Consider the following 72089-nt stretch of genomic DNA (forward strand, 5'->3'; position numbering starts at 1 on the left):
TAAAACAGCAGAAATCTAGAGAATATCACAGTGGACACCCTCAGCAACCTACAAAAAATCACCGTAGCAACCACATAGTTACACCCTGGCAACATCTTGCTGATGAGTTTTGTATGCATGGATCTCTTTTTTTTTTTATTTTTTTTTTAAATATTGCTTAATTGATATGCAACAACCGGTAAAGAATGAGATAAGGTAGTGAAGAAAACTTAAAAAATGGAAGAGCAGAGAATTACGCAAGGAGAGCTGTGAGGAACAAGGTCTCGGTCGCTACCTGACAGGCAGAAGTTTGTGATGAAAGGCCTCTGAGGACTAAAGAAACCGCTCTGATGAAACTGTGCTTGACAACAAGCAATACTGGGAGAAACAAAACACAAATGCATCTGTTAGCCTACCTCTCTCTCTCACACACACACAAATACACTTTGATATTGATTAGCAACACTGGCATATTAGCAGGGGAGAATCTGAATAAGTGTACTCACAGTGCTCAGGAGAATAAAAGCGCTCTGTGGTTGTTCATTATGCTAATAAAATTCACACACTGGAACATAAACAGATTCCAGAGGCCACACATCACTATGGCCCGTATTTACATTTTATGAATTATGCCTATTGCTCATCACCCGTCCTGTTGTAGAGGTTATTAAGAACACTGTTTGTTATGCATGAAGGAAATCATGATGCATGACACTGGAGCTTTAACAATATTCTATATTTTCTGAAGGAAATTAGTGCTGTTTACACGACATTTCATTTACTCCACCTTGCAAGTGAAACACTATACATACCGTAAAGCTGAGGATAAATCTGATAATAAGAAAAATTAATATTCCAAAGTAATTCTGTCGTCTGGATATTTTCAGGGTGTTTTCTTACAGCCAGCTTAGACATTCGTTTATTCTCTGTCAAGTCATGTTTCGCATACATTTCACAGTTTTTATGAATGCAGTTTCAAAAATCTGATATAATAAATCAAATCAGTGCCGTTCATGGTGTGATTTGTTGCATTAGCAGTAATGATTGTATTTGTATGTGTCAGGCTGCCACCTAGTGTTCAGCACCACATACATCAACACATCAAACACATGCTGACTAATAAAACGTTTCGGTTTAGATATGAAAAAGGAATTGTAAATGAATCAGTTTTCAAGAAATGGATAATGCTGCGTGTTTCAATGCACCTCAGTGAGCCTTTAATTACATAGCCATGATCATTGGCCACATTTTCTTCCCACCCCTGTACTGCACACGAGAGGAGAACGAGCAAAGATTTATGGCACCCTTACAGAGCCTGATATGAAATGGACACTTCAGTTAGCCAACGAGGGCTCAAAAACAGTGTCCTTTTCCTTAAGAGGCTGTTACTGTTACACTGAATATAGGATGGATATGACTGGAAAAACATTAGCTAACTCGGATAGTACAAAACCGTAGTAGCCTAGCTAGTATGATTTCTGCAGTATAACACTGCATAAAATTCTATATCCCATAATGCATTGTGCTCTGCCTTCTATTTCTGTCGTAAATCTTCCTTGACTCATTATTTGATTGGACTGTCAAAAGATATATTACTCAAAAAAAAAATGCACATCTGCTGTATTTATTTTCAATATAGCTGGCCAGCACTCAGGGCCTAATTAACGCAGCACAGTGGAATTATATGACAGTATACACTGAAAAAATTGTGTGTTGGATTTACATGATTTAATAGTGTACATCGGTTCCACATGAATCAATTAAGTTAAACGAACATAATTTGTTCATGTAACTTTAACATCAAGGAATGAAGTCATTTTAAATTACCCAATTAAGTAGTCTCAAAGTGAATATTTAAAGACTCCCTAATATGATTGTATTTAAGTTTTCAAATACATTTACTCATTCATCCATCAAGACTTCATTTTTTTAGTGTCACACAATTGAGGTGGTAAACTACTGTAGCTATTAGTTACCAATAGCACTTATTAGCATATTAAATACTAAGATTTACACGCTCCTTTAGCCAGGACAGTAGAATGTAACAGAATCTGTCCACAGCCTAAACAAATGCTCTCCACAATGGTTACAATGGTTAATTTAAATGGTTCTAATAACTCCAATGTAATTGACCATTAAACACAATTACACACTATCAAGTCTTCCCCTTTTCTCATTTTCTCAAAAACACATAAAATAACACTTAATTTCAACATTTATTCTCTCTTAATTCAGCCATATGCAAAGCATGCTGGGAACTATAAGCACCACCCAGTTTCAGTTAATGCAACACAAATTATTTATGTAATCCAACACAAACGGATTAAGTAAACTTACATTTTATATATATTTAAGCAGACTGAACACAATCAAATTAAGTTAGGACAAAATGTATAGCAATTGTGTCATTTAAATTAAGCAATTTGAACAAGCAGCAAAAATCATTTTTTTCAGTGTAGGCCTACTACTGAAACATTTGTCGATGTATAGCATTCCATTAAAAAAAAAAAAAGGTACACAAATACAGTAGTGTATTGCGCAGTATGCTAGTATTCGATTCCGAGCCAGGAAACACAGATGGATAGGACTGAAAGTGCACTGCCTGTGATGCAAAATGTGCCCAAAACTATGGGTGTGTTCAAACTTGGCATGTTTGGTTCGATTAAAAACGAACCCTGGTGTGATTGCTCTGTTAGTGTGAACGCTGCCATCTGAACCAAACAAGAAGACCGAGACCGCTGAAAGATGGGTCTTGATCCGCTTCCAAGTGAACTCTGGTGTGGTTTAAAAGAAATATGAACACAACATGGACCAAAGACATGTAAACTAACCATAAAACGGTACATGATGTCACAAGATGTGACCATAAAAAGGACAGAATGCTCAAGCATTCCTTTTTTTTCTCGTCACAGTCGCGATATTACCCATCAAAGATCTCCTAGCAGCAGATCTTCCTTGTGTGTGACGGAGAGATTCCTGCCACTGTTTTGACTCCTTTATACATTTCATCTCTTCACGAGTTCTTAGCTGGTCAAAATACCATCATATGTAGCTACGCACAAACAGAGAGTGCATTTAGCCCAGCACACACCCTCGTTTTGGATGTTCGGTAAGTTCCGTCGTGAAATATACATCATAAAAGCCGACCAATCAGGCTGTGAACATATCCTTATACCTTTAGGTTCGGTATCTTTAGGTTCAGTGTTAAAATGCCAATGTGAATGCTTTTTTTTTTTTTATGGCCAGACCAAACGAACCAAGCAAACCAAACTACAAGTGTGAAGTTGAATACACACTATAGTGATCATTAGGAATAAGTTAAGTGAATTGCTTTTGTGAAATTTACATGTGACTGATCTTCGACACTGAAATGCTGTTCTGTCAAGACAACTCTGAGTGTTTGGCATGGTATTGAATATGATGATGTTACCATGGTCTTTGTGTGAAGCACGTGCATTGCATTACATACACAACACACTGCTGTGAGCAAGAAAGACATTCTGCTGCTGTACAAAAAAGCGTCCATGAATTACCTGTAGCAGATCTACACAGGTGGAGCTGGGGAAGGTGGAGGGTTTCTGAAAGCACGCTGCACTGCTATAGACAATGCTGACCAGTATTTGAAGGTTAAGCAGCGAGTGCATTGGCTACTGATACAGCAGGAACCAATCAGCTGTGCCCTATAGAGAATGATGGGATTGCAAGCAGATTTGAGATAAGGACCCATACCTAGAGATCCATGACAGAACTTTGAATTTATTACTGTCAGTTTTTGTTAAAATGACAAAATAAAGCTTAATGCTAAATTTACTGACTGTAAATTGGTTAACAAAATACTTATTAAATCAAAGCTGAAATTTTAACAAAAAGAGTACGAAAAGACATCAAAACAATGATGTGAGATTGACACTGAATCGATTTGCAAAAATGTAACAATTCAACATTGATTCACTCATCTCACATTTACTAAATACTGCAGAAGTATGGTAGAAATCTATTCTCAATTCAGATTACTTGTTAATAAAAACAGTATGTTTTTTAAAGACTCTTAAATGATCACATCTGTTTCCCCAAATCCTGAATATGTAGTTTCTTTTGTGTATGTATGTGTGTGTGAGATGCACATTGATATTCAACTCACATTTTTCTACACACCCTCCCCCAGCTCTCTCTCTCTCTCTCTCTCTCTCTCTCTCTCCCTCTGTATGCGTGTAAATCTCTGATCATTGCAGGCTGGTCACAGGATGTGATCTGATTTACAATGGGTTCATTAACCTTGGGAAATGATCTGGACTCTGCACCACAAACACGCTGTGTTCAGATGGACTTCACGGTGAGATCAACGGCGCTCTGCCGTAACCACGGGCAACCGGCATCTGAGCAAGACTGGATGCAGCCCTGGCAGGGAATAATCAATATCCTTATGGACACATGCATAGAGACTGAGCTTATCACAGTGCAGAACATACAAATATTGCTGGAGCAGATGGCAATGCCATGAGAGTGCATTATTTACACGTTTTTTAAAAAGGCTTATGTGTTTTGATCTATACAACAAGAATCACACACTGTCATACGCAGTTTTGTTATTGTTAACTTAAATTAAAGCGAATTAAAAAAAAATTTAAATAGAGCTGAATTAATTAATTAAGACTAATTGATGGAAGCTTGATAATTGTGACTTTTTATTTCACAATTCTGACTTAAATTTTTTCAGAATTGCATGATATAAAATCGCAGTTGCCAGCCACAAAGTCAGAAAAGCAAGATATACACACGTAGTTCTGACTTTATAACTCACTGTTACAACTTTTTTGCATTTATCTCGCAATACTGACTTCTTTTCTCAGAATTGTGTGATATAAACTCGCAATTCCGAGTCAAATTTTTATGAAAAAGAAAGTCTGACTTTATAACTCGCAATTGCGAATTTATATCACGCAATTTAGAAACAATTTAAAAAAAAGTCGCAATTTTTTTTTATTCTGTGGCGCAAGTTTACATCTAACAATTTTGACTTTTCTTCTCAGAATTGAGAAGAGTTATAAAGTTATCAATATATCGAATTGAATCGAGTTATAAAGTCAAAATTGTGAGATAAACTAAGAAAAAAAAGTCAGAATTGCAAGTCTATTTCTCACAATTGCGAGTTTTTATCATGCAATTATGAGGGAAAAAAGTACGACTTGCGAGATGTAAACTCGCAACTGTGAGAAAAAAACTTGCAATTATCTTTTAAATTGTTTTATTCCATGGCGGAAACAAGTTTCCATAGAAACAAACTTCAATAGTAATTTCTAAGGAAATTGACATGTCTTAAATATCGCAAACTCAATTTAAACAATTAGATATCAATTGTGGGCCTGAGGGGGAAAAAACATTTATACCTGTAGATATAAAGTTGGGGGTAGGGGGGGGGGGGGTTAAAAAAAGGAGAGTCATGCCATCAGGTAGTTTTAATTCAAAAGCTCCATTTCACTACTGTTATATCACAGCTCTTTACAGTAAAAAAATGACTGCCAGTCACTCTGATATGCTTACAGTCCTCTGATCAAGCACCGTCATCAGTCTCTAAAACACATTCAGAAAGTGCAACAGTGTTGATGCTTTTTATTAAAGTATCAATGCTTCTTATTAAAATTTAGATATCACAAAAAGTGCCATTTACAATATTCATCATCTTGAGTTATTGCACTGTGTGGCTGCCAAAAAATCTTATTTATGCAAATAAAATAAAAAAAACAGTCACTGAGTTATTGCTTATACATTTTTGCCTGGCGTCAGCTGAATGAAAATGCATTTTTTTGGTTGATAATAAACAAGACTGCCAGGAACTGGAGTTGCCTCTTATTACAGTGTACGCGTCCTTTCAGAATACAGATTTGATGTCTGCATAGAAGTCTTAGTTGACTTATAAAGCTTTAAAAAAAGCCCATGATGCCCAGAATGTGAGATATACTAATCTCACCAGAAAATATATTAGTTTCCAATCTATAGACACAAATTTCTCCATATTTACCGTCTGTGTTAGACTTATATTGATATTAGACAGATGGTATAAAAGAATGGGTAAAACTTTACAATAAGGATTCAGTGGTTAACATTAGTTAACTACATTAGTTAACATGAACTATCAGTGAACAGTACTTCTACAGCATTTATTATTCTTAGTTAATGTTAATCTAAACATTTACAAATACATTTTTAAAATCAAAAGTTTTTAGCATTCGTTAATGCACTGCAACCTAAAATGAACATTAACATTTTTATTAACTGACATTAACAAAGGGTAATAATGCTGTAAAAATCACTGTTAGTTCATTTTCAATTAATGCATTTAATTATTGTTAATAAATGAAAACTTATTGTAAAGAGTTAACACAGAATGTTAAAGAAACAAGACAGGCGTATGTGAGAAACCTGATGTCGTATAAGCATTTTCAGCATATCTACATTCACTAATTTAATTACTAAACAATAATAAAGCTCTTCTGTAGTGCATAACCTCCTATCCTTCAACCTTCATCTATTTTACTACTGACCACACAGCTCTCTATATTTCACTGCATTTCAGATATATTTTTTTTTTTTTTCATCCATTCCCTTTAAATTTATTGATAACTATGTCATAGATATTGTGCCATTCTGGCTATTAGAGTTAGCCAAAAGTATGTTAAAAGCATTCATAAGAGGAATGTGGTTTTTGAATTAGATTTTTAGAAAATAGATTTTTCCATTATTAATAGGACAAGAAATTAAGGGGGAAAAATGATAAATAAAATCCTTATATGTGCTTCATTTCCTTGTGAAGTCTATTTTCGTATTTCCTTCATGTGATTGTGAAAGCAGCATCATGCACCATGTTTGGCTTGATGAATAGACATAATCCTCGACAAGCAGTCCCTTGACCTGGCACAGACGGAATAGTGTGCGTGATTTGTTCTCTTATGAAGAACAATCACTTCCATTGGCTTCCTCTGGCTTCTCTATACTCAGTTTGTACAGGACCTTCTTTGAGACGAACCTGCAAACAGGAAGAACAACAAAACATGTAGTCAGACTTGTAGATAGTTTGCTTTGTTCTGAAACAGGGGCTTAATTTGTTACAATATTGCATTTTTTTCTTGGTTTGGTTCGCTTTCACAAGGCAACATTTCGAAGTGTACCAAAATGTGTTTATGCAAGTCACATGTGAGTAAAACTGTCCTCTTATTGGTCAGCATTCACCCGTTTACTTTCCTCTGCGTCATCCCTTAAAATGGGACTGGTTGAAGGACTATCCAATTGCGTACAGAGTCATTTGAACTATGCCCGTTGATCACGCCTCTTGTGCAGTAGAAAATACAGAGCAGACTCCCCAGGCTAATGTTCAATCTTAGAAGATTGAGCTTGGTCAGGTGATAGCCAGACTACCAAAATACCCCACAGTGGTTCAAAACATTTTAGATCTGGTGACTGTGCAGGCCATGAGAGATGTTTAACTGCACTTTCATGCTCATCAATCCATTCTTTCAAGTCTTGCTGTGTGTATTGGTGCATTATCACACTGATACACGGCGCCCTCTTCAGATTACAATGCTTGAACCATTAGGTGCACATGGTCCTCCAGAATGGTTTGGTAGTTCTTGGCAGTGACGTGTCCATCAAGCTATAGCAGCCCGACCATGAATATTGACTCTGTGGTGCTCCTGATGAACATTTCAGGTGGAAACAGGAGAGTCGATGTGCGCATTTTATTCTGCAGTGAGGCTGCAGCTGTGGTTTCTGGGGGTTTTTCGGATACAATACAGGTTAGCACCTGAACATCCCTTTCAGACAGCTTCCTGTTGTGGTGGTATGGCAACATTAACCTGGATACCGTGGCTCTCAATACACCAAAAAGACTTCCTGTAGCGAGAAGCGCACCAACATTTTGTCCTCTTTTGAGCTCTGATATGTATCCCATTTTGTTGTGTGGATTGCATATTTTATGTATAGCTGTGCTAATCCTCTGCAAATTCAACCGTCACACTCGGCTCTTACTGATGGAATGTAAAATCAGTGAAGATTGGCCACCAGGCCATGCATATAAAAGCATGAAACCTCCAACACTATATTGGCCAGTGTTTCATTTTCATTGTCCAACTCTTGTATATATACGTATTTATATCAGTTTATAAATTATAATGCAGTTAGAGCGGGAATCAAGGATTCGTCAGGACAGCATTCTTGCAATGCATGGAGAAGAGCAATTACACAACATTTTATGATGAAGAGACACTCTTTGGTAGCCTGATGTCGTCATACTCAGATTCTAGTCAGAATGTGAGTCTGATACTGCTCCATTGGGCTGTGATTATGGAACGTGCTTCAACCGAACCAGGAAAGAAAATGCCTCTGCACTCAATTGGATAGACCTACAGTACAACCAATCAGAGCAACGGAGTAAGTGACGTATGTTCTTCATTCATCTTTCCGATCGACAAATGCCTTGATTGCGGTCATCTGTTCCTCTTTTAAAATTAATGCGCTGTCGATATCTTCAATAACAGACGCGATGGCGGAATCTACACATCTCAATTCTCCAGCGGCGGTCATCTTCAACGAATTCAACTCAAGAGGTCTTTGGTGACGTGGATGATAACGTTACTGTTGATCATCTGTCCATCATCGTATAAAGCCCGCCCTGACAAATTGATTGGTCCGAACAGCTCTGGTTCGAGCATAGTTGCTCCACAACGGTTCAAGTCCAGACCGAACTTCCCGACCTCAAATGTTGTGGCTCGGCTGGCATCCAGGCTAACTCTTTGGTGTTCAACTGCGATAACTAATATGTTCACTCAGAGTCAGACACTGCTGCTTTTGATATAACACATTTCCCGTTATGAATTATGATACCGCATGGTTTGTTGGTCCAGACTTCATTTTTAACCAGGCCGAGACCACCTCGTTCAGCCAATTTCAGAGCGATTCAGGTATAAATGATCCAATCGTGATTGCCCTGTATGCCTAAACAAACCGAACTAAGAGAGAAAACGCACCAGGTTCCGAAACGAGCCAGATGTGAAAACGCACTAAGAGAGAACGACAGAAGAGAAATCAACTGATCTCAGAACGAACCTGGAGAAGGAGTTGTCGAAGATAAGGGTGTATTCTCCAGTGTTCCTGACCTTCAACTGACCCTGAATTGTTTCCTTATGAGAGTTACACCTCGTCAGAGGGATCAGCACCTGAAAAGGAAGAACCAGGTTTTAGGATTCATTCATTATTACACTAAGATTTCTAAAGCTGTCCAGATGTCATCGCCACAGGAGAGAAGTGCTGTGGTCTCTTTTTGTCAACACTCAGTGCAATGTGTGTTTGACAGATATAGCCATGTTCATTTTAATTTGCTGTAAAATTGCTGAATTAACTTGTCCAGTTAAGGTACCACATCTGTTATTCACGCAAGCAATGGCTTTCAACATCGTATATATTTATTGCAACTGCTTCACACACCACTGGGAAAATACTGTTAAAGTCTGCTGTTACTGTCCAGAGATTATTGTTAATGTGTTCTGCTGGAAAACGTGTATATAACACAGTTTGTTAAAATGGTAAATGATGTAGAGTAATTGCATCAGCTCCTACAGAACTTGTCTAGCTCAAACTCCATGACAACATCTTTTATTAGAGCAGTGGAACTGTTAAAAGTTACAGCTTTGTTCACACATAGCATTATCATGGGACTTTCACTTTTCTGCTGAATCCAAATCCCCTTTGGACCTCAAGGTATCTGTCTGTAATCAAAAATATCTCTTACATCTAATATAGTAGTAGAGTATACTATACAATAATATAAATACTGTTCAAAACAGTTTGAAAGAAGGTCCTTGTGCTCACCAAGGCTGCATTTTCATTGATCAAAACTACAGTAAATAATGTGAAATATTATTGCAATTTAAAATAACAGTTTTCTATTTTAATATATTTTAAAATGCAATTTATTCCAGTGACACAAAACTGAATTTTCAGCACCAGTCTTCAGTGTCACATGATCCTTCAGCAATCATTCTAATATACTGATTTGCTGCTCAAGAAACATTTCTTATAATCATCAATGTTGAAAACAGTTGTGCTGCTTCTTATTTTTGTAGTGTTTTTGGATATTACATTGAGTACATCAAGCTGTAGTAAAATAATAATAATAATAAACGCATACCTTATGACAAATGCATATAAAAAACATGGAAAAATATAAAGTATGGTGTCACCATATTTAACTCTAAAAATCACTCAATTCTAGCAAGGTTTGATATGATTATGTGCAGTAAACAAAGTAGAATGCTAACTGTAATCTAACTGAAATTAAAAAACAAAAAGACATGTGATGTGGTATATATATATATTATAAAATACATTAATTGGTATAAATATACATAGTTAAAGGGGTGGTATAATCCCCTTTTCACAAGATGTAAAATAAGTCTCTGATGTCCCCAGAGTGTGTATGTGAAGTTTTAGCTCAAAATACCCCACAGATATTTTTATATAGCATGTTAAAGTTGTCACTTTTTGAGGGTGAGCAAAAACGCACCGTTTTTGTGTCTGTCCCTTTAAATGCAAACGAGCTGCTGCTCTCAGCACAGGGGGCGGAGCAACAAAAGCTTGTGTCCTTTTACCTCACACAGATATGCACTGAAAATGTCAATGTTTATGTTCAAACCGGAGTCAGACAAAGATAGAGAGACTCAAGAAGAAGTGACAACATGTAGAAAGCAACAGGACATTTCTGAATGGTTAGTTAATGAATTTATGCTTATGTGTAGTTATTTTCTAGTCATTGATTAGCATATTCTGTCATGATAATCTATAAATCACGTTCCTGGGCTTTATGTAAATTTTAGGGTAAGTGATGTCACTAACCCGGGAGGAATGTCATGTAGTCTCTACCAGCCGTTTGTTGTAGTCCTTAAAAAACGATTTCTTTAAAAGCAAATATCTCCCTTTGCTTTGAACTTTGAGCTTCGTAAGTTTGCAGATGTTGTTTATGCTCAAACAGCAACATTACACACTAACTAAAGTTAAAAAAGTGAAATCATAATCAACCACCCCTTTAAAACATCAACCAGCTACATTTCTAATCAGTACATTACCTTGGCCTCTTCTAGAGGCGTATCTGTGTTCTCTCTGTACACCACGCTGAAGGCGATGCTCTTGGGTTCAGAGGAGAAGACCCAGCTGATCGTAGCACCCGGATATGCAGCGGTTATGAGAATGACACTGTAACAGCTGGACTTGATGAAGAGTTCTCTGGACATATCGCCAAACTGATTCACGTCCTTTACACTGAACGGCACAGACAGCCTGTGAAACACAACATCACTGATGTCACCGTTGCTGGTCATGGAAATTAATGAATATTGCAATACTAGATTCAATTTGACAATTTATTTTCATGACAAATATGCACAATTCTCATTAACGTAATGCATCTGAAAGTTTTCCTTTTGAATTTTTTTTATCAGATTCTTATTACTGTAATAAAGAATGCATAATGCTTATACATAAATGAAAAATATATTTTTTATATATTTAAAATCAGCGTAAATTAAAGGCAGTTCAATAAATACTTTACAACTTACTGTAAATAATACAGTATATAATTTTTTTCCACATTTCAGTAAACAAATGTGGGTAACACTTCAGTTTAGGGTCCAATTCTCACTATTAACTAGTTGCTTATTAGCAAGCATATAAGTAGGATATTGGCAGTTTATTAGTACTTTATTTTATAAAGCAAATATTAGTAGCATATGTGTTTATTAGCACATATTAATGCCTTATTCTGCATGACCATATTCTACATCCCTTAACCCAACCTAATACCTAAACTTTACTAACTATACATAAGAAGTAATTACTTTTTCCATTAAAGTAATAGGTCAAGAATTTAAAGGGAAAAAAATGTGATCAACATCGCTGGTCATGGGAATAAATAAACATTGCAATACTAGATTTATTTTTTGTAAGTGTAATAATATTAATAACAATGATAATAATAACAATAATTTTGCAAAAATCAGGATCCATCATAAGCATTGTGTGTCTCACTCACGTCATCTCTCCAGATTTCAGCAGGCAGATCTCAGCATCCTGAACAGAGCCAATCAGCTCGTCTGAATCTTCTGTGCTGGCGATGTCACTGCTGCTTCTGCTTCTGAAAACATATATGAACTTACATTTCATTTCCTGTCATACACTTATTTAATCACAGAATAAAAAAGTGCACATATCATACCAAGTGATACAAATGAAATTAAAACAAAGCCAGAAAGTTTCAATATCATGTAGTTTACTTAGCAGTACATTAAGATACACTGGCAGGCGCCATGTGTTCATGTCAAATTTGCTCTGATAAATAAGTCCAATAATGAAACTGAGTTCAGCTCAGCAGGAGCAAATTTAATTTTGTTTGTTACTTCAGCACAAATTCAGAGTGTTGTGTTTAGTGCAGAGCATCTGTGCTAACAAGACAGGTGTGTGTGTGTGACTCACAGCTGTTGTGTCTCTGGTGACAGTGCAGTGTAGTATGAGTCGCTGTCATGGATACAGTCCACCTCCTCTTCTGTGATGATGTCATACGCTGCGTCATCTGGCCGAGGGGACTTCAGTGCTCCTGTGAGGACAACAGTCCCATTACACGCAGAATTAAAGGGGACCCATTATGCCCTTTTATAAAGTCTTGATTTTGTTTTTGGGGTCTACTAGAATAGTAGCCGCAGTTCACTCCGACTCACCTAGAAAAAGCACACTAGTTCTAGAAATCAAGATAGTTAGGGTGAACTATCCCTTTAAAGCAGGGTTTCTCAAACTCAGTCCTGGAGGGTCACTGTCCTGCACAGTTTAGCTCCAACCCTAATCAAACACACCTGAGCAAGCTAATCAATGTCTTCAGGATTACTAGAAACTCACAGCTAGATGTGTTTGATTAGGGTTGGAGCTAAACTGTGCAGGAAAGTGGCCCTCCAGGACCGAGTTTGAGAAACCCTGCTTTAAAGGGATAGTTCACCCTAACTATCTTGATTTCTAGAACTAGTGTGCTTTTTCTAGAGTCGGAGTGAACTGCGGCACGAAATAGACTCTTACAAACACGCACGTACCATAGCAGTGCACAGAAGAACAACGGCCAAGGTCAGGATTTTTTTTTTTTTTTTTACCAAACCCTATTTTATTTTTTTACACAGATTTTTTTTACCAAACCCTATTTTATTTTTTTACACAGATTTTTTTTACCAAACCCTACTGGCCCCAACACATATCTCGGACCTCATCCAAATTTATACGCCAGCGCGGACACTGTGGTCAGAGGGCCAGCTCCAGCTTGCAGTCCCCAAGTCAAGACTTAAAACTCAGGGGGAGACAGGGCCTTTTCTGTGGTTGGACCTAAACTCTGGAACACTCTGCCCCTCCATGTCCGAACTGCCCCTACAGTTGAATGTTTTAAGGCTCGTCTAAAGACTAATTTTTATTCTTTGGCTTTTAATTCCGCATGAGTTGTGTGGTCCTCTGTGGTGTTTATTCTTTTTATCTTTTATATTTTATATATTTTTTTAAACCTGATGTTCTTATTTTGTTTTAATAATTTTATATTAATTGTTTTGTATGTTCTGAGTCTTCTGTGCAGCACTTTGGAAACTTTGTGTTTGTAAAATGTGCTATAGAAATAAAGTGGATTGGATTGGATTGTATACCCCCAGAACACTTGGAATATATGACATCACATCAGAATGTCAGTTTTGAGCTCTATAACATCTCACCAGGGACTCTAGGTGTGCTGGTTCGGGTTGGGCTAGACATTGAGCGAAAAAGACCACCCAAATTCTCCTTTGGTTGGCGTTCTTGTCCAGCACTATGTTGAGTGAAGCAGTCCTTACAACAGCGCTCCTTACCACCACCTTGGACACTCACAGCATAATTGCAGCAGTAGTAACAGAATGGGCGCCCACATAGCCTGCCAAAAAATATAGAAAACTCAAACATACACAACCTTTCAAAAGTTTGAGGTCAGAACGATTTTTTTTTTTAAAGAAAATAATACTTTTATTAGCAAGGAATCAAGGATGCATTAAATTTCTTGAAATTGACAAAAGTGAAGATATTTATAATGTTAAAAAAGATTATATTTCAAATAAATGCTGTTATTTTGAAGTTTCTATTCATTATGTCATGACTTAAAATGCAGACACTCCATTGCATCTTTATTCTTTTGCATCTAGCTGATTTGAATGCAAGGACATGACATTTATAACAGATAACAAAATGCTTGTTTCCCCTAAAAGTTTCACCCCTGACCTGCAGTTGTGTCTGTGCAGCATCCAGCCGAAGTTATTGCGGCAGCTCAGGCAGTATGTGACGTCTCTGTCTGTCAGTTCCTCAGCTCTCAGTTTCTGTTCAAACTCCAGTGCATCTGACTTCTGCCATAAAGCATCTTTCTCCCTACAGGGGGTGCCAAAGTTCTATGAAGAACAGCTTGCAACAATTTTAGCAGATACAATAAAGGGATTTTTAAGTGCAGTTTTGGGGTTGTAGGTAACATATCTCCTGATGGGTTAGATGAAGGTGAGCAGAAAAAACATTAGTAGGTAGGCTAACTGTCTAAGTCACCTTATGAGCTCAATAAGTCTCTCTTCCAGGTTCTTTTTGGTACGATAAAGGTCATCTATCTCAGCCGACATCTTCAGTTCAATGTCCTGCTTCTCCATTGCACTTCTGCTTAAGTTCACACCCAGTTCATGACAGGACTGCTGAGCAAGTGCCAGTTCCTTCTCAGCTCTGACAAAAACAAGGATCAGGCCATTATCAACTCTTGTTTTTTGTTTTCATGTGTTATGTGCTTACATTTTTAATGTATGGTCTACCTGAAAAGCAGTACAGAAATCTCTTACCTTGATAAGTCCAGTCTGAGGTTTTTTATCTGTTCCTCTTTCTGATGAATTTTTGTTTCAGAATCATCAACGAGGGCATTTTTCGTTTCGATCATCTGATTGTTGATGGACTTTCAAACAAAAACACACATGGAAGCAAAAACCTGTTTATTTTCCAAAATATAAGTCTTCTGATCAAAATAATTCAGAGTAATAATTCATAATAATAATTCAGAGTCACATGCTAAATACTTTATATGAAATTATTTCAATAGCATTATGATAGCCTAAAGGCCCATTCACACCAAGAATGATAACTATAAAGATAACTAAAGTTATAATTATATTAGCATCCACTTCAAAGCATAATAATGTTTTGTTTATTATAAGCACACACTGAAGTTATGTCATCTGCAGCTTTAAATGCTCAAGCCTTTGCTCAATTCAGCGTAGTGGAAAGCAAAAGTATGTTCTGTGTGGACAGCCAAGACTACAGCAAACTATCCAGTGCATTAATATAGGATTCACTTGATTCATTCACAGGTTTGTCAATTACTCTATGTAGTGAAATGCCAAGTAATGGGAAATGGCCATCTAATGAGATCATAATACCTCAAGCTCCAACACTTTGGACTCAAGACTTGAGACTTTCTCAACTTCGTTTTCCAACCTCTTCCTTAGTGCATCCAGTTCCTCGTTCAGACCCTTCAGAAAGACATTTATAAACAGTTGTTCAATATGACAAATCCAAAACCCATAAGCATTGTTAACTTCAGTTACCTGTATTTGACTTTGATGGTCCGCAGCCTCATCGCTCAACTGAGACCTCAGTGTGTCCACTTCCCTCTGCCGGATCTCTTGGAGGCTTTTGGCTTCTTCCTCCACCTGTTCAAGTCTCTGCTGCAACTTCTGCATGGCTTCTGGGAGTCCCTCTGTCTGCTTTAGCTGCTCTTGGAGTCTTGCGTTATCGTTACTCATGGCCTCCATCGAATCACTTAGAGTTTCCACCTCCTCTTGTGCCTCCATCTGTACCTCCTGCAGTTTGGTAGAAAATTCTTCCCATCGCAACTGGGCCTCCTCATTCTGGCCCTTCAGCATGCAAACGTGAACCCCAAGCTCTGCTGTCTCAGTGTTGGCCCTATGTAAGGCCTCACGAGCCTCTTCGTTCTCAAGTACAAGAGTGCTGTTCTGCTTTTTCAACAAGTGAAGCTCTTCCCTCATGGCAGTAATGTTCGTTTGGATTTCTGACCGTGCCTTGGCCTCCAAATCCCTCTCTTTTACCAAAGAGTCCTCTCTTTCATGGCAGCGTAGCAGTTCATCCACATGCCTACGGTTTAGCTCTTCCACCTGGGACTTAAGTTGCTCCGTCTGAGCACGGAGGTCTTCTCTGGAGGCTTCTGTCACTTCCTGCAGAGCCTGGATCTTCATCCTCTCCTCTGAGCTTACCAATAGCTGTGCCCGGAGCTCCATGACCTCCTCCTGAAGTCTGGAAACCTCCTTCATGTTGAGTTCAAGTTGGGCCTCAGCCAGAGCCAACCTGGAAGTGGATTCTCCATTTTCAGTTCTTGAGGATTCAATGGCCTCCAGTAGTTGTCTAGAAGATGTTCTCTTGTTTTCCTGTGGGACTGCAGCACTGTCATCTAATCTTTCCAGCCTTGATATACTCTTCTCCCCAAGTTGTTCAATTTCGGTTTCCTCATTGTTCGTCTGGCCGTTCAGTATGCACTTCTCCAGATTTTGGTTCTCTACAGTCAGTCCAGCTGACTCCAGTCTGCTTATCAGTTGCCTCTCGAAGGCCTGTGCAGTGATCAGTTCTCTCTCTAGAGCGGTCTTGGTTTGTGCCAGCTCTTTGCTGCTGTCCTCGTTTCTTTTCACAGTCTGGATCAGCTTGGAGTTGATCTCCATTAAACTTGTGCACTGGGTCTTGTACTCTTCCAGTTTCTTGGCTTGCCCTTGAAAGCTCTGACTCTCTGCAGTCAACCGCTGGTTGTGATTCTCCAGTTGCCGAATCTTCTGGGTACTGGTGGATAACTCATTCATCTTTGTATTTAGTTTGTCTTCAAGCACACTTTTATGTTGCAACTCATCTTGCATCCTTTTCTTGTGCTCCTCCAGTTGACTCTCCTGGGCCTCCAATGCCCTTTGCACGTCCTGAAGCTGTGTCTGGAGGTTCCCAGTTTCCCGTTCCTTCAGAGATAGAGCTCCCTGAAGGCGATTAATGGTCACCTGCAGCTCATCAGCTTGTTGCTTTGCAGTTGTTCGTTCTTTGTCGGCGGAGACTCTACATGTGTCCAGTTTGCCTTCCATCTCCTTTACCTTCTCTTTCTGAAGCGTCAGATCCTGGGCAAGTCGCTCAGCTAGTCTAGCCCGGTCTTCGCTCTCTCGTTTAGACTCAATCCTCTCTTCTTCAGCCTCCTTTAGCTTGGTCAGGAGCTCTTGGATCTTCCAGGCTGAGTCGCAGTAGTTGGCGGCCTGCTGTCCTTTTTCGCTCAGAGCTCCGTCAAGCTTTGACAGCAACTCCATGTTCCTGTTCTCCGCAATGCTCAGCTTAGCTTCTAGCTTGCGTTCTGATGTCTGTAGAGACTCCAGCTCCTGTGTGGTGGTGTGGAGAGCCTCCCCTGAGGACTGTTCTCCTTCTTTCTCTTGATTAGGTCCTTTAGCCAAGAGTTGTTCCTGTAGGTCACTGAGCACGGCTTTCAGATCAGCTGCCTCACTGGTGAGCTGATGGACCTTCTCCTGGAGGTCTCGTTGTTTCAACTCTGATTGGTCAAGCTCAATGCGCAGGTCCTCAGAAGGGCTACAAGACAGCTCGCCCAACTCACCCAGATCACCTAGCAGATTGGAGCTAAATTCTTGGCCTGGAAGAAACTCCTGAGCTTGCTGCATGAAGGGAAAAATTTGAATTAAATCAACAGTGACTAACGACAACAGTGAAAAATAAAGTGCAACCACTCAAACTAGTCCATTGTTGATAATGAAATACACTAAATTACTGGTATTGTGGTATTGAATCCAAAATTAAAAATAGACACATCAAATTTAAAATGAACAGCATTCATCATGGCATGATTCATGTAATGTGTTTTACATAAAAAGATTACGTTCTCGAAGAACTGAGTGCTGATTGCATTACAGCAAAGTAATTTTAGAGTAAGTACCAGCTCTCTTTTCAATTTTTTAATTGAATTACTGAGAGACACACTTGAAAACCTCTCCCTTTTCCATATTGTAGTCATGTATACCTATGATGTGACTACATATGCAATGTTATTATTGTTAACTAAAACTTACAAATTGTAAAAAAAATTAAAATAAAGCTAAAATAAGATAAAATATAAATATTAGTAGAAAAAATTAAACTTTAAAAATTACAAAACTGAAATATAAAAATGGTAAAAATGTACAATAAAGTTCCATTTGTAAAAAATAGTTACCAACATCAGTTAACATAACATCAATTAAAAATACATTTAAAGCATTTAGTAGGCTAATCTTAGTTGATGTTAATTTCAAAATTTACTATTACATTAATAAAATCAAAAGTCATATCCGTAAATATTATTTTAACAGACCTGAGCCAGCATGAACTAACAATGAACAGCTGTAACAAATGTTTTGCTCATTAACTAATAGTTACCAATAAATATATTGAAAATATAAAAATAAAAGTTTTTTTTTTTTCATTTGTTTGTTTTGAGTTTGTTTGGGGTTTTTGGTGTGGGGGGGGGGACTCAATATTACATATTTTAAAAGAACATCTCCCCAACATGAAATGAATAAATTAATTAATTCATCTGACAACATGTATCCAAAGATTGTGAGGATATGAACAGAACTGATCATTTTTATGCTGTTTCTAATGTGTTATCAAACCTGTGAGAAATTGCTGACCAGACTGTTAACACTAGAGCAGCGACTGGGTGGTTTCCACACATGGCCAGATGAGAGAGCTGATCCCAAAGTCTTTCTGTATGTGAAAAAAAATAAAAAAACCCATAATAAGCATGAAATTTGTATTTCTCATTTGAATTACATAGGTTAAAAAAGTACACATTTATGTAGAGCTTAGATAAAGTTACAAAGTCATTGTAGGCAATGCCCTTTTGTGTACTACTTTCCTGATCCCTAATTATATGTTGTTGTTGTTTTTTATGTGAAAGCGAATTTTCTTTAATAAAATGTTTACATATACTGTAATGATGCTATTAAAAACAGATTGTTCAATTAATAGAAACATCTAAAAATACAGCTGGTTAAAATGTGTTAAAGTCAATACTTGTGCATTACTATTGTGACATACATAGATTGAAACTTTATGAATTACCTAGCAAAGGTAGGCCAGTCAGAGTCGAGATCATGACCTCGGGATGCTACATCAAACTGGACTTCATTGAGTTCATACAGGTGGTTGATGATATCGATGTTCAGATGGGACTTCAGGAAGGGACTGCGTTCATAATACCACTCGCTGTGATAAACAAAAATCAGTGACCTATCATAAACAAAACTGAAGTTTTCAGAATGTTTGTTTCAAAGAGATGTTATACACTGCATTTCAGTGAATTTAATTTTGCTTTTAACACAAACACAGGCCTTTGTGCATCATATCCTGTGTTCAGTATTGCAATAAAAATCGCTGACATTACATGCAAGTCTGCTACTTTGAGACAAGAAGTTTTAAAAGAGAAGTGAAAGCGAGTGGAGGAAGAGAAATTAATGTGTGGAAGCGTCAACTGTTTTGCAAAAAACAGCTTTGCAAAAACTGTGAAAATGGTGATGACTATGATTTTTTAATCAATGCATTAATATATGCACTAATGCATCAACATTCTTTATTCACATGACCATGTTATGCTATACGCAAAATAAATATTACATGTAATTTATTGTAGACTAATTTGCTGAAGCCTAAACCTTTTAAAGTTGGTTAGTAGAGCTAGTTTCATGCATACACGTTATGTTCGTGTGAATTCTCCACCACACTTTAGAGTGTCAAGTGTGGTTACCCTATGCACACAAAGTGTTGTTTACAAGTTTGATTTCATAATATTTCAAAAACAAGTCTCAGGTATAATACTGATATTATCAAGAATTATTAATAGAATTATATATATATTAATAGAATTTTTTGCATTCTGTCTGCACTTTATAATGTCAACATATTTAAATTGTCATGTGCCTGATGTTTTTTAAAATGTTTGTATTGTGATTTATATATATTTTTAATACTTGTCTGTGTTATGTTGGGGTTTTACACCATGGGTCAATCCTCTGTATGTCCTGTACATATAGTAGAATTGACAATAAACTAAACAAACTAGAAACATATTAACTAAATTTTAGTTAATGCCATTTCATAAACATTTTAGTGGATGTCTAGTGGAAATCCAAATGATACTTTGTACATGAGAATTCAAAACTATGGATTTTGAGTTATGATTCATAATCTTCCTGTACATGTATTAAGAGAAGTTCCCATTAAGATGGTGAAATTATTGGTGAACACATTACCATGTGATTTTGTAGTTCATAAGACATTGCTGAAGAGTGTCTGCCAGCCTTTGGTGCACCAGACAGTAGCGGATGAAAGCCCGTCCTTTCCCCAACGACGTCTTCAGCTAAATTCACACAAAATAAACACATAGACATTGCATTTAATAAAAAAGATATACATGTTTTAAACAATAAAAAGACACATGAACATCACTAAAGACAAGAGTTACGCCGAAAATAAATGTGGTGTAGAAACAATTTTCACTCAGAAATATAATAAATAATTACAAAGATTACATTGCAGTAAATGTGAAACTTTTAAATAAAAAGACTGAAATTATATTTTCTTAACTTAGAAAAATATTTTTTACAGTGTAACAATCACCTGACAAACATTTGAGTTTTGAAAAGAAACAATATTAGTTCAAAGGTCTGCTTAAAAAACGAAATGATAGCCCTCAATGAGCAGGGTTGGAGACAACTACAATATCCATCATGTTTACACAGCACACACAACGCATCTGCACTTGCTCTCAATTTCTCTCAACATGGGGACAGAAGAGGTGTCAGTCAATAATTGGGAAAACAAAGTAACTAACTTGCATTACGTATTTGAAAAAGTAACTGATATTCTGCTGTAAATTTATTAGTAATGTATTACTTTACTAGTTACTTGAAAAAAGTAATGATTATGTAACTCGTGTTACTTGTAATGCATTACCCCCAACACAGGTCTTCATTGCCTGCTGCCAAAGTCTACTTTGATCCGCCCTCAAACACTGTAGTGTTTGGTGTGTGTTGTCTACATGTCGAGAAGATGCTGTTTTCAGCGCTGCAAATCCACTTTGCATGTACTTCTAAAGGCTGAGGATACGAAAAAAAACGCCATCGTTACTGTTCGTTTCACTGTGTATACAAGTGCTAAGGATGATCCAGAGTTGAAATTTAAATATGGTAATAGGCATTCCTTTTCCGACACCCGCTGTAAGTGGTAGACCAATCACAACAGACTGGGCCATCTGTCCAATCAGACCAGAATAGGCTTGCGGAAAGGAGGGGTTTAGAGTTTAGAGTCTTCAAACGAAGATTTCAGACTGTCTGAGAAATGAGGTGATGTGCAATGTATGTTATGAGAAAATGAAATAAAATAAAAATATAACAATAAATACTTTTTTTGACCTTGGATGCATGTAAACCTGCAGTACAAGACCTCCAAAGAAAAATTAAGAACCTTTAAAATAGCATAATAGGGTCACTTTAAAGTGCTCCAATTATGTTTTTTGAACATTCCCTTTCATGCAGTGTGTAATATGGCTGTTTGTGAATGTAAAAGTTCTGCAAATATATTGTCTCCCAAAGGAAAGAATCAACTATGAACCGCCTAAACGAGTCGTCAGGAATTCGAATCCCACAGCATAGAGGTTACACGTCACTAGATAAGACATTTGCATAATGCCATAATACCATATTTTAGTTTCCATGCTTATTGTGTTTCCACAACAATGTTAGAGAGTAAATCTACTGAAATGGCCACCATAACAGTGGTGTGTGATGTGTAAGATGAGAAAGCAGAGGTTAACGCCGTTTCACACATACTCCGTGTGGAGTAGCACGCGCTATAGTGCATTCACATGCTGCATTTGCAGTGCATAACTGATCCACGGCTGTACCACAAACATCACTATTTTAATTTCAAATCCAGAAGTTATCAACTACTTTTATGTTGTCATCATTGCGATTCTCTTTGTACATATATATACTCTTTAATAGACGTATTCACTTTTAAACAATTTAAACAACGTATTATTCAATGCATTAGGCTACTTCTATATAGATTTATATATTAATTTGCTCAAATAAGTGGTAAAATATTTAACCATGTACTTATATTAAAATCGCAAACATTTTAAATTAAAACTTAAAATTGACTCTAATGCCTTTTCTTTTGCATTTAAATTTTAATACAATAAATCTTGCATGTCACAAAGAACACACAACAGACTGGGCCACCTGGCCAATCAGAGCAGAGTAGGCTCACGGAAAGGAGGGATTTAGAGAGACTGATTCATCCAACGAGTCGTTTGAGAATCATTGAAAAATGTTGTGATGTGCACTGTATATTATGAGAAAATTATGAGTGTTTTTTGACATTTGATGCATGTACCCCAGTTGTAGGTGATCTCCAAAAAAAAATTAGGAACCTTTAAAATGGCATAATAGGGGCACTTTAAAATGCATAATATGTGACCCTGAACCACAAAACCAGTTTCATGGGTCACTTTTTGGAAAAGATCAACTGAATAACATCAATCAACTGAATAACTGCTTTCCATTGATGTATGGTTTGTTAGGACAGGACAATATTTGGCCGAGATACAACTATTTGAAAATCTGGAATCTGAGGGTGCAGAAAACGAAACATTGAGAAAATCGCCTTTAAAGTTGTCCATTTATGTTCGCGATTGTGCAGCATTCACTCACAAAAATAAATGTTTTATATATTTATGGTAGGAAATTTACAAAATATCTTCATGGAACATGATCTTTACTTAATATCCTAATGATTTTTGGCATAAAAGAAAAATCAATCATTTTGACCCATACAATGTACTGTTGGCTATTGCCACAAATATACCAGTGCGACTTGTGACTGGTTTTGTGATCCAGGGTCACATATTAAAATTCATTATTTTGCATTTCTTATTCCTTTTTAGCATTAACAAATAAAACAAAACTTTTGGCAGTCAAATAATCATGTTCAATCAGTCAAGAAATCATGTTCAATATTGCTTCCTGCTGGTCTGGCACACTAGAAATGAAAGGTCAAGCTGAGTGCACTGCATAGTGGGATACACTATCCGTGCAGTGTACTCTGGTAGTATTCTGCATAATTTGGCAAATGTATTAATAGGACCTCTGGGTATTCCATGTATACAGAAAATGTGTGTAGTACACACACTCCAAACTGAAATTATTGTATGAATAGTATGATAATATGCCATTCTAAACACAAACAATGTCTGTCTCTGGTACAGTATGGGCAGGAGAACAGATGGAGGATTACAGTGGGTGACCAAAGAGCATAAGGACACCAGATGGAAACGTTACACTACCACAGCTGATGCTGGATTTCTGGATTTTTTCTGGATTCAAGACTCACATAAACCTGCATTTCAGTGGCAAAGGTTTCAGTGTATGTTGTGGGAGATTGCTAGGATGTTGCTAAGTGGTTTCTAGGGTGTACTAGTGGTTGCATACTGGAGCCAGGGTAATTGCTGCTTAGATCCAAAATTGGTCAAAATAGTAATAATATTCTGGTCCCAAGATAAGGCTCAGGTTCCTCCTTCAATGATTTTTCCACCTAATTTTTGTCCTGATCAAAAATTAAATCCGATCCCTTAAAAAGTAATAGCTAACCTCTCCACAGCAAGCTGCATGATTTAAGGTATGAGTTGATGAGCTGTGTGCCAAAGTTTAATACTTAAGCTTAGTGTTTTTTTTTTCTAACCCAAAGTAATAGAAATAGTTATGCATGCCTTAACAAACAGCACTAAAAATCACCTGCCTATGTGTATAATGTACAATTCTTTGGTCAATGAACAGAACAATAATCTTTGCGAGAGCCTCTACTGCTAGTCGAACACCTAAGAGCACATGACCAACCTGAGGCCGAGTGTCACTGCTTCCTTCTTGAAACCCTCCAGAGAGGTGGATATAAAAAAAAATTGTATATAAAATGTCAGAAAAACAGTGACATGAAACTGTGAAAGAGAAATGAGAAGATGTGCTGGAGCCAAACACGCACTGGCTGAAGAGATGTGTTTTCCTGCTCGTGCAGTGGATTACCTCGGGGATTGATTTGACAAAGCGAATGCCGTCATTAGCTCCTTTAATCTTGGCCAAGCAGTCACAGAAATAGTCCCAGTAGTCTTTCCTGCTGCCCAGAAATGTGGTCCTCTCTTTCTGGTCAAACTGGACAAAACGGTCAACAGGTTAATCTCAAAGCAATCACTTTAAATGCGACTTTTGGTTGAATATGAATGCGGAGATCACCGATCTTTCAGGTCACCATAGAACGTCATGTTAAGATCTACAATAATCTCGTTTAGGTGTATCAACTGACATTCTACATGACATTCCACTTTTGCTCAAGTTATAACTAGTTCCACCAGAATCTGCAAACTTGTTCCACACTTCCTGCACTGATTGTGGGCGAAAATCTGTGGAATGGATATAAATTATTGCCGAATTTTTTTTTTATTATTATTATTATTACAAATTACAGTTGTCAAATCAGTTTTGTTCTTCTTAACTAAACCTAAAAACGTAACAATTCAATTTTTTTTTCGGTAATTGAAATAAAGCTGAAATAAAATATACATATTACATTAAAAACATTAACAAAAATGAGAAATGCTGCTTTGGCAAATAACTGAAATAAACTATAATTACTAAAACTAGGGGGGAAAGGATAAAAAAAACATAAAAATGACAAAAACGCATCAGAAAATGACTAAAACTTTAACTAAAATAAAAAAATAAAAAATTAAATAATTCAAAACATTAAATACTATAACAGTATATAATTGAAAATTATTAAGAACATTAATTCAAATTGTATTAATTTAACTAATTATTAAAAAAAAATGCTATAAATTTAATCAATCAATCAATTAATTTAATTATGTCCTCTGACTCATAATAGGGAGAAAAGGAGTATGGATGAAATTATCAGACCCTTATTTAAATATGGTTAAAAAAATAAAAATACAGAGCTGAAGGTCCTCCAATATTATTTGTAGATAATATTTAAATCCAATCAATGAACATAGATGGGACAGAGATGTGTAGAACTTGTGTGGATTTTGATGTGGAAATTTCTGCTGAATTTTGTACGTGCAGATTCCATGCGGCCCTAATTTTAACTTCAAGACAGAGTTCATGATGAACAAAGAAATCTCTCAAGCATTAAATGTAAAACAACTTTAAAAACTGTGCCATACTTGCAGTAGGTACTCCAGTTTATAGCAGAACTTGTGAAGACTGGAACTGTCATCGGTGATGGGCTCTCCAGTGTCACAATGTTCTTTGCTCAACTCAGAAACTGCATCTGCAGGTGTAGTGCAATTTAAATTAAAATATATGAAGTTACATAAAGAGTTATATATATTGTTATCAAGGCTTGACATTAACACCGCCAAATGCGGGTGCATTTCAGATGTTGCGTGTAACGCTGTCACTCCTACAAGACACCTTGGCGGGTTGAAAATGTTATAAAATACATACATTTTTGTAAAAAATATAGATTTTTCAATACATATCGATACTGAAATATCTGAAACGCTTCCAACACTAATTTTACGCAGAATAGATAGACGATACCGGCTGCTCTTTCATCTCTAAAATGACATTATTACAAAATATTAAATTACAAAATAATGTCAAAATGCCGGTCTTGGTGAGTATTCATTCACATCAAACGCATGTGTAACAGTATAATGGATCAGTGTGTCAGGTCTTAAAGTGACAGTAGCCTAATATACCTGCTGCCAAATTATGAGATAATATTAAAAAATATTTAAATGGCAGTTTTTCCACATGGTATCAACGTCAAAATTGCAGCTAGTGAAAATGCTGAGAGGCTATAACTTTGAAAAACCAATAGCCACAGTAGCTGGTTGAGCAAAAAAGTTAATGTCAAGCCCTGATTGTTATACGTTGCTCCATTTTATAAGAGACTGCATGAGTTAAGTAAAACTAGTTCCAAATTTCAGTAACATATTAGGATTTCCATGAGTTACCAGTTATTATTTACATTTTCTTGATATTTTTAGGCTTTCCATTATGGTGAGACCTGGAACAATTAATTGCACCTCACAGTAATGAGAAACATTATATTAATAAATAGACACCAATGAACCAAATTTCACAGATTATAATCTAAACACTGCACATGCAGATAACATGCTTGCTGAATACCTACGAGAATACAGAGTATGTGGGGAAATAATGTGGTGTATAAGCTTTATCAACTCTTGGCCAATCAATGTCAAGACACTCAGTTCACATGACTGAGAGCACATGCAATAAATCACACTGGGTGTAAGGGAGAGACAGAGACATAGATTTTACCATGCAGATCTCTGATTATTCTCTGCAGCTGGTTTTCTCCAACTGTACTCATGGTGGGCTGAATTAGTGTGGATGGTTCATAAAGTCAACATTATGCCTGTACAACCAAAGAAAAAACAGGGTTGTACTAAAAGAATAAAAGACAACAATAAAACAGTAAATCTCAAACTGTTTATGATAGTATACGATGTCATAAAAAAAATAATTATGATACTTTTACTTTATATCATAACATAAAAGAAGAGCAATAGAATAATTAATGTAGCCTATTCGTGAGTTATGCAGGTTTATTAGACAGTTTTACTTTTGTTTTTAAACGTGGAGAACTTCCATAAATTCACAAACCCTTAGATAATATATTATGATAACCATGATTAAAAAACTAAAATTATTTTTAATCTTTATATGAAACTGAGGAGACTAACGCACCTGCTGAACTTTACAACTTCTGAACAGCGTCTATCGTTTAAGTCATTTTTCTACTAGCACAGTTAATCGTCAGGATAAATATATGTATATACGATAAACCGATGTAAATAATGCTAAATAGATGTAAATAAAGACATACTTCATACAGAAAGATGATCTTCCTCATCGAGTGTTTACAGTAGATACAACCCTGCTGCCACTACAGGGGACGGTTCCTTAGATTGACTGACAGCACGCTGATCCAATCAGAGGCAAAAACGCAGTTTCACATTTGTGACGCACACCATGTTTGGTTGCACGATAAAGAACGCAGTTAAACAAGTAGCCTAGTCATATGATGATCAGTAATGTATGGAAGCTTGTTTCCGCCACTGAATAAAACATTTTAAAAGATAATTGCGACTTTTTATCTCACAATTGCGAGTTTACATCTACATTTACATTTACTTTATTTCTCAGAATTGCGAGATATAAAGTCAGAATTGCGTGAAATAAAGTCAGAATTCTGAGATATAAAGTCAGAATTGCGAGATCTATATAAAGTCGCAATTACGTCTTATAAAGTCAGAATTCTGACTTTTTTTCTCGCAATTGCGACTTTATATCACGCAATTCTGACTTTATATCTCAGAATTCTGACTTTATATCATGCAATTCTGACTTTATAACACATAATTGCGAGTTTATATCTCGCAATTCTGACATCTTTTCTCAGAATTGTGAGATATAAAGTCCAATTCTAAGGGGAAAAAAAAGAGAGACAACATATATTTTTTTTTTACCTTAGAATAGTTTAGGGGAGACCGGGGATGGTTGTAACAAGGGTCAGTTTTAACAATTCCAATCTGTCCAATCAGGAACTAGTTACAAATCACCTGATTCACTTCGCACATCCTCAGTTTAGTTCTTATTCCACATGTTGTGATAAAGTAGAGCCCTGTGGCAGACACAGCACATGTTAGAGTGGGGGAAAAAAATTGAGATAAGAAAGTTTTTTGTTTTTGTTATGGGAATTTCTGCTTTGTAGTTAAACTCCTCAAACTTTTATTATGTTTTTTGTGTGTCTGTGTAGATATTTTCCATGCAAGTTGTTAGTGCTAATGTTTTGCCTGTTAGCTGTAAGGTGAGCTAGTTCATGGCTACATGACTCTGGGTTAGTTGTAACAACAAGACTCTGGGTTAGTTGTAATAAAACATAAAATTTTATCATGGCCAATACTATAGACTTACAGTAACAACCATGCTTACACAAATAGAATGTTCAAGTGTTCAAGTTCATTTTATTATGGTCAATTACTATAACAGAAACAACAGTCACACACACACACACACGCACACATGCACACGCACGCACACACACACACACACACACACACACACACACACACACACACACACACACACACACACACACACAATATGTTCAAGTGTTCAATTTGATTATGGCCAATACTAACACTGGCAGTAACAAACATGCTTACAAACAAACAATGTTTGTGTTCAAGTTTAATTTATAATGGTCAATTACTATGATTGAGAGTGACAAACACACTGAGACTAAAAGTGACACACACATCAGTTATATTGAAAAGTCAGTGTTGAATAAAAACCTTTCAAAATAATTTTTTTTGTCAAAATCCTTATTTCATTATGTTACATATCACCCCGGTGGATATCATAATGTTACATCTCACCCCAGGGTATGTTACAACTAACCCAGACTATGGGGTGAATTGTAACATTTCACTCCTCGTGTTTGAAACTAAACCATGCATTTTCTGTTGCAAAGATAATAGCTATGTCATTTAATAGCAGACACTTCACTTGACTTAAAAGTACTACAAGCTATAGACAGAAAGGTCAAAATTGTTACAACCATCCCCGGTCTCCCCTATATCTCACAATTCTGACTTTATAACACGCAATTGTGACTTTATATCATGCAATTCTGACTTTATATCTTCCAATTGCGTGATATAAAGTCGGAATTCTGAGATATAAAGTCAGAATTGCGTGATATAAAGTCGCAATTGCGTGTTATAAAGTCAGAATTCTGACTTTATAACACGCAATTGTGACTTTATTTCACGCAATTCTGACTTTATATCTCGCAATTCTGAGAAATAAAGTCAGAATTGCGAGATGTAAACTCGCAATTGTGAGATAAAAAGTGGCAATTATCTTTTATTTTTTTTATTTTGTGGCGGAAACAAGCTTCCATATAATGAATGCATCATCAAAACAAAAACAAACTCAGGTGTTAACAAATATGTTACCATATGAGTGTTACTGTATGACCAGATACATTTAACCCAGATTGAAAGATCAAAACCAACCATTAGGCTAACTGTTAGTTTTATAAATTTTTATTTTATTTTTATTTTTTATTGAGATAACAGAAAATGGGAATACAGAGACATTTGAATCCGTAAAACAAAAAGATCAAAATTCTGCATCCTATATCACATATCAATCATGTTTCTAATACATTAAGTATCCTTTTCAGCAGTTTAGATGTCTTTAGAGCTTTTCGATTGTTCTGTATTGAAGTTAGAGAGCCATGAAAAATCTTCAGATCAGTGGAAAATAGTCTACCATTTGGTACAGTCGATATACATTTTGCTTTATGTATATGATATTTTCCAAATAGAATAAGAAGTTCAATTATATTATCCATTTCCAATAAACCAGAATCACAATCCATAAACAAGACCTCTTTAGAGTCCTTTAGCAGGTGCTTCGCAAAAAGTGATGCTAGAAAAGTTAATTCGTAGCAAAGTCTGTGCTCAACATAATCTATATTTAATATATAAGCCTATTGGTCAACTTAATGTGATTTCTTTTGATTCATCTTTCTTGATTCAAGTCCATTTTTGTCAACTGGCATTGTCTCTCTGGATCTTGTAAATGAAAAGGAACAGAAAATAGGACATTGGCCTATTGAGGTGGAGGATGGGGGATCTGAGCATCATTTATTAGGTGGGTTGTACTCTTTGCTGATACTCTAATAGGAACAAATATACAGCCTATTTAGAAAGTTTCATAGTTGTTAGGTTACCTACTCGCTCAGCCCGCCTTCACCTGTTTCCATTAAAGTTTTCTCTAGAATTTCATAAAGGTAAGTGATATTAATCATCTCCCTATTTCTGAAGTGCATGTTAATGAACATTTGCAATAATTATCAATGCAATCATTAAGTATTTCTCAAAATGGTTAATTCATTTTTGACTTATTGTGATCAGTTAGACTATAGGCTATTTAAACCTTTTAAATTTTACATTAGTGGCCTCTATCTTTATCTACACAAATTTCAGTTGTGAAACAGACAAGAAAAACAAAAGATTTCTTTATTCTTCAGGTCCATGTTTTACTCCTTTCAGATGTTTGTATTAACCTAAATATTGCTTTTTTTTTCCTTTTTTTCTTTTTTACACTGTGCATCAAGATGGCAGCCCAATCTATAACTGAAAGTCAGCCTAAAACAGATTATTATTATGACAATTATGCTGATTATTTCAATGGAAGCACAGAAGACGGAATCTGTAACAAGACAAAAGTTGACCAATTTGGAAGAACCGTCACGCCAATCTTTTTTATCATCATTGTTCTGTTCAGCTGTGTGGGAAACACATTGGTCCTGTACGTCCTTGTGAAGTATGAAAATCTGAAATCCCTCACCAACACATTCCTGTTGAATCTGGCTCTCTCTGATCTGATTTTCACCTTTGGCCTGCCGTTCTGGGCCCACTACTACATGTATGGCTGGACTCTCGGAGATCCTGCTTGCAAAGCAATTAACTACGTGTTCTACACGGGATATTACAGCAGCATCATCTTCCTGACAGTTTTGACTATCCACCGATACATGGCCGTGGTTCACCCCATGTCGGTGGTCATGTGTAGGAAGAGCCTGCACTGCTACGCCACCTCAGTTGTCATCTGGATCATCAGTTTTTGCGCCGCCATCCCACAAGCCATGTTCAACTCCGTTGTGGACAGCTCTCCTGAAACAACGTCAGTGAAGCTTTGTGATTTCGAGGGTGAAATCAACTGGAAGCTTCAAACTGTATACATGCAAAATTTCTTTTTTGTTGTCGCATTTGTGATCATTGCTTTTTGCTACACTGTGATCCTGACACGGCTGCTTCGACCGACATCTCACACTCGTAAGAAGACAGTGCAGCTCATCCTCTTCATAGTGGTGTTTTTTTTCTTGGGATGGGGGCCGTACAATGTGGCCATATTTCTGGACTCTCTGATTTCATGGAGAATCTCTCCTTTTAATGAGTGCGAGGTCAGTAAATCTGTCGACTATTGGATGTACATTTCTCGCATGGTGGCTTTCTCACACTGCTGCCTGAATCCTGTGTTTTATGTTTTTATGGGGATAAAATTCAGAAACCACTTGAAGAAAATGTTATGGACTTTCCGTAAGAAGAACAGTGAGCCTCAGACTCGACACAGCAGGCTTATTTACTCCAATGGTGAAGAAATATCAATGTATTAGCCATGTATGCTTAAAAATAGCTACAAAACAATGAGTTTACAACTGATTTTCAGCAACAAAATTAATGCAATGTAAAGTGTGTGTAATGTAATTGAACAAATCTTTAAAAATGTTACAACTGATTAAAATTGCATGTAAAAAAGCTCTCAAAATCAGATGCAATTTTACAAGAGTATGTTTATATACATTTACTGTGTTAAATTCATTTGCATTGTTTGCGTTCTTTTATACATTCATTTGATGCAACAAATGATGAACTAATATGGAGTGTATATAGTAAACATGTTAGCTGTGATCACAACTGCATTTGTCATTATGCATGTGTTTCACATAATTCACATTTTCCGAAATAGATTTATTAACTTTAAATAGCTTTACTAACAACAGTAATAAGCGATTTAAAAAAGAAACGTTAAAAATGTATGCAATTTCTGCATTTTTTCACTTTTACAACTTCTGCAATCTCAAACTGAGTGAATCTTTATCATTTCCCCTTCAGTAGAGTTCTGATTTATTCATGTTTTTGAAAACTTGTGCAATAAGTAGTTTCATGCATGCACTTCTGTCACAGATGTCATTTATGAGCCACAAACAATAAAAATAAACTGCACCCAACCACATCCTCTGCCAATTTTTTTTTACAGAGTGGGTAACATATTTTACCCTAACTAACCTAACCCTATACATGATCTTAAAATAATGCAGTCATAGCATGAGTTCTGTTTTGTAACTAAATGAATGCAATGTAAAATGCTTGCATGTTAGCAGTGGCCTCATACTCGGGTTTCTTTGGGTAGGCTATTTTCTGCGAGTGACTTTGAAAAATGAAATATTTCCTGAATAAGGTTTATATTATAATAATGAAATAAATCATTGAATCAAATTATTCTGTAATTCAGTTCATGAATTGATACATCTGCATAATGATTAACTTGATTAACATTGTCATGTATTGTTTAATACTATAAGGTGAATTCGAAAGCATGTGCATATTTCACTGCAGAATGCCCATGGGCCTTTTCTGTGTATAATGTGCTTGAGTCACAAAGAATAAAAATTTATTTGACCTGACAACACTGTTTCTCGTACATTCAGCAGTTATATGATCTATGGTACAGTTCACCACAGCTTTGACACTAGCAGTAGCAGTCATATGTGGTTAGCTGATTCAGTGTGGTCCCCTGGTATATACGTTTAGGTTATATGTCCAGGAAAAAACAAGTGACGATGGTAAACTTTGCTTGGTGGGGGCTTTTGCTTTTGCCACTGGTCGAAAAGCAGATGCAGCTGCTTCGGGGGTGACAAAGCAGCAAAGCAATGTGACTAAGTGTTAACGGTCCGACTCAACCCACTCTGAGTGGGATTCAGACCAGGGTCTCTGGTGTGGGAGGTGGGCACGCTAACAAGGTCGCTTAAGACCGCAAGCATCTAGAGCACAGGGGAGTAAAGTTTACACACACAGCTCTTACAGGCCTACGACAGTTACACTCACCCCCCTAAACCTCACTCTCATCCGGGTCACGGCACCAACTTTAATTGGGCACGCTAACAAGGACGTTAAAATAAAAACGAAAACTTTCGAAAACGGATTTCTAAGTGTACGTTTTTGAAAATGCTAAAACGTGAATTTATGAAATCGGTGATGTCATGCACGTGCATATTACGTGTTCAGTCTATAGGCGCGTAGTGTTTCTTTACAAAGTGACATTGCCATCTACTGGCCTGGCATGCATAAAACGTTTTCGTGAACCCGTGTGAACTTGGATTGTTTTGACAACATTGTCGTCTGTATGCAAAAAAAACGCAAAGGAAAAACATTTCCATTTTTAGTACATCGTTGTCGTGTAAACGTGCCCTGAAGCATGTTCTCGTATCTCATCTAATAGAGAATGGCCCTGGTAATGGAAAGATAATGTATAGGCACCTGTATACCAACAAACCGACAAGTAAGTCACTAGTGACAATGTCTTAAAGATACAGTGTATGTGTACAGTATAGTACAGTATATGCATTTTGCATTTTGAGTATGTAAGTTATGTTTAATTAGCTCTAGTCCTGTTTATTTATTCGAAATTATCTTAATGTAAAAGACACAATGTAATTGCATTTTCCTCCAAATATTTATATAAATATTAATATAAAAGCCAGCATTTGGATAGCACTTATGCTGCTTACTAAAAGTCACTAAAAGTCCTACCTTTTGCAAGAACTGTTTAAAAATTATATTATTGAAATGATCTCAATGTAAAAAGAGGCAACGGAACTGCATTCCCCCCCCCCCCCCAAGTATTTATATGCTTCAAGGAAAAGAATTAAGGAACTGGAATCGCTTAAATTTGCAAAAATGGTGTAAAAACAATTTTCCCCCAGAAATTACTAGTAATAAACAAAAACAAAGAAATGGCATGTCACACATTGAATTAAATGTGAAATTTTGATCGACTGAAATTGTATTTTCTTGTAAAACGTACTCCAATAATCGTTGTTTTATTCACAACTTTGAAAATATTTTTTTTTACAGTGTATTAGGATCTGTAGACCACTCTGTCAAGAGTGTTTTACACTTCCCAGAAGACGTGCTTCAATGCCAAGCCACATACTTATTCATTGTGAAACTGCACGCATTAGCAAAAGGAAATGACTACACAAAAGTGTGATCTCTATTGTCACTTAGACATTTTTTCCTTTAGAAGTTATTCAACCCGGTCAAACACAAACCTTGAGGTAGGCATTTCGTGTTCTTTCATTCTTGATATGCTGAAGATGCAAGAGACAGTTGCAAAGCTTTTTGATTGTGCATGACTGTAATAGTTTGATTTGAAATGTATCGAAATGGAAAATTGCACAGTGTTGTAAAATGCTCATTTATATTCTTGCTAGATGGAACCGTACAACTCGACCAGCAGCAGCAACAACTCAACCAGCAGCAATGATTATTTGTATTTATATGACTACAACGGGACTGATGGTGGGTTAATCATAATGTGCGAAGTTGATGACTATAAAAAGACCACAGCCGTCTGCTACGCCACGGTCTTCTGCCTAAGCATCCTTGGAAATGGCTTCCTCATGTGTGCACTCACTTGCTACGAAGGCTTGAAAAGGGTCACCACCCTTTATATGTTCTGTTTAGCACTTTTCGATCTTCTGTTCACACTGACGTTGCCTTTCTGGTGTGTGGACTTTGTTCATCACTGGATTTTTGGTGACGTTGCCTGCAAGATCATAACTGGGGCCTATTTTGTGGGAATCTACGGAAGTCTTATTGTTCTCACGGCCATGACCCTCGACCGTTTTGTTGTTGTGGTGGTGAGAAGTTTTTGGCTAACACGGAGTCGAAGGCTCAAATGTTCAAAAGTTGCCTGTGTTGGTGCATGGATCATAAGTGTGATAGCTTGCTTGAGAGATTCAATAGCCTCAAAGGCAGAAAAAGACCATGTCATTTATACTTGTAAAAGCACAAATACGGATGATGATCATGTGGGATATTATTCACAACTCGTTCTGCTGTTCCTCGTACCATTTGCCCTCATTGTTTTCTGTTATACCAAAATCATTATAACTCTCATGTCAACGTCGACCAAGCAGAAATACAGGACTGTGATATTGGTGCTGTGTATTGTTATAGCTTTCTTTATATGCTGGGGTCCGTATCATATCATCATCGTGTTGATGTCCATCTATGAATTTGATCCCTGCGAACATTACCAGCTGCATGTTGCGTTTGTCGTCTGCAGAATTATGGCGTTTTCTCACTGCTGCGTTAACCCAGCGCTGTATATTCTCAGAGGGAAGTACAGAAATCTCTTGTCCAGCTTTTTGTTCTGCTCTCCTGAACTCAGGCAGTCGGGGCCCTACAGAGGACCCACGGATCCCAGCGACTCCAGGATTCATCCGTACACACATGAAGGAGCTCCTGGAAACTGTGACGTAGGACAAACAAACGCCACAGAGCTGAACACACTGGAAAAATAGAGAATGCAGATTCCCAGGGAAACATTTTAGTACGTTCAGTTTCATTTAAAACAAATCTTGCTTTTTCCCCTGAAAATGACTTCATAGATGTAAAAGATATAAATTGATATTTTTAAAAAATATTCAAAAAAATTTAATTTAGTTTAATCATGAAGTTAACTGTAATATATATATATGAATTTATTTATTCAGTACATTCAGTTATGTTTCATTTAAAACAAATCTTGCTTTTTTTTCCTGAAAATTACTTCATAGGTGTAAAAAAAAAATATTTTTTATTTTAAAAATATTTTAAAAATTTGACAATTTTAAATTAGTGCTGTCAAATAGATTAATCACAGTTAATCGCATGTAACAGACAGTGTTTATATAATATATAGACCTACACACACACACACACACGCTCTCTCACATACACACACACATATACATATATATGTACATATACATACTTTTTAAATAAAATAATCTTTTTATAATATTCGAAAGAGCAAAACTCGTATGGATGTTTATTTAAAGGTTTCTTTACATTATTTTTTTTTAATTCAGATTTTATAATATTTGAAAGAGCAAAACTCTTGGTATGAATGTTTTTTTTTTGCACTGTTTCACTGTATTAGAACTGTAAAGAGTGATGGTGGAAATTATTTGTGTTATCCCTACCGTGTTCAGGGATTTACTTTAAGATGGATATATCTGTTAAAGAGGATGTGTGTTAATGAGTTGAGTGGTAATGAGTGGGCTGGACGTTCATGTGACTGGAGGGTGAAACACGCAAAACGTAATATTTTCTTCAGTATGACAGACAGGCCAAATATTTGAAGGAACAATCACCACAACAATCGAGGTATATCTTGTTTTACAGCTTTCTTTCTCAAACTATAGCTTTGTATAAGTACTAATTTTGTATTTTATCCTTTTTTTTCTGTTCTGCATGGCTTCAAAAGATTTGGTATATACAGTAGCTGTAAAAGGCTCACTTTATAGTGCTTTTTGATCATTATTATTAGTCAATGCACGGAAAAGAATTGTGTATAAAAATATTCTAAATGTATAATTTTGTGATTCATGTAAAAAAAAAACAGCATTAACATGACATACAGTGAATAAGAGAATAAATAAGTAATTAATGGCAGACCAGACTTATTGTAAACATTTTATATGGTTTTTGATATGATCTCTGTACATAATATTTTCACATTATTGAATCTGTTTTGCTGTCATTCTATAATGAAAAAAATGGCTTTTAAACAATTTTCACTCAGAAATTGTAACATATTGTATTAATAAAACAGAATTTAGTAGAAAAGACTGGAGTAGTATTTTCTTGTAAAACATACTTTTTTTTTTTTTACAGACGATGAATAGAGACACTTTGAACAAAGGCTATAATTTCAGCGATTATTATTATTATGACACGAACTACTCATATGTGGATTATCCTTTGATTAAATTAGAGGAAGAGAATTTTTCATTGGCGGTGATCAGCGCCATTTGCTACAGTCTCATCATCTGCGTCAGTCTGCCCGGAAACAGCTTTTTGCTTTGGGTGGTCTTGAAGAAGGTGGGTTTGAGCAGCTCTGCTGACTGCTTGCTCCTTCATCTCACAGCGTCCGACCTCATCTTCACCTTCACGTTGGTGCCCTGGACCGCGACTCACATCTGGGGATGGATCTTTGGGAAACTGGCCTGCAAGCTGTTCAGCGGGTGCATCTTCTTGGGCCTTTACAGTTACATGATGTTCCTCACAATCATGACTGTCCATCGATATGTGGCGGTCGTGCATCCGGTGTTCGCTTCGTCTGTCGGCAATAGCAGACTGTACACACACGCCTCGTCTGCTGTGGTGTGGTTGATCTCGGTGGGCTTCAGCCTGCCTGAAATGATCTTCTCTGATGCTGTCAAAAGTCATGACGGCACACTCTGCATTCCTATTTACAACTCAAATTTTATTGAGTTGTTTGGATATTTCTCGCAGATTATTCTCTTTTTCCTGCTGCCATTCCTGGTTATTGCGTTCTGCTACACCCGGATGGGTTTTAGCATCCATCAGAGCCGCATCAGAAGCAGAAACCATGCTTTATGTATCATCTTAAGCATCGCAGTGGGATTCTTCATCTGCTGGGCGCCGTATAACATCTTCCTCTTCCTCGTCTCCTTGAGGTCTTTAGGCGTCAATGTATTCAGCCAGACGGTGTGGGAAAACGCTCGGGAGAACATCTACAGTATCACTCATATTCTAGCGTATTCCCACTGCTGTCTGAACCCGCTCGTCCACATCTTTGGAGGGAGGAAGTTCAGGAGATACCTGCCATGGGCCGGAGGCTTTCGCCGGCTCTCGCAGAGGTTCAGCTCTCATACCTTCAGCAATCAGAGCAGCTTCTCAGGGCAGTTTCATCTCTGATCATATCAAGGGTCAAGTGTCATGATATCATAAGGTGTGTTTGACTTCATGCGGCGCTGTGCGGACCCATCATGGTCTGACTTTTTCGAAATTTTGTCCGACTTGAGATTGCGCCGATGCTATCAACATTATAACAGTAAAAACACATTTTATGTAATCTTAATGCTGTGTCATGTTTATCAAAATAAAACTGAGAAAAAAATATATATACCTCCCTTATAAATATTATAGGCTTATGTTGAACTTTATTCTCGCTGTATTAAGCAGTATAAAGTACTGAATAAAAAGTGTTTCTGTGGCTTCATGAAAGCATTTTGTGTGCATTTAACAAATATTGCATCTAATCCACTTCATCTGTGATAATGTGTACACAAACTACGGGAAGCAGAAAGTGTCAGACTTAATCTTCAACTCAACGACAGCAAGCTGTAAATCCTGCCGAAATCCATAATCCATATGAATTTATTTATTCATGGAAAACATTTTAGTACATTCAGTTATGTTTCATTTAAAACAAATCTTGCTTTTTTTCCCTGAAAATTACTTCATAGGTGTCAAAACTGCATGTAAAACCACATACTCTCTTGAGTAGGAACTCATTTTGAATAAGTAATTACATTATGTCCGCTAAAAAAAAATACATTTGTATCTATGGCTGCATCCAAAATCGCATCCTAACCTATATTGCACCCTCTAATTGTAGGCGAAATACGGTATGTGACAAAAGAAGTATGTCGGAATTCACAGTACTCAAGAGTAGGCGAAAAGTACCCGGATGACATTAGAGAGATTCATTTTATCCCATGAGGCCACAGGAGAGGATTTATGAATGACAGTGAACTGACGCTGATAGATCACATGATAATGACAACATGGCGAAAGTACATTCATACTACACACATTCATTCAAAATAAGTACCAACTTATTTCCAGCCGGAACCGGGAACACTTCCCATAAATCCTGATGTACTAGTTACATCATAAGAAGAATGGCGTCTATGCTGATATTAGTCTCTCTGTTTATCCCGATGTTTACCGCAGTCCGCTGGATCCAGGTGTAAAGGAGGCCAGCTTGTAGCCTCCTTGTTAGAGCGCCTGACTCTCATGCTGAAGACCCGGGTTCGAGACCTGCACGGCGCGGGGTGTGAAGGACCCGGTGAGAGGGGTTACATTGGTGCCGTGACCCGGATGGGAGTGAGGTTTAGGGGGGGTGAGTGTAATGGAGGCCAGCTAGTAGTTGCTGTGTGAGTAAACCTCACTCCTCTGATCTCAATAGGCACTCTAGCGATAGAGGCTGCAGTCTTTAGCCTCCTTGTTAGAGCGCCTGACTCTAATGCCGGAGACCCGCACGGAGCGGGGTGTGAAGGACCCGGTGAGAGGGGTTACACAGGCCGTATCCAGATCTGATGAAGGACCTGCGGCGACAGCGCAGTCCTGAAGTGTCAACTAGTCTCATCCCTGTGAAGGCCTCCTTCTCTTCCCTCTACCTCTGTACAGATAAAATGCTGTCAAAATAATTCCGGTTCACGCGGCTACGCGCGGCGGAAGCGATAAATAATTCTGCACAAGGCCGTAACCAGGGTTTGAAAATTAGTGAGGTCCGGGGTGAGGTGCAGGGCCGGATTAAGAATTCAGAGGCCCCTGGCCACAATCAATGTCTTATGCCCCCCCTTAGGTAGGCCAAATGTATAGTTTGTCCAAGGACATTTTAATTTTGCATTAAGAGTTTTAGTTTACTGACTTAAAAGGAACTTTGTTGTACTATGCTGGAGTAAAGTTCATAAATGATCGATCTTTCCCATAGGATTTTGTAAAACTATGTTGGGTAAACCTCTGTCCCTCTAGGGGGGTTCGGGGGCATGCTCCCCCGTAAGAAAATTTTGTACATTTTAAGGTTAAATGCATCAATCTGGTGGTCTTTGAGAGCTCAAAATTAAGAGCTTCAACGGGCTTCAACCCATGAACTGTGCACAAAGAAAAAACATTGACTTGTACCTGGACATTAAAGGGGGCTCAAACATATTTTTTAGTTATGATATGGAGTTTCAGTCTACATTACATTATAACTGGTGTTTTAGTATGCCAAACAATTAGTATAATAATAATATAATAATGATTTAGATAATTATTCCTATTAAAATCCATATAGCCTATAATGAAAATGAATATTTCAAAAGTATACTTTACATTACACTATAGGAAAATTACAATACTTTTGTCCTAATGTCTTCACTTGCAAGAAATAAACTCTTTGATCGCGTGAGCAAAGTGCGCACTTTTCTTTAAATCACGCAGCACAAACATAATGCCCATATAGGATACTTAAATTCTTGTGCTGTTTTATAAAAGCACAAAACCATATCACGGTTTCGATATTAGTTCGTTGGCAAAATATAACGCTAGAGACCTTTATGTTAGGCTATACATTTTACATCTCATGTGTATTGGGAAAAGGGAGAAGAGCGAGTTCGGCAAAAGGCGGATTCGAACTCGAGTCGAACGCTTCAAAAGCTACTGAGTGTCAAGCACCTCACGCACGCCCAACGACCCGTGCAACTGTAGCTATTTAGTAGAAGGTGTCTTTTTTTTGCTAAAAAGACAGGCACTTAGTGCAAATTACGCTCCATTATCGGAAATGTAAAAGAAAAAAAAAGTTCATTGGCACTTTTTGGTCATTTCATGAATTACAAATTGACATCAAATGTTGTTGCATCATGCTTGTAGTTTCTTTTGCGCTTTATTTACAAATTATAATAAAGTGACATAAAGCGCTCTGCCGCATTTTTTATAGTCTATGCTTACAACACGCTCTCAAGCCCCGTTCACTGATCTACCTTCTCGCAGCGACATAAATTGCAAACACACATGACGCGGTTTAAACGGCTAATTAATCATTCAGAGAGCTTGACATTTTATTTTTGAATATAAAAAAATGACCGAGGTCCAGACCTCGGTGACCTCATAGCTGGCTACGGCCATGATTCTGCATCATACATTTTTAAGGCCAGACAAGTAATTTGTTGAGGTCAATTTTTAAAGAAAGACTACACGCCTTCACACATATATATTCAAGCGCACATATAGACTAAACACGTAATACGCATGTGCACGCCGTCAGCGTTCTCACAGGTTCGCGTTTTTGAAGTTTACACACTTGAATTTTCAACGCTTGCACCTTGAAATCTATTTCAAGGTTTGCGTTCTCGAGCCGCCACGCACTGTTGATGTGCGAATGAGCAGCCATAGTATGGCAAGCCGTTTTAACTTTTATTCATTTCCAGGATATGAATTGTTGATATCAAGAATTACATTTTTGATATCAACAATTTAATTGTTGATATCTGTAATTGTATTTTCACTAGTGAAATGTCACCATAGGCTGCCATTCAAAATCAGTTGTTGATATCAAGAATTGATTTCTTACTAGTAGAAATATAATTTTTGATATCAATAATTACATTGTTACTAGTAAAAATGCGAATTACTGATATCAATCATTCAATTGTCACTAGTTGAAATGTCTATTCTTGATATCAACAATTGAATTGCTACTAGTAAAATTTTTCGTTTTTGATATCTCAAAATGTATTTCTGATATCAATATTATTTCAGATATCTAAAATGGCTTTCTTACTAGTAACAATCACATTCATGATATCAGAAATTAACATTGTCACTAGTGAAAATTGAATTATTGATACCAAAAATTAGCATTGTTACTAGTAGCAATTCAGTTGTTGATATCAAGAACAGACATTTCAACTAGTGACAACTGAATTCTTGATATCAAAAATAAAGGTTTTTACTAGTAAGAATTGTATTTCTGATATGTGAAATTGGAATTTCAACAAGTAAGAAATCAATTCTTGATATCAGCAATGGATTTTGAATGGCAGCCTATGGTGACATTTCACTAGTGAAAATACAATTACAGATATCAAGAATTATAGTTATTACTAGTTGAAGTTAAATTGTTGATATCAAGAATTAGCATTTTAACTAGTGAAAATGTAATTGTGGATATCAAGAATTAGCATTGTTACTAGTGGAAATGTAATTTCTGATATCAAAAATTGCCATTGTTATAGTAGAAATCTAATTCCTGATATCAATAACTATTATTTTAACTATAAAAATTGAATTGTTGATATCAAGAATTAGTATCCTGGAAATGAATAAAAGGTTTGCCATAGCCGGAGTGTGTTAAGGGTTTTCTGTTAGAACGGTGTTGTGTTAGCGGCCCCTAAGTTAATAACTAATGATCTTTGCAACGGAAGTGAATCAATCAAAACTAACTTTAGCTGGACAATAACTTTATTCTAGAGCTGCTGTAAAGCCTAAACAATCTCTGTTACTTGTTTCCTATTGTCACTGTTAAGCCGCTTTGAAACAATATTGTTAAAAGCGTTATATAAATGAAGGTGACTTGACTTAATTAAAATACAACTGTCTTTTAGTTTATGTTAATATTAAACAGTCCATTAAATAATATTAACAGATTTTAGATTTTAATAATGTATTAGTAATGTAATTAGTAAATGCTGAAATTAACATTAAATTATTAAATGCTTAGAAGTATTTTTCATTGTTAGTTCATGTTAACTATAATGTAGTTAACTTATGTTATAAATCATATTGGAACGTGTTACTTTAATGTCACAGATGAATAAAACTTAATAAATCTATTTTTAAAAATAATGGATCAAATTCTTGGAAATGTAATCTTCATTTAGGTTTATACATTAAAAAGTGGACATTTAACAGTTTGAATTAACCTTAAATGTCATAAAACGGTCAAAATATCTACAAATATACTTGGCACACAGCCACGAGGGTCTACATGGTCTGCTTTGTGATATGATTTCTTGTTTTATGGTTAATTATTGTAACAAAATGGCTTTCTGAATGTTGGTTATTCACAAATAAAATGGCTTTACTGCTTATTTTTAAAGAAGCTATCATAAAATAGGCTATTTCTGGATTGTTACACCACGTCTTTGCCCCCCAAACTATCAAATGAAAACATGTTTATCATATGTGTATTTAAGCTGTCTTTATGAATCTAATGTGTTATTTAATTTAACATAATAGATCTGAAAAATAGAACGTCATTAAAATAGAGTGTCATTGAACTGCATGTATTACAGTAATATGTGCATGCTTGAGTTTGCGTTTGGAGAAGTGCTTATTACGGTAATGTGTCAAAGATTTTGTGAATGAGGAACAGAGACAGAAAAAAGCAGATGAAAAACCAAGTGTGATTGCAGAATATTGAGAAGGATAATTTTCCGATGTGTAGTAAAAACGAAAAAAAAAAAAAAAAAAAATGAAAAAGCTTTATGAGAAGTTTTTAGTAAGCCCTCTGGGTTGCAAACTAAGGTTCAGGAGGGTTCATTCCTGTTCGTATCCAGTAGGTGGCAGTAGAGGTCAACAAGTGAGACAATTGGCACTTTGAATTACATGATTCTTCAAATGCCATTTTTATTAGTGTGTTATTTTGTCCAATACCATTTGGTCTCACTTCTTTTTTTCATAATTAATTTTGCAGAAATATTAAAGGAAAAGCACCAAAGACATAAAGCAAAAACACCATTAATAGTAGGCTACTTGTGCACTAAATATGGGTTTGTGTTAAAAAAAAAAAAAGCCAAAAAATATTCACTGAAAATCTTGCCTTAAAACCTTTCTATGGTTGCCATTCACTTTAATTGTATTCAAAAAAGAGCAGCTTGGACATTGTGTCCCACAGAATAAAGGTCATGCTTTGAAATGCATGAGGATGAACTTGAGAAAGTTCTTTATTATTATTCATTTTATTGTGGAATAAGCCATTAAAAAGCTTCTTAACAATTGGTCAAAGTTAATATTTTATCTTTGTTTAATGGATGTTTTTTACAAAAGAAAAATAGACTGAAAAAAAAAATAAAAAAAATTGGTGGACCCCCTGTTGCGGACCCTTGGAATAATTTCAATTCACAGTGAATAAATGTATAGATTATTTGCCAGTAAACCATCCAGCCCAGATGACAAGTGGATGATTGACAGCTCTCTGCTTTGCTATTCATTGGAGTATTTCATATGAATGCGTCTCTGCTTTCTGAATATCACAGATACATACTCCAAGGTATCTTTAATATAACACCTAACGTGATGTGTGATATCTGTCTAATAGCCTGATATATCTCATTCAGTGCAACTCAGATTTCCACACCGTCTCTGTCCTGATCTGATCCCATAAAACTCCCAAACCACAATCCTCTAACAGACGCCAGTCAATTGCTCCCATAGACAAGACACAGATTTAGCTCGGTTCTGGAGTGATTTACCACAAATTCAATCAAGTTGAATATGCATATGAAGTCTTTGTACCAGAACATTATTGCCCGGTTTCACAGACAAGGCTTAAGGCCTAAAGTCCCAGGCTAAATGCATGTTTGAGCTGTTTTAACTGAAAGCAACTTGCACTGATAAAATATATTAGTTCCATTGTTTCGTCTCAAGATGCACACAGTAATGTTTTTCTTTTTCTTTTCTAAGGCACGTTTATAAAATCTACTTAAATGTTCTAATTGAACTAAGGCTTAATCTAAACCCTCTCTGTGAAACCAGGCACTCATAACTTCAACCAGAATATTCTGTACAAACTGTTTCGAAGCTGAAGATCAGATGAAAGATTTTAATCATTTTATTCAGCAAGGATACATTAAATTGGTCAAAAGTGACAGTAAAGACATTTATATTGTTACAAAAGATTTCAAATAAGTGCTGTTCTTTTACACTTTTTGTCTTCATCAAAGAATTCAAAGGACTCTTCATCGCAGTTTCCACAAAAATATGAAGCAGCACAACTGTTTTCATCATTGATAATAATAGTAAATGTTTCTTCAGATCAGCATTTTAGAATGATTTCTGAAGGATCATGTGACACTGAAGACTGCACTGTAAAAAATTATCGTAATTTTAACGGTAAAAGACAGTAAAAATGCTACAGTGAAAAACTGTTAATTGGTTAACAGAAAGTTTCCTTACTACATACGGTAAATAACTGTGATAGATCTAATGGTACATTTAATGTAATTTTACTGTAAAATACCGTTAAATTTACAGTTTTTCAAAGTGAAAAAGAACAACTCATTGTATAATTTACAGTGAAAAAACGTAAATTGACATTCCCACAATTCCCTGTGTGACACTTCACATTTGATGTATTTTTGTTGAAATAACTGTTTCTTCATAGTTTTCTTCGTTTTTTTCTAATCAGTTACGTACATTAGGGTTTTATGTTACATTTAATGTTGTTAAATTAATGTTTATTGCATTTTTTAAATTCCATGTGTGCTACCGTGATGGTGTTTAATGTTTGTGTGAATGACACTGTGCAGCGTCTATATATTAATATTAATTTTCTTATGGAAAAGCTGCTTGTGATGAGCTTTGATTGATCATGTGACTGCTGTGATTGATCATGTGACTGCTGTGATTGGTGATTATCAGTGTATTACAATGGTACAAAACAGATATTAATACTTTAATGGGACGGTTAATTCACATTATATCAGATAATAAAATATGGTTTATTACTATAAAATTTAAGTTAAGTCTGTGAAACCAATAACGTTGCTACCGCATTTTTGACGGTAAAGTAAATTCACATTATATCAGATAATAAAATACGGTTTATTACTGTAAATTTTAAGTTAAGTCTGTAAAACCAATAACGTTGCATTCGTATTTTTGACGGTAAAGTTCTGGCAACCACAGCTGCCGGTTTTGTACCGTAAAAATCATGGTTAAATTTTTTACAGTGTGGGGTAATGATGATGATAGTAAATTCACCTTTAAATCACTGGAATAAATTGCATTTTAACATATATTCAATTAGGAAACACATTTAAATGGCATCATGTTACTGTTTTCACTGTATTTTTGATCAAATAAATTTGTGAGCAGACTGAGCATAATAGACTTTTTTTCTTTTTTCTTTTAAATGCACAGACCCCCAAATTTTGAACGCAATTAAGTGTATAATTTTTGTATCTCTCCATGATGCGATGATATGTGCATGCCCAGCACTGTCTGACAACACGTCTGCTGTGACATTTCAGCAGTGTTAAAATGACAGTCTGTTTATATCACTGACATGCCTCGCTAAATGTCCTTGATCGTGCTGTTTCACCAAACATGGACAACATTTCAGAAGAGACCATGTGACTGATGTCTTGCTCATAACATGGCATGAGTTATACCGTATTTTACGTTGCTCAGTGTTTTCAGAGCTCCAAGTAGACGGAGAAACACCTGCTGTTCACCTATAGCGTGCAAAATATAACGTTAATTCCTTCAAAGACCTTTGAAATCTTCTCGGTTTGAACGGAAACAGTTTCTCGTCGTCGGAAAAGTTGAGAAAAGACAAACCTGTTCACTGCATCTGTTTACAAGTTTCTTGAAAGACGCGGTCCTTTACCATACTGTACCTCTCTGGCAAATGTGTGCTCAGATTATAGCCAGGAGCCAAACAGATGTTGTTTTCTGCTCAATAGTCTCATTAGACCTTCTTCTTCTTACCTGTTTTCCTCCTGTCTTTATTTAGCGTAGTTTGATTTTTCGTTTCTTTTGCTGGCTTTTTAATGTCCTTGTTTTCTGACAGGAGTTTAGGTAACCAGCAAATTTCTGTCTTTCTTCCTTGATATTGTTTTTCACAAATGTTAGACCCTATCACATTAAATTGGTAATATTATAAAATGTATCAATTGTAATATCTGTTGGCCAAAGCAGGGGTTTGATGGCCTATTTTTGCTGTGTTTATGTTTCTTCATGTTTCATGACCTACACTACTGCATTAAATTTAATGGCAGGGTCCCATTGTGACAACTTACCCCATACAGTGTGACAACATGTTCCACTGTGAAGTTTGATGAGATGTTCACTGGAGTAAAAAGTGTGACAAGCTTTCTTATACGATAAAAAAAATACATATTCTCATATTCTGCAAAATAATAACATAGGCTAATTATATTGTATTATATGAATAATATATATATATATATATATAGGAATAATATCTTATAATATAATATGCAATATATATTAGATATATGCAAATAATTACATTATTATATTATTATATGTACTATTAGTTATTATACATTTACTAAATAATATAATATAAAAAAAATCTTAAAATCTCATATTCTGCATATAATATATATATATATATACAGTATATATATATATATATATATATATATATATATATATATATATATATATATATATATATATATATAAAGAAAAATATAGATACATATGCAAAAAAATCACATTATTGTATTATTACAAATTCAAAAAAACAACTAAAGTCGATTGGAAATAGATTTCAAATATAGATGTGTAGATAGAGAGTCCTTCTTGTAATGAGAGGGAAAGAGGTGCATATGCCTCAGGCAAACCTCGGAGGACATCAGGGTTAATTGAGAGCAGATTGGAGTGAAACACAGTGTTCAAATCATCCTTGATCAAACCAAAAACATGAGTCACACTGCACAGCTCTACCAGGTCAGAGAGGAGAACTATGGAATATAGAATTAAAGTTTACTATTCATTTCTTCATGATTTATTTTTACACCTATGATGTTCTGCGTAACAACAACAACTCTTTATTTACATGATTTTAATTTAACTGCCAGAAGAGAGAATTAGAGAGTCATCTTACTAAAACAAAACTCTTCTCTAAATATCAAAGGAATTATTCTCTGCTCACTCAAAGGTCTTGCTTATGAAACGATGCATTTTAATAACCAGGTGTGGCATTGATTGAAGCCGATAGACATCTGTTCTCTAAAGGATTTTTATACTAATCTCTTCCTCATTATAACCAGAACCGTCTAATTTATTAGCGCTTGCTGAGGCGTACTTAGGGTGGATTTGAACAAACCCCTAACGCTGCGGGACTTAAAACTCGTCCTGCACCATTTGTGCTATGGACATTGAACATACCACACATCTTTACTGTTTGAAATGTTTGGACTTACGATTTTCTCCTGGAACACATGAAAAAAGCCCATAGAGGCCTATACTGTAATTGAAGGAAGTTAGTTAAAATCAAATGACACAGTGTCACAAATGACGCATTTAAACACTATACTTATGCACTATGTACTCAACCGAATAGTGTATGAATTTTATAAGGTTATTTTGTCATTCAACATCAGAGATAGTCCCGGCTATTATATATGAATGATCAATGTATTAAATGGTTTAACAGTATATTTGAAAATATACAGAATAATTTATTGTGTTAATATATTACAATATATTGAATAATACACAAGGAATATTGAAAAATATGTGACAATATTTACTAATGTATCATAATGTATGTAATTTTATATTCAGTAATACACCTAATAGATGTATATGTGATCAGATATGGTACTGCATGTGTAATATATTGCAGATATATTTACTCATGCACCATAAACACACATTTATAGAGAAATATAAAATGTAATATGTTTCTTTTTTTATATATATATAATTTACACTATAAATGTTTCATATATTCAAGCTAGTTAACATAAGCACAAGTACACCTGCATACTAAAATATTCAGCCATGAGACTATCACTGTGAGGATTGCACAGACATTACTTTACATTACAGTCTTAATGGTGTTTGGCCAATCGTCAACCGAACCACAGGCTCTACTCTTCAGCACAAAAACTTTTAAAATATACCAGAAAACCTTTTAAATTCCAAAATAATAGAACATTAAACACTAACAGATCTCCCCCTATATTAATATTGAGCAAAACACATTAAATAACACTTCATTTTAACATTTGCTCTCCTTTAACAGTCAGAAGCAAAGCATGCTGGGAACTAGAAATCTGTTGTAACTCATCCCGTGTGTGTGTGTGTGTGTGTGTGTGTGTGTGTGTGTGTGTGTGTGTGTGTGTGTGTGTGTTGTGTGTGTGAACATACATTCACATTTATATGGGAACATGAATGTGCAATATATGTACACAATAAAGGATAAAACTTTGTGAATATTACATGCAAAGCTATTTTTGTCTTCATTTATACATATTTTATATAGCCATACATGGTCAATGCATATATTGCAGTATATTAAAAAATATAAGCACTAGTTTCCCAATTATGGAAATGTATTATGTAATATATCGCATTATAGTTTGCTGTAGCCTATATTCCCATATATTTTTGTTCCGTAAGGGCCCTCCGCTATGTAATAGAGTGCTGCAGGGATGACGTATTTTTGTAGGGCAAAACCCGGAAATGAGTAAGCATTTTAGTTCCATTGACCAAAGTCAATTGTTTTTTTTTTGGTTAAATGCTTGAAATAAGGTCTGTGGTGAACACAAGCTCAAGATATTTTCACAGGTAATATTCTACAATATAAAATACATCAGTAATACCTTCAGGTGATTTTTTAAAAGCATTAACATAAAGGTGGTTACTAACAAGTTGCTAAATGGGAAGTTGTCAGGGACATCAACCGAACAGGGGTGAGTTTCCCAAAAGCATCGTTAGCCAACTATGGTCGCAAGTTCCTTCATTATCAGGGGTGCGTTTCCCAAAAGCATCGTTGGCCAACTATGTTCGCAAGTTCCATTGTTATAAGCATAGTTCAACGAGTCGGTGTTTCACGAAAGAAATGGACACAGCGACCCCATTGGATTCAACAGAGAAAAGTGAAGTCAGTTAGAAGCTCTCACTTCCTGATGGCTGAGCGTACTGCGCAGACTCAAACTGAGCTTGACGACGTAGATGTGACGTGAGCAACCTGTCTGTCTTAGTAGCTGTGCCAAGAGAAATCTGAATCATTCCCTTCCGAAACTTGCAGAGACGGAGAGTGTGAGTAGGTGTCCATGAGATACTGTAGGAGCAGGAGAAACTTTTGCTATGTATTCTGATTAATTATTGTCATTTTGCCTCCACGTCCCCCCGATTGCCGTGAGCTTCTCCTCCTGTCCATATGGTAATTTCTCTACTGTGCGACAGAGAGTCGCGTGGTTATGACCCTTTTGTTTTTAAACTGCTACTACGGGGCCATAACCTAAGATTCAAGGAAATGGAGACTTTTATACATTTTCGTGTTTCTTTAGAAATAAATAATGGACAAATGAAGTCTTTTAACGCCTCTGATGTAAAGTTATTCGCTGTCAAAGTGACGCCAAAATGAATGGGAGTCAATGGAATGCTAACAGCAGGTGATGGTCTGCAATGGCGCCCCCGGGGAAGCTTCGGTTTCCGGCTGATGGATTACCCCCTTGGTTCCAACGAACATTCGCAAACAGCATCGCAAAGTTGTGTGTTCGGAAGGACAGCTCTCGACCTGTGGTTAGAAGCATAGATTCTAGTTTGCATGACGTGGATTTAATAAATCCTTATCTTGAGCCAAATATGCAAGCTGACATTCAGTACAATCTATATCTTTTATTTAGAATAAATACAAATGTCATTTACGTCTTTTAGCTTGTCAAGAGATTTAAAGTGTCGTTTTTGAAGGGTGCTCATGTGCGAACGTGCTCTGCTAAGAACGAGCCTATGATTGAATCTGGAAATAATGCAAAATAACTGAGAAAAATTAGAAATAGTCCTCAGATGTCATGTCTGTAATTTATAGCAAAACATAGCATTAATTCGATCTCAAACAGATTCATTAAAAGTAGTTATTACTCCACCGCTTGCGTTAAAATCATTGACCAACGTGGTTGAATGACCAATTCACGACAATACGATTTCAGGAAAAGTCGTGACTAGCTAGTTGATTTTTTCAATGATGCATCGCACTATGATAGTTAAGCAGCGAGTTACGTCGTTGTACGGGAAACGCACCCCAGGTAAACTCATCTAGTATTAAAGGGTTAGTTCACCCAAAAATAAAAATTTTGACATCATTTAAGCCTTTTTTCCCTTGGTCGAACATTATTAAAGTTAGAGCTTATTTATAGATATCAGCCGAATGTCTTAGTGCAGGCGCTAATGGATCCAAGGCTGTATCTTGTAAATTACCCCACTAATAATGCCCAGAATGGTGCCAAACTTCTACAGTAGTACAAATAGGCTATGTACTCATAAAACAAGGCATTGGAAAGTTTGTAAGTACATCAGGAGTTTATTTAAATAACACTTGCCTGATGACTAATGCTATCGCTAACCCGGACGTCGAGGTCACTTCAGTGATTTGGGAAAAGCCCGTAAAAGTCCTGGCAGAAAGCGATGCATAAGGATGTAGTGAAACAACGCCCAGTTCCAGGAATGCACTAATATTTTGTTGGTAGTACCAATTATTAGTTAACATTAAGTTGTCAACACTTCAGAAAAAAATAATAATTCGTTGTTACCTTACATCCTTATGCATCGCTTTCAGCCAGGACTTTTACGTGCTTTTCCCAAATCACAGAAGTGACCTCGACGTCCGGGTTAGCAGTAGCATGAGCCATCAGGCAAGTGTTATTTAAATAAACTCCTGATGTACTTACAAACTTTCCAATGCCTCGTTTTATGAGTACATAGCCTATTTGTACTACTGTAGAAGTTTGGCACCATTCTGGGCATTATTAGTGGGGTAATTTACGAGATACAACCCTGGATCCATTAGCGCCTGCACTAAGCCATCCGGCTGATATCTATAAATAAGCTCAAACTTTAATAATGTTCGACCAAGGGAAAAAAGGTTTCTGGGGGGTGTTTGGCTCGAGGTCATGGTGCAAAGGACCCTAGGTTGATTTTACTCCAAACCATCCCTTTAAGTGCATCTTTTGGGAATTTTCACACTACTCACACTATCTAAAACGGCATAGAATAGTGCATACAGTAAGTATATGAATTGGGACACATGTTCTTCATGCTTTTTCTTATATGGATCAAGACAGAAGCATTTTGTTCTGGCATGCCACGTTTTTTGAAATGGCACTGGCCATCCAGTGACCTCTTAAACTTATGCTACCACCAACTTGCATTTCTTAAACACATGCACACATATGCGTAACCCCTGCCGACCTCGGAGGTTTTGCACACTGTCCCCCACTGGGAGTGAAACTTTTGGAGAAATAAATAAATAAATAGAGTGGACAAAGTGATTTTAAACTGCACTGTGCATGACTAATGGTAGAAACATGTTAAAATCATTGCAGAAATGTCCTTGGGAAGACAAATGAATTTTCAGCAGAATAATTAACTTAATTAACAAATTTGCATGCATATTCATCAGGGCCATTGAAGTCTCTCCAGCTCAGTTTGATGAACGCGACTGTGCAATAACAGCCTCATTTACATTCTGTCTTCCATTGCCATTTCTGTGGATTACGGCGGCGCGGGCCTGCATGTTTGCGCATATATCTCACGCAGCATCGTCGCGAAGACTCTGAGAATTGATTGGCTGTGCAGGTACATGTAGGATCCGTGTCGATTCTGTTAAAATTCCCCCTCTCTGTCCTTCATGATAGCTGTGGATGGATACCTCCCTCACCCCCTCTTTCTCTCTCTCTCTGGTGGGCACGTCTTGGCATGGCTCCCACCTCGTAACTCTCCAGGGCTGCCCGGCTGTTCAGCGTTCCCTGCTGTCTCTGCAGGGCAATCTTTAAAGGCAGTAAGGTGTGACGATACCGACTGGCAGATTGGCAGCGGTGCCCGAGGATATCAGAGCTCTCTGAGCCGTACGCGGATCAACCGGCGCCATCGCCATCATCAAACTATCTATACATTAACATCGGAGAGTGCATGCGTGGATGAGCACTCTTATGTGCAAATGTGATTGTTTTTTTATGCATGTAAAACCATATGCCCTTGCTTCCATTAGCCTATAAGTTTGTTTGCAAAGCACAAAGAGGCCATTAAAACGCATAAATAATAAAAGCAGGTTCACATTTCTATGACAATGGCCCTGGACGGCATCAACTCTTAAGGCAAAACACCACAGGTGAATAAGGTTAAAACTGTAACTAATTGATATCACCTATAGTTCCCCACGTGGTTAATCGCAGTACATTAAGACAATTGTTTTGTATTACTATTTTTATTGTACAAGTTTTCTGAAATGTTATGTGTAAATATGTAAATTATGCATTATTTAATTGAAAATGCACTAATATTGCATACATTTCCAGAAAAGAAATCTGAACATTGGATAAAGCACCAGGTTCAAAATTCTTGTTTCATTATTTTGACATATTAGGAGAGTTAAAGACATATTAGACATGCTAACATAATAATTTATAAGTTAATTTATAGTTTTTGCACAGAGGTTTTTAAATATCTCTCCACTGTCAACCGCCATAAAAAGATCACCATAATTTTAGGAATAAGATGTTATATAATAGAATGATATATGAATAGACCCCTCTGTAAGAAACTTCAAAATAGGTAGAGATCATTTTGAGAAAACAGCCTTTAAAGATTTTATTGCAATTTAAATCTAAAGATGCAAATAGAAGAGGTGTAATAAATTCAACACATAAAAGTGTATTTTATGGGATTTTTTCTTTCCTCTAGTCTGAAAGAAGACATGTTTTGGTACAAAAATCTCAAAATTCACCATGAAAAGCCAAGGGTTTTGCCTGTAGCGACTTACCTTAAACTCTTTATTTAGACAGTGGTATGTTTGATCTTAGATTTGTGCTTTCCATTGCTAAACTCAAGCTAGGGTGTTTTAGGTGGTTGCTAAGGTGTTTCTAGGGGATTCTGGTTGTGTTCTGCCCAAGTAACAAAAGTCCACTGCCAAGTTTTAACATTTGCCCTTTTGGGCCAATGTGTAGTAATATATATATATATATATATATATATATATATATATATATATATATATATATATATATATATATATATATATATATATATATATATATACATACATTGTAGATAAGAATTGATCATTCTTCTTTATGGTGAAGTGATGGCATGCAGGACAAGTAAAATTGTAAATGAAAACCCTTATTGTTGAGATCTGACACAATGACTGACAACCATATTACACTACAAGCTTGAGTTTTAAAATTGCTTATTCGAGTAAACAAGCCGCTATTGGATGAACAAAGAATTGAAGCTCCTTTTCCAATTTCATGATAGAAGTTAATTTCACCAGTGAACATAGTGACGGTGACTTAAGTAAATACTGAAAAAACAAAACAAAAAAAAAAACAGACGGCATCCGACTAGAGCCAACCGGGAACACACTGGAAAAACTAAGCCGACATTGCCCTACGGCTGACCGTCGGCTCGGTGTGTCCCAGCCTAGTCTCAGGCTCAGACGTCACACCCACGGACCGTTGAATAAACGCCTGATGCATATGGCACTCAAAATAGGATACACTTCAGGTGTTTCAAAGTCGTCATCTGATTGGCTGATTTCTACAGGATTTCCAGAAGACGTGTGAGTCGCGTTTTTTAGCGGTCCGCCTGGAAACAAAGATGCTGTGATGCCAAACCCCCTCATGGAAAAAGAATGCTGTTGTGTTTACAACTGTGACAATGAGCGCTTATCAGGACTAACTAAACGCTGCATTTTCAAAAGTATGTAAAGTTTGCAGAATAGACTCTTTAAAATATGTCCAAGAATATGTCCACACCGGTCTGTTAATGTTGGGACATCGACGTTACATTTTCATGCCTCTAAACATGTCAGTCAGATGGTCCTTGGCCAATAAAAACTGCTTTGGAGTCCAGACCTTCTGCTGTCAGTCTGAAGGTCTGGTTAAGGAAGACTAGTCCCAGAACTTAAGTTTGGTCACATCTCTGAGAATTTTGGGTTGATTTTTGGGATTTTTATTTTATTCATTTTTTTTCTGCTTTTTATCTCTCATCGACATTTTGAAACATGCTCGGAGCACAAACAGTTTAATATTTTGTGTAAGGGCTTTGTTCAATGTACTAAACCCATAGTGACTATTGCTAATAAACATGTTTATGTTCTTCTCTTGGGGCCTATAGTTGCTATAGAGTACTCTTTAATTAATTCCAGCACAAAAGAACAGATCTATCTCACCTAGAAATCAGAATTAGAACACAAAGAAAGGAATGAATAAATAAATAAATTGAAAGAAATGAAACAAACGCACAATTTGACACCATCCCCTCCCACACAAGGAATTACACTTTTTAGATCCAATATGTTTTTCCGCCCTGGAAATTCATCTGCCGTAATTAGCACCTTGTTACTCTAAGCTAGATTGACAAGAGAAAATCTGTTTTATCAGACAGACCTGTGAAAATGTCTCACTCCCTAACCTATTCTTCTCCATGTATGTATGCGTTCATGTGTTGCTGTTGTCTTTTTTGAAGCACAGAATTTATTTGTGTATTTTATGTCAGTGGCCCACATTATAAGTATGGAAACCATTTTTTTTGTTTATATTGGTGCTTTTATTGCCATAAGTGGCACTTTGGAGGAGTGTGTTTTTCTCTACACATGTCAGCAAATCTTAAAACCTGTAATCAAATGTGGAATCAGTATAATTAAGCAATAAGGTACAAGAGGCTGCTTTATTGTGAATTTTGGCTGTGTCTCAAACCAAAGGCAGCTGTCCTGCTGCCCAATCAGTCAACAACTAACAGGCAGCATTTCTGTGGGATTTGGAGACAAGCTTCCAATTCTTTTCTTGTTTTTTTTTTTTTTGTTTTTTTTTTTTTACATTAATTCTCTACAATGCTTATTTCTCAGAAGATGTTGAATCATAAATTGAAAAAAAGAAATGGAACAAAAAAATTAGGTTTACTTCCAACTGTATAGACCACAGCAGATCTTGCACTTTAATATTCATAATAAAGAGTATTTTATTGCTTTTATTAAACGGTTGCTGCAAAGACAAATTCTTCACTAAATACATCTTTCAACTAGTCCCTGACATGTAAACTAATGTCTCAATGGCCTCTTAACTGAACTAGGCATATATTTTATAAATCGCTTTTTATAATATATAGCATAGGCTATATGCTACCATGCATCTTTCTGTGTTTATGCACATTAATGGAAAGAGTCCAGAGATTTTGTCAGATGCAGCTTCTTCTGTTTGAAAACAACAGAATGGAGGTTCTGTCTTTAAAAACACAGCGCTTCTGATGCGAGACGCTGAAAAAAAAAACATCGAGGTGTGTCGCAAACAATGATCAAATATATGTCTAGCATGCGTTTACACGGTAAAACAGATGCAAAAAAAAGTCCTGTTTGAACGGACCTTTAATTTTTAAAAGATCTTTTGCATTAAGGCTGCGTGGAGTTTTACAGGGTTCTTGTGACAGCCGTGAGGTGCGGCGCTGGCGTTTGATGGCACTATTGATGGGAAAGTTGTGAGGAAAGTCACAGAGCCACAGAGGAATTTGATTACCTTCATCCATTATCCGCACAGTGAGCGACGGAGAAACTCGCCATCTGTCATCCGTTTCATTAGCATCGTCAACACCTGCCCTGCCTGTTTACCACTCTCTCTCTCTCTCTCTCTCTATCTCATACTGATTTTTTTTTTTTTCAAACAAGCTTTTAATGAAATAATAAACGTTTTCTTTGCTCATGTAAATATAGTCTTATCCGGTTTAGGTGAACATATGTGCTTCATATTTGAGATCCTTTTCACAAGTTTGTTGAAAGAAGTTTACAGAGAGAAAGAAGAATTATAGCCTATGTGGAGTTGTTATTGAGTTCAGGTTCATTGCATAAAATAAATCAATCCAATATGATATAATTGGGGTTTATGATTTCTATCTATCTATCTATCTATCTATCTATCTATCTATCTATCTATCTATCTATCTATCTATCTATCTATCTATCTATCTATCTATCTATCTATCTATCTATCTATCTATCTATCTATCTATCTATCTATCTATCTATCTACTCTATCTATCTAATAATTTACCCTCTATCTATCTATCTATCTATCTATCTATCTATCTATCTATCTATCTATCTATCTATCTATCTATCTATCTATCTATCTATCTATCTATCTATCTATCTATCTATCTATCTACTGTATCTATCTAATAATTTACCCTCTATCTATCTATCTATCTATCTATCTATCTATCTATCTATCTATCTATCTATCTATCTATCTATCTATCTATCTATCTATCTATCTATCTATCTATCTATCTATCTATCTATCTATCTATCTATCTATCTATCTAACTATCTATCTATCTGTCTAAATCTAAAACCAAACTGTCAACCAACAGCTAATGACAAACAAACATGACAGATTGCGGACTACCACACCATGGCATTTCGATAGTAAGGTAACAAAAAAGTGAAAGGAGGAAACAGTCCTTCTGGTTACCGAGGCGTTCTGAATTCCTCCTCCAGCCCTCTCTGCAAAATCCCCAGGTGCTGCTGCGGGCCCCATTAGCGCCCGAGTCTCTGCCTCCAGCAGGCCATGCGTGTCCCCAATGACACTTTGTTGGATGAGAACCAAGTTTTTCCCCCCCTCAGCAGTCAGATAGCTCACTTCCGTCCAATCGCAGGACAGGAAGAGACAGGGGCGGAGTCCTGGAGAACAGGGCTGTCCCGGTGGACAGGTGGAACAGAGGAACATCATGAGCTGAACAACAGAACGGCGTGCAGGACAGGAGGACAGAGGGTGAAATGTGACTGTCAAAAAATCAATGTACTGTTTAGGCCACATGTGTACTGTAAAGCAATAGAGCATCCAAAAATGAAAAATCTGTCATTTACTGTATACTCACCCTCATGTCATTTCAAACCCATATGATTCTTCTTTCCACATCAGTGGGTCTTAGAAATAGGCAAATGAAAACTAAATTTTCTTTTAGAAACTTGGGAACTAAAATAAAATGAGTAATAAATGCACATTTTACCAGGGCTAATAATGTTACTTAAAACTGAAACTAAAACAATAAAAAAAAAAAAACATTTTCATTACCTAAAATTAAAATAAACCTAACAGTATATCAATAATACTAAACAACACCTGCTTTGTACTGCTGTCTTGTCACACTTTGTAACTTCCCATGTTCTCCTTATGACAAATCACATTCCTCATTTGAAAGTCATTTTGAATGCAAGTAAAAATAAATTGTGTAAAACAGCCACGCAATGCATTGCTATTGAATTTGTGTGAAATGTAAACATTGCATTTGCTTGTAAAAACCCAATAGTGCAGAATAAATTTGCATACTAGATGTACATCAAAAGATGCCCAGTATGAAGCGTGTCACAAAGCTCTGCCGCCTTTGTGAATGTTGTTTTGAAGCCATGCCGTACAGCATCTTACGATATTTTTACAGCTCTATAGAAATACACATAATGCAAGACGCATTGTGTGATCATATGTGAGAGAAGCATGAAATACAAAACAGCAAATGACTTTGAATGAGCAGCTTCAACAGTTCATAGTTCAGCGAACAGCAGTGTAAACACACAATCACACATCTGGTGTTGAAGCTCCAGGAGCCCGGGGTCAAGTACACCTCCACCTTGAAAATATTAGGCTACTTGCAGCCTCCGGGGCAAATGCCCCAGTCTTCACGAATTCACCCTGCCGGTGTGTTGTTAAGAGGCTATGAAATTAATGCATGGATTGTTTTCAAGGTTTTTGTCTTATGTAACCGATACATTCGAATTTTCACTGCCATAGAATATACAACAAATTAACTTTTTAAATCAATTGTAAGTGGTCCTGGCTATGCAAAATTAATCAACAGAGACAATATACAATATTCCTGTATATATACAATATTCATATTCCCTTTTAAATTGGATGTCATTACATATTAGACGGGAAATACACTGGTGTATTTTTATTTATAGTCCTGTTAGGTCACATTTTCAACCCGATCATCTAATCATATTCTTTTGATTATCCCTAGGGAAAGAAAAACTGTTCGCTCTGCTTTTGGTTTTGCTGCTCCAAATGATTGGAATGTGCTACTAAAGTCATTGAAATTGGAGTCATTTATTTCAATCTCTGCATTTAAAAAACTACTAGGAAGGAAGTGTTTTTATCACAACATATGTGTGTGCTTTCCTGTAGCTCAAACAGTAGAGCGTTGGTGCATGCAGCGCTAAGGTCATCATGGGTTTGATTCCCAGGGAAATAAAGCTGCAATCCGTAACTTTTTGGGGTTAAAAATTATCCAAAATACATTTTTTTTTGAGCAGGTACATAACCAGCCAGTGTTCAAAACTATCTGCTTCCCTTAGCTCGATTCAAAATGGTAGGCTTGTAATAATGTTTTAAATTCTAGCGGTACTGGTGGATTTCCGTGGGAAATTCGAGCATGTCTTTGCGTCATTACGTCACATCTGTACACATAAAGAAGGAGTCTCGGCTAGTAGGCTATACTGGATGTAGGCGTGTGGATGTTGGAGGTGGAGATTTATAGACGTTTCACAGAGCTCTTGATATAAACTTATCAATTTGATGGCAGATCCAGAAAGGTTCAAATGACAATCACCAGTGACAACTGGAGATTTACCCGTTGTAAAATGCAAAACACTTCGGACTTCAGAGTGGCTTCAGAAAAAAAAGAGATTGCAACCGGGCCCATGCGAAAACAAGGATAAATATTGGGGCATTAAATGTGGTCATGTGTTAACATTAACAATTTGAGAACAAAGTATAGCCTAATTTGCATGGTTTGACATGATATTAAGCGATCGTTAGATTTAATCAGGCGATTTACTGCAATGCTTACTTTCCCTTTGTTGGTCAGAGCAAAATTGGATGTTACTTACTTGTTCAGACGACATTTTCCGGTAAAAATTCTTATGTTGGTCATACTTCCAAAAAAGTAGAATCTGTGATTCCCAATGACAGTATCCACACGGCGCGGCGACTGACAGCCGCATATTCTCCTCAAAACATTGGATTCATCCGCGCTGTGCCGTGCCGAGACACAACCCACGTAAAGTTGATAATTCCGCGAATAACTGCAGTTGCAGATTTCGAACAGAGATGGCGACAAAGCTGCGGACTGCAGATTTAAGTGACTTGCCTGGTTAAATAAAGGTTAACAATAATACACAAATTGTTTGCATTATTACACTAAAAAAAGAACCCTTTCAAAAAATACTAATACAATTTAGGCAGTAGACTAATAGGCATGTACACTTTAGGTACTAATATGAACCTAAAGGGCTGTAAGAAATTGTATGTAGGCTATTAATCCCTTTTTATTGTGAACAGGTTGTAGCTTTAAAAAACGAGATCTTCCCCGTCTTCCTAAGTTGCCTATGAAAGTCTGTAGACTTGTTTTTTATGTGAGGGACGTTTTTGCCGGGAAAATCAAAAGGATGTGACGTTTACAAACGGTGCCGATATCCTCTCTTCCATTCTAAGACACATGAAAGGAATGCAATGTTTAGGATAATGCCGAAAAAGCCATTCTGTGCTGTAATGTCAATGTGTCATGCAAAGAAAATGGATTCATTCAAGTCTGCCAGATCTGTATAGTCTGTAGTGTCAAAAAGGCTTATGAAGGCTAGCCTATAAACTATCATAAAAGTGTAGCTAATTTTAATTAGCCTACCTCATCAGTCGGCATGATGCAGGTGAAGTGCGGGGCTGGTGGAAACATATCCACATCGCTCAGATGTTTTCTTAACTTCCATTTTCTGACCGCTGTCGTTTTTGTTGAGTGATTATTTTGTTATTGTTGGGAAAGCAATCAGCACGCAGACTGCAATGATAGTTAACAGTTAGGCAAAGGTATTTCCAACTTCTTTTTTTCTTAAGAGAATAGCGAAAAAGAACTTTGCTGTGTATCGAGGCCTTCCATTCAGTCTCTCGGACGTTACATGTGCACGCTCACGAACAATTAGTGGCAGGCTGCAGTTCACTTAACGGCCACCGGTGGCGCTAATAACAAGAGTTTCTCAATTCCACACAGTATACCGCATAAGTGTGAGCTGTACATTTTCTTTCTGAGATTTAGGCAGAGTTTCATTTGAACAGTTTAAAATGATTGTGATGCTGGCAGAAGTTTCACACTCGAACAGTTTAGATTTTATTTTCCACTCAACTCCACACAGCCTGATTTATTTTAGATTTTGGTATCAGTTGTGAACAGCAGGTGTGTTTCTGGGTAATGGCAGTTGGAACGTGTCCCATTAGCTCACAGACAAACAGCACAGACATGGAGAAATCTGACACATGGAAAGCTGCTCAGTTTAATGTTCATTTAATGTTGGATTATTTTCTATGCCGAGGCTTTAAAATCACTTTTATTTCAAATAGCTGATGGTAAGACGAGGAAAACACACTTTTAACTGTAGCCTATTGTGCCTCGGGCATGTTACGCACACAGGTCTGTTAAAGCCTTTGTCTGTTCTGCATTCTCTTGTGCTGTAATTAAATCTTGACTTTGTACAAGTGTCAATATATGAAGTTCTTCGAGATGAACTCTTTAATAGCGTTCAGCCTCTCAGCAAGGACCACTCTATGATAAATGATCTGCCATCACTTTTTACTAATGGAAGTTAAATATGTCTCTTATTAGTCTTTTTGGGGCTCCAATAAACTTATGATTTATATAAATGACGGGAACTCATACATGTTTAATCAATGGCTGTATCATGTTCATTCCTATGAAATTGAAACTTCATTCTGTGTGAAAATAGATCTGTAAAGTTAGCCCTGTGTAGAGTGTAAATTTGCTATCATAATGCTGTGTGTGTGCATTTATATTTATATATTTTATTTTATATTTTATTTTATTTTATTTTATTTTCAGCACAGGCTATATTTTTATCCCTGACTGAATAAAAAAATAATAATAAATTATTATAAGTATTCACAAATGTATAACGAGAGGAGAGATAAGAGAGTTGTATGATAATGATAATACAATTATTTAAGATTGAGCTGAAAAATATTTCATTAGCCTACACGATTCTTGTCATAATGAATGCCAGTATGATGTTATCGATTAAAATTTAACAAAAAAAATATAGTCTTAAAATACTCTATACATAATTATGTAATATTGTTATTATTGATTTAAATATTAAATGTTTGGGCTGTCAAATCGATTAACATAAGTAATTTTGTGATACATATACATACACACACACACACACACACACACACACACACACACACACACATAAACGAATTTGTATGTTAGATGCGATTAATCGCGATTAATTGATTTGATAGCACTAATATATATAGGCCTGCGCGCGCGTACACACACACACACACAAGCAGCAAATTTGTGTAGGCATCGTATGACGACAAAACAATAACATTAATCAGTCAAGATCTGTATTTGTTTTGGAATGAGTCTTCTTAATGCGTATATGCTTTTAAAATCATGCAATACTCTTACATAATTTTTGTTCTCATTTCTCCGAATAGACTCTCACACACTGGAACATAATTGCAGTCTTTCTCTCCTCCTCAGACCTCTGACTGCTGAGTTCAGAAGTGTTTCCCAGTGCCCAGGCCTCGTGCCAATCCGATGCCAATCTGACATGCAAATGAGCTTCTGGCTTCTGCTGTGGTGTCATTTTATGGCAGCCCTGCACCCATCACTCCCAGAATGCACTGCTTCCCACACCGCCTCTGCTCCTTAAAGCATCTAATTAAAACAGCAGATCCCTCGGCCTCACCCCTCCCCTCCCCAGTCTCTCACACCATTCCACAAGAGAAATGATTATTAGGAATTTAATAGGGAGAGTTTTGTGTCCCATGCCATCTGTGTCCCGGGGAAGGCTGGAAATTTGGGGAGGGTTGACGATGTGACTAGAGCTGTCCTTTTTCCCTCTCTCTCTCTCTCTCTCTCTCTCTCTCTCTCTCTCTCTCTCTCTCTCTCTCTCTCTCTCTCTCTCTCTGGGAATTATTATTCACTTCTGCAGCCAAAGTTTAAGGTGGTAAATCACCATTGTGGGGGCAGAGCATTTTTCACTTTTAATCACCAAGATTATTTCTAACAGGCTATTTATCTTAGGCAATGCCAAACTCAGAGGGATTGTGCCCTTTAACCATTCAAGACACTGTTTGTCCATTTAAATAATTGCTATTTATCAGGACTGGAATACTATTTCTTATCATTTCATTATATTCAGTCAAATAAACAAACAAACCGTTTAAAATTATTTTCTCTCTTTTTTTTAACTCACAAATGTTTCTATCCTCAGTGATTTTTTTCAAAGAGTTATTTTGTGAATTGAGAAGAGACTAATTCTGTTATGACCACGTAATAATAAAAATAAATAAAAAATACATGTTATACTAATAAAATACATCTATCTATCTATCTATCTATCTATCTATCTATCTATCTATCTATCTATCTATCTATCTATCTATCTATCTATCTATCTATCTATCTATCTATCTATCTATCTATCCATCCATCCATCTGTTTGCTTGTCTTACCTTGCATCTCACAGACTGTACATTTTCATGAAGCAATGTAATTTATTGTAAATGCTATTCATATTTACTTGTGACATATTGACAATTAAGCCATAGGGTGCAATTATGAGCCACTCGTTAATTGATTCACTTATAGTAAGTTGATTGTATGTGTTATATATGCATGTGTTGCATACATTATGAATAGCATTTTAATATGGGTCGCATGAAGAATATATGAATGTGAAAACTGTGTCCATATAAAAGCCAGACTGACGCCCCCAGCTCTGCCACCCATACAGAATATGCCATATGCTGCTATACTTTACCTCTATATTCTCCTATGAGAGAGAGAGAGAGAGAGAGAGAGAGAGAGAGAGAGAGAGAGAGAGAGAGAGAGAGAGAGAGAGAGAGAGAGAGAGAGAGAGAGAGAGAGAGAGAGAGAGAGAGAGAGAGAGAGAGAGAGAGAGAGACAGGGCACATTCATGGTTAACCTCTCAGTCAAAGGAGAGCAAACGCATGCCAAGCATTGAGACCTTCACCCCCGAGACTGTTTGCCTGCAGACCTCTCTCTCTCACACACACACTTTGCACACACACTCCTCCTGTCAGGGAGCAGCTGTCAGAGGCTGACTGAAGGAGAGGATGAGTGTGAGAGGAAGGATGGTGTCACTGGCCTGGAGGTTTCCAGCTCCAGAGATTCACATGCCAAACACAGAGACACATTTTCACACTATAAGAGCAGGACAAGTTGATGTCACAGAGGAGAAAAAAACAGCATGGGTTTCATTTTCCTTCTCAGCAATTTTATTTAATTTTATTATTATTTTATTTTTATTTTACAACCATGTTTACGTATATGGTTTAAAACTTCAGTACAGGCTATATTTAATGCCTGACTGAGAAAAAAAAATCTAAAAATCAAAGTATTCATAAATGTTTAACGTCGTGTTTATTTTTCACGTGTAGCTATCTGATAAACTGTAAGATATAGAAACTTTAAATGGCTGTAAATCTCACTGACAAATTTGTCGCGAACAGATTAGACTGTAAAACAGACAGATAGCCTAATGCTCGGTTTCTGATAAATGGAATTTAAAATTTTATTTCAAAATTTATTTCTAAATAAATAACACATTTGCAATTGCCGTTTTATTTATTAAATATTGTAATGGTCGGATACGTATAAAAAGCGGTTTGTGTGACAGTCGGTCAAACTCTGGCATTGAGTCAATTCTGTCCGCCAGCGAGAACTATTCGTTTGACTCTCAAAAAGAGAGGAAATATTGAATAATAATATTATATTAATTAAATGTGGCCTAATATAATAATAATAATAATAATAATAATAATAATAATAATAAAGAAGAAGAAGAAGAAGAATCACAGAATTAATCACTGATCTTGTTTCAGTGATCTTGAATTTCGTCTCTTCGTTGTACAAACTGCGAAACAAACTTTGAAGATGTGTTCGAAAAATCTTAATAATTTTAAAAATATATACTCAAAAACTAGAATAAAAAAAATATATAGAATTTACATTTTAAATCCACATAGAGCAATTGTTATCTCCCGACTTGTGTTTTCCGACATCTGAAAATACCTTGTTGATCTGAAAAAATCTGTAGGACAGCTGCAAACATGTAAATTCATTCGATGTTTTATCTAATATCTTATTTATAATAATTACGGTAATAACAACAATAAATAAATAATCTAAACAATAATAAATTGCATTAAAGTTCGTTATTTGGTTAACATACATTATTAACAAGCTTGTAAAAGGTCATAATGAATTCAACATGGTCATGCTGAAACCCCAGTGGAGCACTTATATCCAAATATGAATAAACATAAGGTCAAATGCAAACAATTGCTAATTGAATATTTATTATTTCAAGTTTTTTGCTTAACCTTCACTTAAAAAAAAAAAGCATTACAAAAAACAAATATCGCGCAAGTGTTTTTCGGTCCGATTGTCAGCTGTCATACATGTCAGCCTCATTAGTGCTGTGGAGGGTTTATCAAGTGTAAAAGTTTATTGCAATATAAACTGAGAATATTAAGAACGTTATTTAGTGATGCATAGAAGTATTTTTTCTGTATTTACTAAACTAGCCACTTTTAAAGACATTTTTGAATTCTTTCATTTTTACATTCGTTTTTATTTTTCCTGTTATTATCAGATATGAATCTGATAACTTAATAATAAAACATTTATACATTATTAAATGAATAAAATAATACATTTAAACCGTAAATGTCGAGATTACAGTCTGATGCCGAATTGTATTCTGCTTATAAATAATAGTAGGCTAGGCTATACGTTAATATATGGTCTACTATTTTCAAACACGTCTGGTCTATTAATGTTGCATGTTTTAGGTGACTTCCTCAAGAAAGAGCATAAACACAGTTGATCACATTTAAGATTTATTTCCACAAGCCGATCGAAGTGCACGAGCCCCTCAAGTTCACATCATTCACAAGACCCGAGATGCTCCTCTGTCAACAAAAGAAATAGGAAAAACATTTCCACGTTGCAAAATCACAATATTTTTCTTGTTTACACGAAGCGAAATCAGTCAAAAGGGTGGGTGAGTATATAGTTCAAAGACACAGATGTCAATAAATAATCAAATTCACACGATAAGGCTATATTTACATGTCTGCACGATAATATACTGTGTTGCATAGTTCCATTATTGCTATCATGATTCTGTGTTTCATGTAACACGCAAATAAATCCATTTCCACAGTATATACGAGACAGGAATTTTAGTTTTTCGATTAATTGATTGTAATAGGCCTACCACAGCCTGCGTCGATGCATGAGCAACCTATGCAGTCTGAAATAAATAGAATTGATTTTACAGTATTTTATGATGAAATCAAACGTGCCAAAAACAAAGCAAAACAATCAGCAACACGCCCTAATTAATTAACAGATTAGTGTAGCTGGCGTCCAACCCCTATGCTCGCTTTTAATTATGGAAACCAGTATTTAATTCGTCCTGGCTCTGGAACGATTGGCTGCGGGGATGTAAGTCATAAGGAAAATGGCTGTCTGGGGAAACGCGGTACATGGAGCCCCGGCCGGGAACGTTACAGTATCTCATCCCATAATGGCAGTTCTTACTGTACTCGACTTGGTCCTCGTGTTTTTTAAGCGAGAAAATCCCGTTGTAATTAATCGGAGGACTCATTTGGCCTTCGAAACGAGGGCTGCTGCTCTCCGGAGAGGCGCTGTCGTAATAGGACTCGTAGGACGCGTAATAGTTGTAGGGCCGGAACGGTTTGACGCTGTCCCGGGTGCCAGAGCTGAGGCCGGTGGGCGTGGCCATCTCAGCAGCGTTCGGGTACGGGTACAGAGAATCGTACTGAGGCCTGCCCGAGAACGACACGTCGCCGTTGTGATCCGTGAGGAAATTTCTGGAGTTCAGCTGCAAGCAACCCGCGACCAAGTTGGTGGTGGGCTGCGACAAGCCCTTGCACAGGGTCTGCACGAACGCGAGCAGGTCAGGCCTCTTCCCCGCGCTCAGAGTCTCAGACAGAGCCCATATGTAATTCTTGGCCAGCCTCAAAGTCTCGATCTTGGAGAGTTTTTGCGTTTTGGAGTTGCGCAGGCTCTCGAGCGCGTCGTTGAGGCCGTGCATGCGGCTGCGCTCGCGCGCGTTCGCTTCTTGGCGGCGCACTTTGACACGTTCGCCGCGTCCTTCGGAGAATTTCTTTTTACGCGCGCCTTTCTTCTTGGGGTGATCGTTCTCGTCCTCCTCTCTCTCCTCCTCCTCCTCTTCCCTGTCCGTGTTGTCGTCCTCTGCCTCCTTGAGCTCGGCGCTATTGAGTGTCCGCGCGTCTTCTTGACGCGTGAATGTCGCACCAAACTGAGACTCGCGCATCATGTCTGGGTCTTCAAATGGTACGGTTAGCATCGTCCCTGTGTAACAACAAAAATGAACAACGAAATAAAACAGTCTTGACGTCAAATACCCGGAAGACTAACTACCCATGGCTTATTAAAGTATTAAAAACAAATGTTTTATTTACGACTAAATATGGTCAGTGGTTAGCTGTTGAAGAGCCCTCTTACGTTTTGTTTTATAACATAGATTATATAACGTGATTTTTTTTTTTTTTTTTACTAAAGCCATAACAGACTATGTTGGTCCAATATGCACGTAAAAATGTTTCAAAATGTGTTTCAAATGTCTGCTACAAATTAGTTTAGAAATGTACAACTTATCCCTAAACGGTGTAAACACCTGTCAAGTAAAAAAAGAGTGGCATTTTTACAGTCTATCCCACTATATTTTCCATTTTGTGCATTAACGTGGTCATATGATTACATTATTTAGCCATCCCAAAATGTCCTTTGAAATGATCAGCGTTTTCATTCAAAACAGTTAACAAATATAGAAGGCTAAAAAAAAAAAAAACATCAGAATGTGGTTGTCACTCAAATCTATAGGCCTGCATGATGTTTTTGGAGTGCAAGAGAATTGGAAAATATTCCAATGTACGCATCGTGATCATGAATCATATTTCTAGTTTTTTTTTAAGCATATGCATTTTGTGTTGATGTTTTATGGCAAATCAAATGATAACCTGCTGATTCAGATGATGCACATTTTGTCATTTTAACATTCATTAACATGATCACAAATCAAATTACTAACCAGACGTGAAATTATACTTGATCAACACAAATGTGTTGTTCTGTAAACGTTTTTCACACAGATTTACAGCTTCTATTGTCAGCTCAGGAGGGTGGTGGTCATGTATGATAGAGATTTCACTCCTGTAGCTCATTTCTAATTGGTTAATCTGGCGATGTTACTCCCTGTACTGCCCTACTCAGACAAACAACAATTAAAAATATAGCAAGAACAATCCTGGGTGAACTCAAAACCGTGGCAGCATTAGGCAGATTGCCTGTCGTACCAACACAAATAAGGTAGCAAAGACTGGAGCTAAGCGGATTTTTTTACATTAAACACAACAATAACACATTCATGCCAACAACTGAAGCTCTAAATCAGACTGGTTTCAACGGCTCACCTGTTTCGTTCAGTTTTCAGCTCGCATGTTCAAATTCCTCGCGACGTTCAGAGCTGCCTCCCATGTGCTTGATGTGGAGCTGTATGAATTCCTTTAATCTCCCTCTCCCTCTCTCTCTCTCTTTCACAGAGAAATGACACCCATGCCAGGCACCAGCGCTGGTACCCATGCCATCTGCCACTGACGTTTTGTTGGTCACATGATGCAGTCTCCGGGGACCTTCATTCCGCTCTCATCATCTGGTGCGCACGGTAATGGGCACCGGGAGGCTCTCATTTACCGTCAAAAAACTCCGGGTAAAAAAAGAAGAGATTAATGCCAGTATTGCTGCGGCAATACCAGTGTAGAAACGACTAAATGATTTAGACTTTAAAGTGAAGCGTGTATTTGATTATAGGGCGACGGATGCTGCAGGCAAGAGCAAATCAGTTGAGATGTCTTCACTATGCATGTTAGAGTCGTCTGATGGATAATAAATGCTCAGATATTACATCAAATCTCTGCACCTACAGTAAATATGAATAATACCCTGCGTGCATATAAATGTTAAGGAGCATTCAGTTGGTAAACAGCAAAGAATCCATTCATTGTGCTGTCACGTGCAATATATCAAACCCTCAGTTTGGTGTCAGAACTGTGACTTATAGAGACTGCATTTAGGGGTGAATGGGAAACTTTTTCTCAGTCATTTCAAATGTAAAAAGTGTCCATATCAACCTGAATTCACCCTATAAGGCAAGTTGTCACAATGGATATGTCGCAATATTTATTAGGTAAACATAATAAAATCACTCTGAGAGACAAGAATCATATAATGAAGGCAGATTTGAACTGGAATGTTGAACAAACTGTTCTCAAGAGAAGAGTTCATATTTGTCATCATCATCATCAGATTGGGGCAAGATATGTGTTTTGAATAAAGTCATTGGCTGAAATGATGTTTTCATACAGTATGCTTTTCTTTTCTTTTATTCACATTTAAAATGTTACCTTTGAATGTTCTTGCTATTTCATTTGTTGTTTTGTCTTCCATAAATATTTTAAATAAATTCCTTATGAAACCATTATTTATTCAAAAAGTAGTATTTATCATAATAAAACAGGATTTCTTAAAGTTCACTCAACCCCCTATTCAACTTTCAACAAACTCATAATGACTAGTTAGATGTACTTACTGAGAAAACTGAAACCAATAGCTTCAGTGAACTTTCAAAAAATGAGTTGGCACAACTTCAACCACTGAAGTTGAGTGAACTAAAACATGCTTTGCAGTTGGTTGCTTTTTAAAGTTAACTCAACTATTTATTTATTTTACAGTGATATACAATTGTTATATTTGACATTTTTGCTTTACTTATGTTTTTATTTTTTTGGAGAAGCAATTGCATTGGGCCAATTCAACAAACTGCATCATTTTTTCATTGAATAATAGTGGAAATGTTCATTACATTTTTGTAGACAAGTCTTTTGAATTTGACTGTTTCCTCAGAAATAGTCACTGAAAGTCCCATTTTGATTCACTTTCTTACAGAGGTGTAAAGTCCAGGGGTCAGAAAGTAAAAGTCCTGCCATATGTTTATTCCACCCATGAACTCAGCCAGCTGATTTCACTAATTAGTTCTATCTCCTAGCTGAAAAACTGTGCTAATTAGCAACTCCAGGTGATTGGGACAAAATACCGAGGAGGACTTTTACTTTCTGAACCTGGACTTTACACCTCTGCTTCCTGATACTTTGAGGAATGCATTTTGAATGAAAGCATGCGCACATCACATATATCCCCACTGATAAAACACTGTAGTAGCATGGCTTTGTTGGTGTTAGATATTGTTGCGTTAAGTGCTACGGTAACTCAGGCCCACGGTGTATGACAGCTCTGAATCTCTGTAGTGCAGTCTTGCGAGAAGAAGACTGTTAGAAGTGCAGCTGTGTTTAGTTTACGCTTCATCGTCTTTAAATCATATAGCAGACAAACTACTACTTTTCCAGTAAATATTTCTCTGCGCAGCAGAGGGCAGTCCCCAAAACGGCAACATTTGGACACACACACACACACACACACACACACATTCACAATCTGCCCCCCAAAACGCCTCAGCTGGCATTCTGCACGTTCTGGTCCAGTTCACACCAGCATCTGATGAGTCAAACTCCTCATTTCAGACTAATCAGTTGACTGCACTAATTGCAAATGCAAATATGCAAATTTAAATTAATTAATTACTCCACTAATTAGTTCTCTGGTCTTTTCAGGTAATAAATCATTGTGTAGTTGAAAGAAAGAGATGGAGAGAGAAAGGGGAAATGCATTTATCTGCCACCTATACTACTCTTATAGTGATTCACACACACTCAACACTCTGAGGAGAAAGTTTGGAAGAAGTCCAACGGGAATGACTTCCGGGTGTGTTTTAGTGACAATTCCAGTTTGATCATTTTGGACATGGCACCATGCAAATACAATGGTATACCACCATTCAAAAGTTTGGGGTCAGAAAGATTTTCAGAAAGAAATGAATACTTATTGGCATTAAAGACTTTTATTTCTCTGTCACATAAATGCTGTTCTTTTGAACTTTCTATTCAGCAAAGAATCCTGAAAGAAAATGCATCACGATTTCCACAAAAATATGAAGCGGCACAACTGGTTTCAGCATTGATAATAACAAGAAATGTTTTATAGAATCAGCATATTAGAGTGATTTCTGAAGGATCATGTGACTTAAGACTGGAGTAATGATGCTTTGAATCACAGGAATAAATTACATTTGAAAATATATTCACTATAGAAAACAGCTATTTTACATGATAACAATATGCCACAATATTACGGTTTTCACTGTATTTTAAACAGATAAATGCAGCCTTGGTGAGCAAAGTAGATTCTATCAAAACAATCTGACCCCAAACTTTTGGCTGGTATAGTGTATACTTTATCAAAATACTACGGTATTCCATTGCATTGAAACAATTGCTGTACTGTTATACCACCCAGTATTTTTTCTTTTTTTTTTTTTTGTCAGGTTTTTATCAGCTATATTGGAGGTGGATGGTAAACCTGGATGATGCATTGCTATTCTTCCACCTGTAAATGAGGCTTTTTGTTGCCACAGCGATGACAGCTCGTGCTCGTCAGCTGTTTTAATTATCACATTATCAGCGTTTAAAGGCAGTGTGACGAGCCGAGTTGCTAATGAAGGCGCTGGAACTCTCACAATGAGACGGAGATGAGACAAACCGCCTGCCAGAATCACAGGTGACACTGACTGCTGGTCCGACTGAAGCTGCTGGTGGCACAAAAGAAGGATGTGTTCGAGAAAGACGTATACCTTTCCTTGAGTAAACCTCTTAAAAATAGAACTTTTTCCCCCCTGCAGATGTTTCTGGCTGTGGCATTAACTAACACCTACACTACTGACAGTGTTGGGAAGCGCACCCTCACCTCACATTTCATAATCACACCTTCACTGTGTTGCAAAATGCAAAAAAGCACCCTGATTTCCACCACACACACATATGATCGATCAAAACACGATGTTACACAAAGATTCACATTATAACAGGTGCAATCTTCCTGCTCAAGGTGTTTCAAGTTATTCCTGTGATCTTTCCTCGAGGTTTATTGACTATCTGAATATTATCAAAGAATGATTCACTAAGAAACACATTTTTTGGGGTGTCTTTTTTTTAAATATAATCCTCACACTGTGGTTCATTTGGAATTTCTTATCAGTTCTTATCTGGGAAGACTGGGATCAGTTCTGAGCCATTCCAGGTGTAGACAGGCACAAAAAAAATATTACAGTTTTTCTCAGTCGCTTTGGTGCATTTCTCACATCACTATTTACATTTGCACAACAGTTAGTTCAACCTCCACAACATTT

General features: G+C 36.6%; 4 protein-coding genes across 6 annotated transcripts; 2 read left to right on the plus strand and 2 right to left on the minus strand.

The window, feature by feature from the left end:
• Positions 1–5420: 5420 nt before the first annotated feature.
• fyco1b (FYVE and coiled-coil domain autophagy adaptor 1b) lies at positions 5421–27145 on the minus strand. Of its 2 annotated transcripts, none has more exons than XM_081374807.1 (18): positions 27058–27145; positions 26490–26586; positions 25361–25467; positions 24204–24329; positions 20376–20482; positions 19189–19332; positions 18738–18831; positions 15645–17744; positions 15477–15569; positions 14886–14995; positions 14605–14772; positions 14293–14436; positions 13758–13951; positions 12496–12616; positions 12056–12157; positions 11094–11304; positions 9079–9188; positions 5421–7003 (listed from the first exon to the last, which is right to left on the minus strand). In XM_081374807.1, the coding sequence occupies exons 2-18, from the start codon at positions 26539–26541 to the stop codon at positions 6925–6927; spliced, it is 4062 nt and encodes a 1353-aa protein (XP_081230933.1). In that variant the 5' UTR covers positions 26542–26586; positions 27058–27145; the 3' UTR covers positions 5421–6924. The 2 variants fall into 2 exon arrangements, with proteins under 2 accessions (XP_081230933.1, XP_081230934.1); XM_081374808.1 differs by having other exon boundaries at positions 12056–12154; positions 27058–27137.
• Positions 27146–30363: 3218 nt separating this feature from the next.
• On the plus strand, positions 30364–37804 carry LOC308696697 (uncharacterized protein; the record flags this gene model as incomplete). The annotated part of the gene is made up of 2 exons (XM_081375591.1): positions 30364–31402; positions 36858–37804. The coding sequence occupies 2 exons, from the start codon at positions 30364–30366 to the stop codon at positions 37802–37804; spliced, it is 1986 nt and encodes a 661-aa protein (XP_081231717.1).
• xcr1b.2 (chemokine (C motif) receptor 1b, duplicate 2) lies at positions 34070–38107 on the plus strand. Of its 2 annotated transcripts, XR_014030806.1 has the most exons (3): positions 34070–34149; positions 34306–36247; positions 37011–38107. XR_014030806.1 is itself a non-coding variant. In XM_081374818.1 (2 exons), exon 2 carries the CDS (start codon positions 34306–34308, stop codon positions 35398–35400), a length of 1095 nt encoding a protein of 364 aa, XP_081230944.1. In that variant the 5' UTR covers positions 34070–34149; the 3' UTR covers positions 35401–36699. The 2 variants fall into 2 exon arrangements, 1 of the variants encoding a protein (XP_081230944.1); XM_081374818.1 differs by lacking the exon at positions 37011–38107 and having other exon boundaries at positions 34306–36699.
• Positions 38108–66131: 28024 nt separating this feature from the next.
• neurod6b (neuronal differentiation 6b) lies at positions 66132–67079 on the minus strand (the record flags this gene model as incomplete). Its single annotated transcript, XM_081374822.1, has 1 exon — positions 66132–67079. One exon carries the CDS (start codon positions 67077–67079, stop codon positions 66132–66134), a length of 948 nt encoding a protein of 315 aa, XP_081230948.1.
• Between the last annotated feature and the right edge of the window lie 5010 nt (positions 67080–72089).

This window comes from Scardinius erythrophthalmus (genome assembly GCF_964197995.2).
Source record: "Scardinius erythrophthalmus genome assembly, chromosome: 9".
Lineage (NCBI taxonomy): Eukaryota > Metazoa > Chordata > Actinopteri > Cypriniformes > Leuciscidae > Scardinius > Scardinius erythrophthalmus.

What these genes read in the sequence shown, in the direction of transcription:
- fyco1b (XM_081374807.1), bottom strand. Translation starts at nt 26,541, where the DNA reads ATGAGTACAGTTGGAGAAAACCAGCTGCAGAGAATAATCAGAGATCTG. An exon ending in TGGTCAGCAATTTCTCACAG is followed by an intron (nt 17,745 to 18,737) that starts GTTTGATAACAC and finishes CCCTTCATGCAG; the next exon opens with CAAGCTCAGGAGTTTCTTCC. An exon ending in CGCCTCTAGAAGAGGCCAAG is followed by an intron (nt 9,189 to 11,093) that starts GTAATGTACTGA and finishes CTTCCTTTTCAG; the next exon opens with GTGCTGATCCCTCTGACGAG.
- xcr1b.2 (XM_081374818.1), top strand. Translation starts at nt 34,306, where the DNA reads ATGGAACCGTACAACTCGACCAGCAGCAGCAACAACTCAACCAGCAGC.